General features: G+C 51.7%; 2 long non-coding RNA genes across 2 annotated transcripts; both read left to right on the top strand.

The window, feature by feature from the left end:
* Positions 1–13,639: 13,639 nt before the first annotated feature.
* Positions 13,640–39,809, top strand: LOC121825086 (uncharacterized). The gene is made up of 5 exons (XR_013047454.1): positions 13,640–14,389; positions 29,101–29,190; positions 33,415–33,501; positions 34,893–35,028; positions 39,605–39,809. It is a non-coding gene; the product is annotated as an uncharacterized LOC121825086 (long non-coding RNA).
* Positions 39,810–39,957: 148 nt separating this feature from the next.
* On the top strand, positions 39,958–48,096 carry LOC143270315 (uncharacterized). The gene is made up of 3 exons (XR_013047455.1): positions 39,958–40,156; positions 46,787–46,957; positions 47,625–48,096. It is a non-coding gene; the product is annotated as an uncharacterized LOC143270315 (long non-coding RNA).
* The last annotated feature ends 22,880 nt before the right edge of the window (positions 48,097–70,976 follow it).

Consider the following 70,976-nt stretch of genomic DNA (forward strand, 5'->3'; position numbering starts at 1 on the left):
ATGGGGCATGGGGCTGGAAGGCCAGTGCGTCTCCGATCAAAGCCAGCTTCGTGGAGCGTGTCCTGCCGAGAGCCTGGACCTCCTCCACTGTCCACAGGCAGGACACATGCTGTCTTTGATGTGCCAGAGGGGACGCCTCAAAATTTCCAAGTACAGCCTGGGGGAGACAAAGAGTGTTCCCTAGTTAGCCGGGGAAGCCCAGATAGGGAAGGAGGGCAGATGGGGGCTGGCTAAGAGGCCTGGAGGGCAAGGGCAAGGCTTCCATGGACCATTGCGATTCTGAACAACTTCTTTTCCCGTTTGGGGGTTCTGGCTGGTGAGGGTCATAGGGCTCATTCTGACCTTCGTGACATCCTCCTGAGACCTAGGGCAACCAGTGGACAGTGTCAACCACTCCATCCTTTCACGACCAGATCTCTGACTGCACTCAGCCCTGCTCCCCACCCCCACAGCCATGGGGAAGGAGCCGCTTCCTGTGACTGAGGACACTGAGCCAAGTGTGGCCGATGTCACTGATCTGTCGGTCTATGGAAGTCAGCTGTGGGTCCTGGGGCTGTGTGCAGTGGTTAGTGTTTGGGCACTACTGCAGTTGGATGTATGAGGTCCACTGCCCTGTGCACCCTTGGACCAACCCTTCAGAGTCCTCCTGTGATCCATCTGAGTTCTGACCCCTCAGGCAAAGGGGTTCATCACTTGACTTCGTAAACCCCATGGGGGATCATTTAAGATCACCCCAAGGAGGCTGTCTCCTAGTTCTGGGCTTATCGAATTTTTTTGTAACTACCCGTCAGATGCTGAGACGCCGACAGATGCCGTGGGGTCATTAGAAGCTTCTTCGAGTGACAAAGGCATGAGGCCGGCCACCCCTTCCTCTGCCGGCATGCCTAAAGGGACCAGTGTGGGGAGGTGGGAAAGGGTGAGGACCTGGTTCCATTTTGCTTCTGGGAGGAGGTGTTCTGTTCCACCTACGAGGAAAGGGGGACGGAACGTGGACAATGGCCCTTGTGGAACCCTACAAGCCCCGTCTCACCAGCTTCCGGGGCCAATGCTACAGTGTTTGTTCTTCCCATCTGGCGTATGGAGATCTCTCTAGGGGAGGAGATACCCAGCTGTGGGGCATGAGGATCCACAGTCACCGGTCCTCCTCAGGGACCTGGCCCTGGAGGGAAGGGTTCTGGGCCTTGCAGCAGGACACAGCCATCTTCTTCTCCGACCCTATGTTTCCCCGGCTCAGCTTCTTCTGGCTGTCACCCAGCTCTCAAAGTCACTCCCAGGAGGCCTCGAGGGGTCATCTTGGGTGTTTCCTCTCTAGTTTGTCCCTTTTGAAACACTCCAGAGCAATACTGGGTTGGGGAAAGTGGTTTTTTTCCCCCCTCTAGTCTGTCTCAGAGGTCACCTAGTCGGTAACGGGCACATTTCAGATTTTGTTTTGATGCAAACAAGATCCCTGAATGCAGTGTATCAGCATTAATGCATATAGGGTCAGGTTTATACAACATGCACGTGTTTTGGCCCATTTCTACCAGCCGTGTCTGGGGAAGCCCAGACAAAGCATACAAGACAGTCCTCCTGGGGGTTTCAGTGTGACACGTGAGGCTTCAGATGTTTGGGGAAATCACTCCTCTGTCACCGCAGAAGTACCAGCATTCCTCTGCACAGGTGGGGAGGCCCATTCTGTGTCAGAGTCTCGGCAGAGGCAGTCACTCCATGGGCGGCGCATCTGGACACAGCTCCGGGGTTTCCTACGTGGGGTTGATGGTCACTTCAGTAGTTGAATTCCTCTGGGCCAAGCTGCCGATAACCTTGGATGCCTCCAGAGAGCTGCAGCCAGAGGAGGTTACTCAGTGCGTCTGCCCTGTGGGGGTGGGAGTGTTGATGTCCTGCTGCGAAGGAGTCTCTGGCATTCATTTAAGCGAATGAGTGTCGGGAGGATGGAAAGCTGGGCTAGCTAGGCAGGGTGGTGGCCGCGGCGGCCACAGATTCAAACTGAAACCTCTTAAAGGACATGGCCTCAGAATTGTTCAAATGGCCACACCGAACAACCCAACTATTTGTATTTGCACGTGTCGGGCTCAGAGAAGCCACGTGGCTGGTCTCAGGTCACACAGCAAGTCAATGGCTGGGGCTTAGGAACTTTCTGGGGACTCTTTGAAGTCCTTGGGCCCCAGGCGGGTAGGGCAGAGATCAGGTATCTTTTCTAGTCTTCCTATGCCCGTCTTCTTCCTTTTCAGTTTCCTTTCTTTCCCGCCCTTTCTCCCTACAGCCTGCCATGTCCTTTTTGTTACACACACCCCGTATTAGAGCTGGGAAATCTTTAATGGCTTTGTGGAAATCCTGGGTGAGCTTTATTCTCCTTGAAACCTATGTGTGTGTGTGTGGTATGTGTGTGTGTGTGTATATGTGTGTGTGGTATGTGTGATGTTTGTGGTGTGTGTGTGTGTGTGTGTGTGTGTGTATGTGTGTGTGGTATGTGTGATATTTGTGGTGTGGTATGTGTGTGTGTGTGTGTGGTATATATGTGTGTGTGTGGTGTGTATGTGTGGTATGTGTGATGTTTGTGGTGTTTGGTGTGTATATGTGTGTGTGTGTGTGTGTGTGTGTGTGCGTGCTGGTGTGTATGTGTGGTATGTGTGATATGTGTGGTGTGTGTGTTTGAGACGTAACTATGTAAGTGAGTTAGGTGGGTGGCTGTGCACATGTGATGTGCATGTATGGTGTACACAAACTTACCCATGTGGTGTGTGCGCGTGTGTGAGCTATGGGCACAGATGCATTGGTGTGTGGTGTGCATGAACACACACAAGTTTGCGTACATGTTTGTGCACATGTGTATACTTGTGTACCAAAGGAGAAAAAGGTGGCCCTATGGCCGAGGGTTTGACCCAGGTGTGGGGCTGCCCCAGGTTGTCCTGCTCCTCAGTCTTACTGGCCACCAGTGTGTGTGTGTGGGGGACCTGCCACCCACCTCCGTGCATCCAGAAATGCATGGTTGGGGGTGTGTGTGTGAGTTTTCAGGAACGGTCCACTGCTGTTTTCTTACTGCTGTCTGCCTTTGTTAACCCAGGTAGCAATTACCCATGTGGAATATTTGGTGACTAATTAGTCTGCCCCGTGGAGATGGCAGGATGATGTGTCCATTGGGCCTGATCTACTTTCTCAGCTCCCTGCGGAGGGCTGGGGGAGGTCAGGGATGACAGGGCACAGGACTGGAGAGAGATGAGCTCCGAGCCCAGGATGCCCTGTGACTGCTGGGGTCCCAGCTGCGGATCCCTGGGAAGATAAAAATAGCCTCCCGCCTCGGTTCGGCCCTTGCTGTTGTGTTACGGGCCACTTCCTCTGTGGGTGAAGCTCTTGGCCGTCTGCCCAAGGATGTAGGGCGGTGTCAGAGCCCCAGTTGGACCTGCCCTCTGAGTGCAGCGTCACTGGTGGCGGGGGAGCTGTGTCCTTCGCACCCCAGGATGATTTGAACCAGGACTGCAGAGGTGGGGTGCTCACGGTAGAGGTGTCCCAAGGCCCCAAGAGGAGGGGGTGGGGTGGGGAGTTGTCTCTGATGCTTGCCCGAGCTGAACTGTGAGTTCAGTCGCATATTGGTTCTCATGGGCCACAGGTTGAGCCCCGAAGAGTTGGTGATGCCTTATGGCTCTCCCAAAGGTATCAGTCAAGGAGGACTCAGACAGACAGGCGGGTGAGCTGTCAGTCTAGGCGAACACACTGTAGGTGTGAGAACCATGCCCAAGTAGAGATCTATTTTGGAGACTGACTCTGCCTTTCCTGATGTTAGGGATATGGTTTGGCACTCAAGCCCTGCAGGCAACTGGCCCATCCACGGGAGAGTGCCTCAGGGACCTTCCTCTAGACAGGCAGAGGCTTTCCTCAGGCTGCTTTGGTGTGCATCTTCCAAAATGTACCCAAGTCAGACGAGGAGGCTCCAGGCACCATCCCTGATGGGTTCTAGAACCTCTCTGGGTGTGGGCCACACTGGCCACCTTATAACACTTGCTGTTCATGGACACAAGTCATCTCCTGTTAGCTCACGCTGGCATCAGGTGGGGTCCTTGACATTCAGCGGTCTGTCTATGCAGCTGGGGCCAGCGCCACTGAGATGAGGCTTTTACCAGGGTCACTGGCACATAGTTGTATCAGCTCTGTCTCTCTGCTATAATTCAAGGCCAAGGACCTCGCCTTCTGAACACTTGGGGTTTCCCCAGGGCTCGGGCTTGTGCCTTGCCCTAGAGGACAGCCAGTGCCTGGTCACATGGTCAGGTTGCTTTCTCCGAAGCTGCAGCTGCAGTTCGTATGCAGTAAGGCTTGGACAGAGTGCGGAGGCTTGGACTTGGGACAACCCTGAGTCCTGTTCTTCTAGTTCCCTGTGACCTTGCACAAGGCCCTGGAATCTTTGAGTCACGCCTTCAGAAGTTGTGATGTCTATGTCTGGGGCTGTACTCCTTATGTGTTGGTCCTGGGATGAACCAGATGCTCAGGCTCCTGGTAAGATGAACACGGGTTTCTGGAGAAGAGACTGTGGGCAATGACCTTGTGGTCCGGAGCCTGGACAAGCAGCCTTGAGTCTCCCTTTCGGTCCCAGGAGCCATGGGGAGAGCACCCTGACTCTGGCAGGAGATACAGGGTACAAGGAAACCCCTGGGGAGAATGGGCGGTGCCGTATGGCTCTGAACTGAGGTCAAGGGTGACCCCAGGTGCTTTCCAAGGCACCTCAGGAACAGATTTAAATAGTGCTATCACAGAAGACCTAGGCTGGGACAAGAGTGGCCATTCCGTGAGGTGCGCGTCAGCTCCTCCAGGCCACCCATGACCATGGCTGGGGAACCAGTGCTGGTACAAGCCTCACACTCAATTCCCTTCAACAAAAACACCAGGTGCAGCCTGTGGGTTAGAATTTCCATTTACATCACCTGGGGCTTTTCTGTCCAGCCTCCCCCTCCCCCACCTTCAAGGAGGCTGTCATTCCCAAGCCCAGTGGACCGAGTCTCTTTCCAGGGGTGTCCTCTTGTTACGTGTTGGTTCCTGGCAGGGCTGCTACTTACCGGAGACAGAATGCCCAGCTTTATGCACGAGACATGGGATCACCAAAAAACTAACCTGCAAAGGCAGAGCACGCAGTGGGGTCAGGAGTCCTGGGTCTAAAGCCAGTCGTGACCAGAATGGCCTTGGGAAAGCCAAGCTAGTTCCTTTGTGTCGTCTGAACACAAAGGCAAAAATGCTTTCTCAGAGTCTGAGGGCGGGGTTCAAATAAGCAAGGAGGGTGAAGGGCCTGGGATGGTGCCTGCCAGGTTGCAGTTAAGAATTCAACAGGGCATCTGTATCACTTCCACCGCCTGGAGGTTCAGGACACATCGCTGAAGAGCGGGTAGCGAGGATTGAAGAGCCAGAGGACGGAGAAGAAGGTCATGAGACATTGCCATTGCGACCCTCAACACACAGTAGCTATGGATCCCTTCATACGATTCCACCATGGATAAAGGATGTGTCCAGGGGGCGTCCATCCCTACCGGAAGAGCTGATGACTATTTATGATTACTGGGGGTGTGTGGGGTCTTCTTCTCTAATGGTGTAGCCATTGGGGCATGAGATGAGGAGAAAGGATTCCGAGGGAAAGAAAGGGAGGTGCCAGATGGTAATGAGGGGCTAATGTAATCACAACACATTATATACGTGTGTGTGTGTGTGTGTGTGTGTGTGTATGTGACTGTCAAAAAAAAAAATGGAACAGATCAATGAGAATGGAAGAATTATAGTGGCCCAGCTCAGGCAGCCTTCTGCTCCTTGCTCAGCACATCCCCCAGGAGGCAGCCCACTGAAGGAGCACAGAATTCTCGAACTCAGAAAGCATGCTTATCATTCTTTTAACTGACGAGGAACCAGGAGCCAGATGCCCCGGCTGTGGTAAGAACACAGGTGACCACCACGTCCGTCTTGTTCTCTGCTTGTGCCTGGGCCACCAAATACCAGAGCCGTGGCAGACACTCAGGATATGTGTTCTGAATGAGTAGTGCATCCAGACAGGCGGCCTAGAGAAAAGGGCGTGGAAGCGGAGACTCACAGCACGGGTTCTGTTTGGATTAGGGGAGAGGAGGGCACGGTGGGAGTCAGGATGAGAGACATGACAGTACCTAACTAGAGGCAGATGGTTGCCAATCTGCAAGCTTGCCAGAGTCCTGGGGGCTTCGCCTGGCCACAGGCTGTGCGCTTGGGTGAGCCGAGGGCTTCAGAGGAAAGAAATCAAGACGGTATGTTTGTTCATCAAACATTTGCTTACCTTGTGCCTGTCCTGTTTGTACCTCCAGGAAGGCCATTAGGAGGCTGCAGAGAGTGCCGCCTGGCTAGCATGGATCTCCAGGAGGGCCTCAGGCTGGAGTGGAAAGACTTGGGCGGTGCTCCAGGGCACAGGGCAGGGAGGGGCTGCATGCGGCAGAGGGCAGATGTCAGGGAGTCAGTCTCATGCAGCTGAGGCTGCAGGGGGCTGAGGAGCCTCCTGGGGAGGTGAGGGAGGCTGTGAGTGGACACTGTGGGGAAGCTGCCCTAGGGATGTGAGAGTCTGTCATCACGGGGCAGCCGCTGTCACGGGACGGGCGGTCCAGGCTCCGCGTGTACTCATGACTTCTTCCCTTGGTGAAGTTTCCAAGCAAGTGCGTGGTTTCTGAGTCTCCTCCGTCCAGAACTAGCCCCAGTGGGGCTTTGAAAGGTGCCCTTTGATTTTATGGGCAAGTTGGAGGTTCCTAGGAAATGCTGCTGCGGGTTCTCTAGAAGCACTTCTAAACACCCAGGATGGAAACCCTGTGAAGTCCACCACAAGGTTGCGTCAGCGGCACCACAAAGTATGTTCCCACACTGCTCATTCCCTCCCAGTCCTGCTTGGAGCCACGAGGAACGCTTCAGAGATAGGCAGAAGCCTCACTGTTTGGTGACGAGAAGACATTTGTCTCGTGGTGTGCCTGCTGGCAGCCGATGTCCACGGCTATGTGTGCAAGTTGTCACGGCGTCGAGCGGAGCCAGACCTGAGTGTCCTGCAGCTAGTTGGCAGGTTGATTTGGCCTCTGTACCTGACCCAAAGTTCCCAAGCCCTGTAGGCTACCATGACCTAGCTCTTCTAGGCTAGGGTAGGCTCAGGGTCCTCAGGAGGACCCCCATGTTGTCAGCTTTCAGGGTGTGAAGTGAGGATGCAGTTGTGATTTACTCTGGGGGAGGGGGGCGCTGACGAGGGAGAAGTCTGTGCTCGGACTTATGAAGGGGACTCAAGATGGGAGATGGATTGTGCCTCTGCTGGACAATGTTTGGATGCCGCCGGCACCTCGCCCCCCAGGTCAGGCCTGTGCCCGACGCTGTTCTCTACACAACATGTCATTCATTTCTGCACGTGGTCCTGCTCTCCTCCACCTGCAGGTCAGGTCTGTCTCACTGCCCTTCCCCAGGTCACAATGCCGTTCATTCCTGTGTGCGATCTGCTCTCCTCCACCCTGCGGGCCACACCTGAACACTGGTGTGTCCCAGCTAGGGTGAATCACCTTAGGTGTGAATGGAACTTCGCACTCAGATCTTGTTGTGCACTCAGATCTTGTTGTGTGGAAAGAAGACAAATTGAACCCTGTCTGCTGTCCACCCTGGGCTCTGCTCTGTTGCCAATGCCCTCTTAGGGAGTGATGCCTCTGAGGCTCCTCATAAGACCTGTGGTCATTTAAACCCGGCGTGCAGAGCATTGCAGTTGACTCTCATCCTGGGATCTTTCTGGTCTGGCTTTGAATTTCCTTGGGAAATATTCAAATGTAGCTTCTGGGTGTTTTTTGCATTTATTTATTTACTTGTTTCTGTTGTGACTTTCTCTAAATAGTAATCAGTCTTCTAGGATGCTCTTTGCAAGTAGCTGCCTCATGGACTATCCTTGTTTGTTTGTTTGTTTTCGAGACAGGGTTTCTCTGTGTAGTTTTGGTGCCTGTCCTGGATCTCACTCTGTAGCCCAGGCTGGCCTCGAACTCACAGAGATCCATCTGCCTCTGCCTCCCGAGTGCTGGGATTAAAGGCGTGAGCCACCACCATCACCCAGCCTCATGGACTATCTTAAATTGACGGGGCAAAGGGCTAGGCCCTGTCTCTCTAGAGGACCCAAGAAGAACGAGTTCACAGCCGAAGGGACGCTCTTGCCTGGCACTTGCCTGGCCAGAGGAGGGTAGTTTTCACTGGGCGCATTCTGTAGTACCATCTCTACCTGTTCTTCTTTCATCCAGGAAGAGGTCAGATGATCTCATCTTGTCCTCCTCGTAATCCCTAGGACGTGTGAAGGGACCACGGAGGCCAGGCCCCCGTTCTGCATCCAAAGCGTCCACTCTTGCCTTGAGCCTCCACTGCGAAGCAATGGCCCAGGGTGTGCAGGGGACTGTCTCACGTCTGCAGGAGGGACATAGGCCGTGGTGGGCAGCACCCAGAAAGACTTTAGAAGGCTAGATAACAGAGGCAGGCAGCATCCGGAAAGCCAGGGCATGACAACATGGCCCCAGGGTGACAGTAGACAGGGGACACCCACAGGCAAAGCCGGAGCTGGGCTGGTGGTAAGAGCCACGGGAGCAGCGATGTGGATGGAAGGGGCGCAGGGGTGCACTGGTCTGAGGCTGCAGTAGCTCCTCTATGGGTTAAAGCAGTGGCTGCAGGGAGCCTGGCTTGGGGTAGATAGCTAGGGTGTGGGCCAGCTAGTGCTGTTTCCCAGAGGGCTGGTGAGTCTCACCTCCCAATTCTTGTCCCCCACCCAAGCCTTCCTTACCTCTCTTTCTCTTTCCCTTCCCTTGTCCTTGGCTCTCTTTGTATCTCCTTCCTCCTCCTCCTCCTTTTCCTCCTCTTCCTCCTCCTCCTCCTCCAAAACGTGATGTGTGATATATGGATGGTGGGTGTGAGACTCATTTGAGGCTGGCAGTGGAGGGTTAGATGTGGGTCCAGTGAACTTTCGGAACCAGTCTTTAGATGGAGACCTGGGAGACGCGGTTCTAACAAGTGTTTATATACACTGTAGTTTGATGGTCGCTCCGGATGGGTGTCTGGGAGATGAAGTTCCAGCAGTGCTGAAGCATGCGGTCCTTTGATAGAATTTGTAGGTGTAGCGCAGGTTTCCCTGGGCAGATATATTTCTACTCCACTACTCATCAGCCTGGTGTGTGCTCATCCTCTGCTGGAGTCCATGTTCTATGCTCTGGTTAAACCCTGGTATGCATGGCGTCATCTCCTCCAGTACGTGTGTGTGTGTGTGTGTGTGTGTGTGTGTGTGTGTGTGTGTGTGTGTGTGTAGACTGGTACATCCCAAGTGATGGAGACCAGAGCAGGTTGAGGCCACAGTTCCAGCCCTGAGGTTCAGGGAATCTGGGCTGCTCTGTCTTGGCCTTCAGCTGGCTGGAAGAGATCCACCCTTGTGATAGGGCAATCTGCTCTATGCGGGCTCTACTCACTTACATCCGTATCTCACTCAGAAACACTCGCACAACACCCAGAATAACATCTGACCAAATATCTGGGTACCTTGGGCAAGCTACATTGGCACATTAAACTGGCTTTCACAGCCTCTAAAATATCATGTTTCCGACATTCATAAGCATATCTAGTCCTATGAAGAAGCATGTGCAGCTATGGACAGGCACAGAGCTTCACAAACAAGCCTGAGTTCTCTCCATCAATTAACTAGCTGGCGTGGAGTCTCCATTTTGTTACCTGTCTTAGACAAGAGTGTGCTTTGTGTCATTTTATAAACATAAATCCTGTCTGTCTTCCTTGACAAAAGTGCGTTTTATAAGTTAAACTTCTCTTTTCCTTCTTCCCCTTCCTCCCTCTCCTCTTCTCTGCTCAACAGTATTTATTTGGCACTTAGCAGTTTTCTCAGGCACAGGGCAATGTGAAATTATGAAGACATTTCTGCAACCAGCTATGAGCTTAGACTCCAAGAGATGACATGGGTATGGATGTGTCCATCAGAGTTGGGGCCTCTGGCTGTCTCCCCTGCCTAAGCTTCCCACAGCACACGGGGCACTAACCTGCAGCCTGCAATAACGTTGGGGTGTCTCAAGAAACTCCTACCACACGGCTGTCCTACACAGAAGCGTCTGGTCTCTTCCTCCTGAAGTCAGGACCTTGGACCAAGAAGGCATAGTGTTCAGCCGCTGGCCCAGACCTCGGTCCAGTCAGTCTCTCCACGGCATGTGTGGGTGATCCGTGCACAGGGCGGTCAGAGAATACTTCTGACAGATGGATCAGGAAGGTTTTCCCATAGGATTCAGGGGAAATTGACAGCCTGGCTGCTGCACTGCTTTCTTGGGACAGTGTTGACGCTAGGTAGTCGGGAGAGAGAGGGATTGGACTCTTTCTGGGTCAGCCCTCCAGAGAGGCCCCGAGTGGCCCTCCTGGGGCTCAGGGGCAAGGTTCAAACGCACGTGAAGTGAGAACACCAGCCAAGGGTGCTGCCAAGAGGGGCAGCACCAGTTCACCCCCCACCCACTTCTGGAGGTGTCCTGGGCAGAGCCCTTCACCTCTCCAGGGCAGCCTTCTCTCTAGCATCTGAAGTGGATGAAAATCATCCCACTTTGGGGGCAGACTCTCAGCGTGGGGCTAGCCTGGCACAAGCTGAGTGTGGCTGCGTGTGTCCTTTCACTGGGTGGCGGGCTGCAGTGGAAGGAGCTGAAACTGGGGAGGGAGCTGCTTTGGGACAACTCTTGGCTCCCCGTGGGCACTGTAGGAGCAGCCTGTCATAGTAGGCTGTCCTGGGGACTATGTGAGCTCATGTATGAGAAACACCATAGCAGCAGCTAGTCATCATTGTAAAGGCAACAGTTGACATTTGTAACTGCCCTGCAACATACAAGCTTTGGGGTAGCCCCAGCACCTGGACTCTTACCCAGAGCCAGGTGGGTGCAGGTGGAGGGAGGAGCCGTGTTTGATCATGGCAATGACTTCTGGATGGTTCTGATCAGACCCTAGAGTCTCAAGAAGATTGTTAGGAAGTGCAGAAGTTAATGTGGCATGTTGCTAAGTCGATTTCTTTGAAAAGGTGTTCTCTCTTTCTGAGGTATGGCAGCTGAGGCGGTTGCCATGGTGACAGGTTGTCTGGTTAGCATATAGAGCAGTAGCAAAGATGGCTGGCCTGCAGTCGATGGCCGTGGAAGGTAAGCATCCACATCCCCCATCTGGAATGTTCTACTGGTGCATCTTCCTCCTTTGGGCTTGCGTTCCCCAAGCTGATGTTATTTTGTGCCTTGGGTGGTTAGGCAAGGTGGGGAAGCCGCTGTGTGCATTCAGGGCAGACAGCACACACAGCACCCAGTCATCTCCGAGGTAAAACAGAGAGTCCCCAGGTTCCTGTGAACGTTGACTGACGATCACATGCTGGGAGGGCATGGAGGGGAGGGGGTAGTTAGGAGTGCAAGCAGCAGAAAGGGAAGAGAGTATCCTGAGAAGATGCTGGAAAGAGCGCCCCGTGTTCATGGGGGCCGCTGGGAGCTCTATAGTAACTCACCAGAACCTCTGTGATGTGACCAGATGCCAGCTAACATCCTATAATGTGTTCAGTTCTGGGGGCCCCCAAACCTGTGGGGGACCATATTGTGGGGGCACATGGAGGAGGAGTTGGTTCCCCCTTTCATCTTGGAATCATTTGCCTTTCTTCTCACCTGCACTTGGCTCCTCACATGGAAAGAGAGAGAGAGAGAGGGAGAGAGAAGAGAGAGGGTGAGATGGAGGGAGGGAGAGAGACAGAGTCCTGGGAGAGGCGCTACATCAGCTTGTATCCATCTCCTCCAACTGTAGACAAAATGAGGACGAGGTCTGTCTTAGGGTTTCTATTGCTGTGAAGAGACACCATGACCATGACCACTCTTATAAAGAAAAACATTTAATTTGGTGGTGGTTTACAGTTCAGAGGTTTAGTCCATCATCATCGTGGTGGGGAGCATGGTGGCATGCAGGCAGACATGGTGCTGGAGAAGCAGCAGAAATTCCTACATCTTGCGAAGGCAATAGGAAGTTGACTGAGACACTGGGTGGTATCTCTAGCATAGGAGACCCCAAAGCCCGCCCCCACAGTAACATACTTCCTCCAACAAGACCACACCTACTCCAACAAAGTCACACCTCCTAGTAGTACCACTCCCTATGAGCTTATGGGGGCCAAATACACTCAAACTAACACATGTTCCTGCACAAGATGCCTGGGCACAGCCAGGATAACTAACCATAGAAGGCATCGCCAACTGTAGCTGTGACTCAATTCCATGGGATTTGGAAGATGACACCAAATTGTTCCTAGATCCTAAGATTGGCATCTGTTCATAGTATGCATCTGAGAGAGAGAGGGAGAGAGAGAGGAGAGGAGAGGAGTATGCATCTGAGAGAGAGAGAGAGAGAGAGAGAGAGAGAGAGAGAGAGAGAGAGAGAGAGAGAGAGGAGAGAGAGAGAGAGAGAGACTTACCTGCTATGGCACCACCTGGGTATAAATATTGTTCATTTATTTGTGTGTGTTTATGTGTTTGTATACGTGCGGGTGTGCATGTATGGGTGTTTACATGGGCTAGTATAGTGGTCAGAGGTCTGCACTAGGTACCTTCTTCAGTCACTTTCAACATTATTGTTATTGTTTTCCAAAGATTCTTTCATTTTTATGTATGTGCGTGCGTGCGTGCGTGCGTGCGTGCGTGCGTGCGTGCGTGTGTGTGTGTGTGTGTGTGTGTGTGGTTTGTTTGTGAATGTGTATGTAGATGCCCAACAGACTGGAAGAGGGGCATCAGATCCCCCAGAGTTGCAGTTAGAGGCTGTTGTGAACCGCTCAATGTGGGTGCTGGGAACAGAACTGCTGGGTCATCTCCAGCCCTTGTCCTTGTTTTGGGTGCAGGATCTCTCACTGAAGCTAGACTCACTAATTCGCCTGGGTCGTCTGCCCCACAACATGGGGATTACAGCTGCATGCCGCCTTGCCCAGATTTCCACATGGGTTCCAGGAGAACGAACTTAGGTTCTCATGTTGTGAGGCACGCAAGCACCTTACCAACCAAGCAGCCTCCCAGCTCCACGGCTCTTACCTTGTAGTGTAAACTACCATTCTTTTCTCCGAGCCTACACATCCATCTGTGGTTTCTCTTTCCTTTGGCCCGTACTGGATCATATTCTACGTACAGTTTGAAAACCTTCCCTACCTCATTTAGCAATCTCTTACAGCATTTCCTGTTAGCTGGAATTCGAATCCAGCATCTTTTACAGCTCCTGTGACCTCATCCTCCAGCACCTACACTCTGCAGAGCAGTCTCCTCCTCCATTCACATTTACACAGTGGTCTCCTCCTCCATCCACACTTACACATCGGTCTCCTCCTCCATTCACATTTACACAGCAGTCTCCTCCTTCATCCACACTTACACAGCGGTCTCCTCCATCCACACTTACACAGCGGTCTCCTCCATCCACACTTACACATCAATCTCCTCCCCCACCCACACTTACACATCGGTCTCCTCCTGCATTCACATTTACACAGTGGTCTCCTCCTCCATCCACACTTACACATCGGTCTCCTCCACCATTCACATTTACACAGCAGTCTCCTCCTTCATCCACACTTACACATTGATCTCCCCCCCATCCACACTTACACAGCAGTCTCCTCCATCCACACTTACACATCAATCTCTTCCCCTATCCACACTTACACAGCGGTCTCCTCCTCAGTGCTGGGCAGGTTTCTGCCACACTTTGCAGACTCTGGCAGTGCTGCTGTGGCTGATGTTCCGAGAGCCCCTGCCTTCTAAACTGGGCCATTAAGAGGATCCATGTGGACAAGGGTGGAGTCCACTTTAAAGAAATGTGTTCCTAGGTCTCCCTTCTGGCTGTCCATGGCCCTGGTGATTTTTTTTTAAATAGGCCCTGTCACTGTCCGGTAGACTGTTTTAGTTTGCTTTTCTGTGGATGTGATAAAACACCAGGACTAAAAGCCAGTTGAGGAGGAAAGAGTTTATTCCATCTCACAGCTCACGTTCCACCATTCGGGGAAGTCGGGGCAGGAACTGAAGGCAGGACCTGAAACAGAGGTCATGGAAGAGTGCTGATAACTGTCTTGCTCATCACGGCTCCCTCCACCTGTCTTTTTACACCATTCAGGACCATGGGTTCCAGGAGCATCCCCACCCCAATGGGTTTGGCCCTTCCTTATCAATCATCAACTCATCAAGAAAATGCTCCACATGAGCTTGTCCACAGATCAATTTAGTGAGGACATTTTTCTCAACTTACGTTTCCTCTTTTTAAATAACTCTAGCCTGTGTCAAGTTGACAAAAATCTAGCCAGGACAAGGACTTTCTTCTCCGATATCAGCCTGGACTCCCCTGGGCTGTCCACCCCATCCCTGCAGCACGCACGGTGAGTCTGCTTTTTTCTAGGTCCTGGGGCAGAGCTGCGCTTGTTTTCCTTTTCGTCACTGAGTTCCTGGTTCTAGATGTAAAGTTCCTCCCTGAAGAAGCCCTGTTCTCTAGTGACAGAGCTCCTGATCTCTCCAGGACGCTTGCTACAGAGTTGTAAGGAGCAAGCTGATGCCTTAGCTAGTGCCGCCAGCCATAGAGAGCCTGTTAGGACTTGGTCTTTGGCCTCAGAACCTATGCCTTTACTAACAGCTGGCTGTTCACCATGGAGCTGGGCTGCCTGCTACGCCATACCCTTGCCAGCTGGCCCTTGCCCGGTAGGAGGGCAGAAAGTGAGTGATTTATAACAAACAGAAACTCATCTCACAGTTCATGTGATTGGAAAGTTCAAGGTCAAGGGTTCGCGGAGAGCCTTGCGCTATCGCGACATGGTGGAGGATCACCGGACATTGTGTTTGTCAGAGGTAGAGGGATGGATGGATACATACATAAAAATAGATGAGAGACAGACAAACTTAACGCTGGCTCACCGAACCATTCCGTGCCCTCGACCTGCTGACTTCTCAAAGCTTCCTCTGAACACAGTTGTATTGGGAATTGAGTTCGCAACACAGGAATGTTGGCGTACATCCAAGTCGTTACAGCCTGTGTGAGGTTGCACCATCCGTTCCTAACGCACCCATCGGGACTCAGCAGGTCACAGAGCACACCGCTCTACCTGGACACACTGGGTTTGCATGACAGTACACGACAGGTCACACCGGGCTACCTGTGGCCAGAAAGAAAATTCTCACGGTTCAGCGGCTTGCACCTGCTCTGCAGGTTTAGCAGAGTCCCCAGTCCCAGGAAAGACCCACAGTAACCATACGCACAGTGCTGATGTGTATATTTATCATGTGCTTGCTTAATATTATTACCATAACAGTAATTCTTGTTATTTTATCTTATGGCTGAGCCATGTTGAGATGTCAAAGCTGTGCATGTTTAACGTATGCAATTTGACCTTTGAAGAGAACTATTAATCTGTGATTAATTATTATATATATATAATGTTTCTTGACTGTATCTACCCCGATTTCTCCATCCTATCCCCTTGACACCTCTCCGCCAACACATCCCCTTCTCATTTTCACGTTTCTGACCCTTTGTAACCCTCAAGTCTGGTCTGTGCTGCCTACTAGACTACTGACTTGTCACGTTGACTTGATATTTCCCAGGGCTCGTGCAGGTAAACGTAGCTACAGCGAGTGAGTTCCAGGAGTGCAATGGTTGTGCTGGCGATTGTTGTTTTTTGTTTGTTTTCTCTTTTCCTCTTGACACAAGCCAGAACTGTCTGGAAAGAAGGAACAGTCTATGGGATGTTTTCTTGATTAATGGTTGATGTGGGCAGTGCCATTCCTGGGCCGGTGGTCCTGGGTTCTGTAAGAAAGCAGGCTGAGCAAGCCAGGGGGAGCAAGCCAGTAAGCAGTACCCCTCCATGGCCTCTGCGTCAGCTCCTGCCTCCAGGATCTGGCTTGAATATCTGCCGTGACTTTCCTCAACGGTAGATAATGATGGAGAAGTGTAAGCCGAATAAATCCTTTCCTCCTCAAGCTGCTTTTGGTCATGATCTTTATCCCAGCACTAGCGAGCAGAGTAGGACAGTGGCCACGTCGGAGTCCAGAAGAGCAAAATTTACACCGCCAGTATTCGTCTCCAGGCGCTTTAGTAAAGCTGGGGAAATGGATGATGTGGTCCAACTCGGAGAAGGAGAGTAGAGTGGTAGGTGCCTGGGGCTGAGAAGAGAGAGAACCAGTGTGGGGGAGGAGTGCGGTGAGTGGGGGGTGGGAGGGGTAGAGGGAGGGTCTGGTCAGGGGCTCAGGAGAGGGGCAGGCAGGTGGTGGTGGGGGGTAGTGCTTGTCAAAGTTTTAGCCATAAAAGATGAATAGGTCCTAGATGTCTATGGCACCTGTAATCATCAGAACCCTGCTGCATACTTAAAACTTGACTAACAGGGTAGTTTGACACTAGATGCCTTTATATCAAAAGGTTATAATATAATACGCTGTGCCATATGTTAATAGTGAATTGATTGCTCATTTCACTGCTGCGACAAAATGTCCGAGAGCGTGTTAAGTAAGGAAAGCTTATACTGGCCCACAGTCTGAGGCTGCCATCCATCGTGGCGGGAAAAGAGAGGAAGCAGGACCATGACGCCCTCCAGGTTCCTCAGTGTTGTCCCGAGGGACAACAGGCTTTCTCTCTTTTCAAAGCTTTAAAAAAAACCCAGTTCTTGTATTGTGCATGCGTGTGTGTCTGTGTGTTTGTGTCTGTGTGTGTGTGACCACTGGAATTGAAGAGTTTTTAGGTGAACACAGGAAAATGGATGGCTGATGCCTCATTATAGCTGCACTTAGGGGATTTCAGAAACCATACCCTCCTCTCACCCCATTATAGGGCAAGGGAACCCATGAAGAGACGGGCAAGGCTTGACTGTGGTTCCTGACGTGCTGGAGGCGGGGCTGACCCCCGCATAGTTGCCTGTGCTGGCTGGCTGGACTCGTGGCCACACCAACCTTTGCTACCTTCTGTTCTCCTAACAACGGTCATCGGCAGCGGTTGGCAAATGCTTTGGCTGCCTGTGCTTATAATTCGGACATTGTCCTATTGAGCAAACACAGTTCCCCAGTGTCTTTGTCCAGAAGCTTCTTATCGTCTTTCCGGTTCCTTAATCTCATCAGGGAGCTTTGTGCAGAGGGAAGAGGAAGGCTGCTAGAGCCTCCCGCCACCTGCTCTTGTGACTTAGCCCAGATCCCTTTGGATAACCCGTCTGTGGAAGGAGTGAGGCTCCTTCTGGCTTCAGGTTTCTGGGGATAACGTGAGATGGTGTGTGTGCAGTTCCGGGCACATGCTGAACTCTGCACCATCAGGACCCAGGCCGCCTTCTTCCTCCTCTCTCGCCCATTCTTGCCTCTGAACTGCTTTCTCTCTTCCTCCCCTTCCACCTTTGACCAACGTGTCCTCCATTCCCCTGACCTACACTCGTCTCCTTGGCTCCCAACCTTGGAAATAAGAGTGAGCCATGTCGACGCAGGTCATGAGATGTAAAAGGAGTCTGGGATGGAGCTAGGTTCATTACAATTTGAAAATGACTCTGCCTCCCGAGATCCGGGACAGGCACCCAAACTACACAGAGAAACCCTGTCTTGGAAAAAAAAAAAAAAAAAAAAGAAAAAGAAAAGAAAAAGAAAAAGAAAGAAAAGAAAATGACCAGCGTCACTGATGATGATGTGTGGCGTGGACAGCACCCATTTGAATAAACCTGACCGGAGTTCTCCACTGGAAAGGCCTTGCTGGGGAGAGGCTGTGGCTGTCCGGCCACTCCGCTGCCCCTTGGCATACACGGCATGTGCTCAGGCTCTGGAAGACACTGCCTGGTTTTCGCTCACACTTCCATGTGAGTCACCCGTGTCCACGCTGTCACTCTTCTCAAAAGTTCCTCTGGGAGGCTTGGGTTGAAACAGCTGGCACTGCTCTCGGCTGCCTCTTTCATGTGACGCCTGCCTCCGACGTCCTCTATCTCTCCGTTCAGGGTGTGTCTCCACAGGTGTCTTTCCACCTGGGGAGAGTCCCTTCCAAGCTCTCTGCAAGGAGCCCCGGTGCCCATTTGTGTGAGGCATGCTGGTGTGGCCCTGGCGGGCAGTCCAGGAGACCTCCACTTTGTGCCACAGACACCACGATGCCTGCGGTGTGAGCTGTCTTGTTCCACAGCACCCACAACTGGGGAGTGTCTGGGCTTAGAGCCCAGCTCAGCTGTGGCTGGGACTCTGGGACTGTGGCCTCAGCACCTTGCCCAGCACCCGTGATAATGTTGAAGGTGACAGCTGTAGACCATCTGAGGCAGCCCCAGGGGAAACACAGGTGCTTGGAGACCCCCCCCCCCCATGCCCTTCCAGCCTGCATGTCTATTGCAGTGGTCTCCTCCTCTGGCTCATCGGACCTCACTCAGGGAGCCGCAGCCAGGAGGAGCTGCCTGTTTAAGCTTTTCTGGTTTCCTGGGCATGGTGTCCTCTGAGGGCAGGGGCCGTGTGGTGTTGGGTGGCTGAAGATCCAGACGGTCAAGGATGGTCTGTGAGACGGTGGGTGACAGCCTCCTGCAGAGATGAGCACATTAGGACATAGTTGTAACATGGCCTGCCTGCAAGAGTGCTTCCTTGCCGCCTTGGTCCTGACACTGAACTGCAAAGGCCATATCATTGTCTATTCATAACTGAGGAAATGGGGGCACAGGGCTGCTCCTAGGTGAGAAAGCCAGCACCTAAACTCTGTCGCCTCTGGGATCTGACCTTATCCACCGCGTTGTACGGCAGTGTGCCAAACACAGATAGCAAGGGTAGACCTGGGATGTGTAGAGTGCTTGCCTAGCATGCATGGAGCCCTGGGTTCTAGGCCCAGTGCTGCATAAACTGGGTGCGGTGGTGCATGCCCCGAATCTCAGTGTGCAGGAGGTTGAGGCAGAAGGATTGCCAGGAGTTTGAGTTCAGCCTGGGCTATAGAATGAGACATTCAAACAGAAAAAAAGGAAAGAAAAAAAAGAAAGAAAGAAAAGAGAAAGAATGAATGAAACCTGTTTACCTTTTAGATGTTGTTAAATGAAGAGGGAAAACTGATAAAAATGCTTTTTTATGTGTGTGTGTGTGGGGGGGGGCTGCTCTGGATCCCCCAAAAGGCTGAGATTGTTCTTCTAAAACCACAGTCAATATATGGATGCATTAACATCATAAAGGGCTTGGCTTTTCATGGCCCAAGAAGAACGGCTCCTGAGGCATGAATTTAATCTCACGTGTCTGGATCTCACTGGTCCTCTCAAAAGGACAGGGTTCCTGTACCTAGATTGTGAGTGTGGCCTGTGGTCCTGAAGGCTGCCCCAGCCTCCATCTCTCCATCTCAACCTGTGTCTTGGTGCTTATTGTGACTGCTCGGGCCTTCACGAGCCCCGGGCTGCACCAGCCACCAGAAGAGCACATGGTCCTCTGTCTGTGTCTGACCCTCTGCTATGAGGGTTCTGCAGGGGAACTCTGATTTCCTAGGAGCGGATTTTCAAGTATCCTCCATGGAGATCTGCCCTTTGCCTCGCTCTGATAGTTAGGACTCTGAGAGCTTTCCATAGAGAGCAATCATTTTAGAGTTGAGATGGCCTCCCCAGCTCAGCAGACGCCTTCATTTTATAGAAATGTTTTCAGGGAGTATCTTGTGGGCATCTGAGGCTCCCCCATGTGCCATCAGGGAACCCAGAGGTAGAACTATTGTAAAAATACCAGCCCGGGAGGCGTCCTGCGTACGATGCTGTTTGGTCCTGGTGTTGTGAGATATGCCAGGCTGGCAGCAGGTACCCAGGCCAGGAGCCCAGTGCTGTTCCCACAGTCATCATGGGTGCTCACTGTACACCTTGTGGTCACGCAGCCATGATGAGCGGTGACATTTTCCTGTAGAATGTTGATAAGAGACAACTGTTTAGATCTCTACCCCAACAGTAGTCTGTGTCTTGGTGACAGAGGTCTCCAGTGGTGAGATCTTCAGCTGTGACCAAGTGAGTGTGGCCCTTTTATGGGCCACTGATTTTACTCAAAAAAGGGAGTGGAGGGACTGGAGAGATGGCTCAGTGGTTAGGAGCACTGCCTGCTCTTCCTGAGGACCAGGGCTCAAAACCCAGCACCCACATGGCAGCTCACAACTGCATATAACTCCAGTCTCAGGAGATCCAGTGCCCTGTTCTGGCTTCCTGGTGCCCTGCATACATGTGGTGCACATATGAACATGCATACAAAATACCTATGCTCATAAATTATAAATAAATCCTAAAAAAAAAAAGCCCAAACACCAAAACAACAAACAAAATCAAGCTAGATTATTCAAACCCTGTGTTCTCCTTCCGTTCTTCTTTCTCTTTCTTGTCCTTCCTTTCCTTCTCTCCCTCCTCCTCCTCCTCTCCCTCCTCCCTGTCTCTCAGATCCTTCTGCATGATAGGCAAGAACACTATCACAGGACTAGATTCATAGCCTTTTAAGGATGTTATTTTGGATTCAATTTTAAAAGTGTGTGTGTGTGTGTGTGTGTGTGTGTGTGTGTGTGTGTGTGTGTGTGTAGGTATGTGCATGTAAGTGCAGTTGCTCACAGAGGCCAGAAGAGGGCATTGGATTCTCCTGAATCGTTACAGTCATTTGTGAGCTGCCAGATGTAGGTGCTGGGTTCTCTCCAAGAGCAGTCCATCCTCTTAACCACTGAACTCTCTCTCTAGTGCCCGTCCTTAAATTTTGACACAGGGTTTCACTAAGCTGCCTAGGTTGGTTTCCAACCACAGCTTTCCAGGTTGCTGGGAATTCAAGTCTATGTCACCAGGCCTGGCTCGGGCATTTTCTTGAAAAGAAAGTGACCCTGACGCTTCCAGATAAACAGCTCACCGTCCCCGCTGCCAATCATAAAAGTGAAGCTTTCAAATTGAAATCTGAGTTTTAGAAAACCCCTTTTCACTCCTGTGAGTTTAAGAGATTTCTAGCACACAGAGACTTCCCCCCATAAACCGGTGGCTGTGTGAGCACTATGGCTGAGCAGTGAAATGTGTCAACATTCCCCTAGATCTGCATAACTCAGTGAATCAATATTTGCCTAATGACTAACTCACAATGTGGCAAAATCATGAATGGATAAAACCAATCTATTCACAGTGCATAATGGCTAATGGATTTTAATGTCACCGTGTATAAAAATATCAGGGCTGGGGTGTGACTCAGCCTGGTATGCAGGAGGCCCCAAGTTGGGACCCCCTAACACTACATACAAATGGGTGTGGTTGTGCATGTCTGTAATCTTGGCACCTGAGAGGCAGAGGCTGGAAGATCAGAAATTCAGGGTTATCTTTGGCAACAGAGTGAGTTCAAGGCCAGCCTGGGCTATGTGAGGTCCTGTCTTAACAACGGGAACAGCAGATGAATGGATTCTGGATTGCTATTGACCTCTAAGAGACTACCGCTTGCCAGTGTTGGAGTAGTGATAAAAAAAAGTAAATCTACAAATCCCTAAAAAGCTCCATTGCCTTTTCTCAACTTGTTTGGGAAAAGTTGGGGCTTGATTTTCTTCACACACTGTAGCTAAACAGCAGAAATTTTCAGATTGACCTGAGCCAGGGATTTGCTAGTGAGTCAGATGATTAGGGGCTCTGGACAAGCATGAGCCTTCATCCTTCTGAACAGTTCCTCTTGAAATACGAAATTCATTTAAATGTGTAATGGAGTTAGTTATGGCTATGGTTGACTATTTTGGGGTGCTGGAAATTGAACCCAGGGTCTTGTACATGCTAGGCGAGTAAGCTACCACTTGGCTATACCCTTCCTCCTAGAACTCATAACAAAAACAAACAAACAAACAAACAAACAAACAAACAACCTGTTCATTTGAGATAAAGTACGTTGCTCAGGCTGGCCTTGAACTTGTGAACTTGATGTCCTGCTGTGTAGAGCTCCCAAGACTCTGGGATTATAGACCTGTGCCACCTGGCCCAGCTCCAGTTATTGTTATTGTTGTATTTTGAATCGGGGTCTCATGTATCCCAGGCCAGCCTGGAACTTATCCTGTAGGTGGGGGTACTTTTGAACGTCTGAACCTCTGTGCTCCACTTCCTGTATGCTGAGATTACAGCCACACAGCACCACACCTATTGTATACAGTACCGGAGACGTCCCGGGGCTTCACACAGTCTAGACAAGCACTCTACCAACCCAGTCACACCCCCAGCCCTTCTAATTATTATTCCGACCCAAACTGATACATATCTATTTATTTTTCTCAGCAAACACCATGAGCTACATTCCATCCGAACAAAAACCCTTTGGGCTGTTCAGTCCTTTAAAGAGCTTTATCAAGTAGTCCCGAGACCAAAACCATGGGGGAGAAGCTGCTGGCCTCAGTTTGAACACTTAGGGGACTTCCAGAAAGGCACCTGGCTACTGAGGACTTTCCAGGAGCTAAGGCAGGCCCCATCTGCTGCTAGCTGAGACCTTTCCCAGGCCCAACTTCTGCCTTTTCTGTAAACGGCCTAGGTCTGCTGGGATTTGACTCGGGGACCACTGGACCTGTCTCCTCCTTGACGAAATACAGACAAGCAAGTGCAACGTGGGTTCCGGCGTTTATTGCTGAACAGTGTGTGGATCTGAGGTTCAAAAGCATCCTGGCAGTGAGGAACACTGGTGTTATCAGGAGGCTCACGACGCTGGTGACGGGAGGAGCTGTGTTGGCAGGGCCACCATGGATCTGCTCAACCCATACCCTGCTTACCTGCACCTGCCCTCAATACAGAGCCGTCTCTCCTCTGCATGAGGCGAGGGACTCACCGCGGCACTCGGTGACATTGCTCTTCAGTGCTCCTCCAACGGCTCATTACGGTTCTCCGGACACTCTGTGAGCTCTCTTGGGTGTACAGTCGCGGTTGGCACGTGGAAGGATATCTTTGCGCCTGGTGTCAGTGACGAGTGAGAACGTGCCTGGGGAGAAGGGATAGGGTATCGGGAAATCTGTCTGTCCAGCCCCGTGCTACAGACAAGCAGGCTTTCACAGAGAAGCGCACTGAGAGCTGCATGACGGAGGGCCGGGCGTCCATGCACAGGGCACTCAGATGGACAGCCAGGTTAAGGCGGTGCAGGCGTAGGGAAGGGCACGCACACTGCCGCTTCTGTGTCCGCGTGCCGTGCCGTGCCGTGCCGAGGCTTAACTGACACTGCTGATCTCACCTCGGGTCTTGTGAAGTCCAGTGTTCTGCAGAGACTCAGAGAAGCTGGGGCACGAACTTGACATTCAAGGAAGACCAGGACCCAGGAGAGAAAAGGGGGTCAGGGCGAGCACTGGGGATTAAGGAGCAGTGGGTGACGGCAGGGAAACAGGAAGTTGGGAGGCAGGGAAACAGGAAATTGGGAGGCGCACACGTCTGTTTAATGGCAGCAAGGTGTCTTAGGGTAGGCTTGGGCTCCAGGGCGGGCGGATGGTCTTGAACGCCAGTTTCCAGTTCGGGTCCTGTGCTTTTGGCCTCGGGGAGCCACGGATTGTCTCTGAGCAAGGGACTTGGCTGTCTGAGCTCTCGACTCACACGAGGCTCTGAGAGTGACCCCAAGCAGTGACTGATGGGAAACTGTAGCTCAGGAGCCTTTGGGTGTGTCTTCATGATGGACAGCAGGGGATGAACGGTGAAGGAGAAACGCGTGTCTGTTGTTTAGAGGAGTGAGAGGCAAACAGTGGAGGAATGGATATGGCACCAAGCCTCTGGCCCGATGCCACGGCAACAAAAATATGCTGGTTTTGTTTGTTCGTTTGTTTACGCACCCTTGTGTGTAGATGGCCTTTATGAAGGACGTGTCTTCAAAAACAAAATCCAGGCATGGTGTTGCACACCTGTAATCTCAGCACAAAGGAGGCTGAGGCAGGAGGATCATGGTGAGTGCGAGGTCAGACAGGGGTACATAGCAAGATCCTGCATCAAAACAAGACTCAATCAAAGGAGACAAACAAACAGAAAACCAAGAACAGGAGCCTGCCTCTTCTTCAGCACTTAGCGTGTGGGAAGGGCGGGGGAGGGGGAAGAGCGTGTCTGAATTAGCTCACCCTGAGGACCCTGATCCTTACCTAAGAAGACTTGACGGAGGTCGAGCAGACACCAAGGTGGATGCTGAATTCAATCCCTAGCACACACATAAGAAGTCAAGTGTGGTGGTGTGTGCTTGTCATCCCAGGCCCAGGGAGGGAGGTAGAGACAGGGAAATCCCCTGGGGTTCACTCGCCAGCCAGACTACCCTAATGGGTAAGCCTCAAGTCCCATCGAGGGACCTTGTCTTGAGAAACAAGGTGAACAGCTCCGATAAATGATACCTGAGGTTGACCTCTGCCCCTTGGCATGCAGGTTGACACATGTGCACAGAGGAACATGTGTGTGCATGTACACACACACACACACAGACACACACAGACACACAGACACACAGACACACACAGACACACAGACACACACAGACACACACAGACACACACACAGAGAAGTCGGGGAGGGCTGGGATTCCTGGGGTGGATGGTAGAGCCTCAAACTAAAGACTCAGTTTCCACCTGTTCTCCGTAGACTTCCGTCTCTGCTCCAGGTCCGAGGTGGGCAGTGTCTCTTGGTCCCCATCTCAGGGATGCCACATCTGCCACTCATCCTGCATCCCTCATCCTGCATCCCTCATCCTGCATCCCCTTCCTCTGATTACGGCCAGACTCAGGCTCACCTCTCATGAGCAGACCACGGCGGGAGCAGTGGCCCTTGGCCTCTATGATGAGACTGCGGGATGACTGGGACCTCTGATTGGCTCACTTGTTCATGCTTCTTAAGTTGGCTGCTACATTGTGAGCTGTGCTGTGGGGATGTCCACACCGTAAGGAGCTCAGGTGTCTGGTCAAGAGCCGCATGAATGAGCTGAATGTTCCCTCCTCTGGTTCAGAGATGACCTCAGGTTGTCTTGACCACAGTTTATGAACATCCTGTGTGAGAGAGACCAGCTGGCTACTTCCAGACTCCTGGAACAAGGAGACCATACACACATGTTGCATCTGGCTGTTGAGTTTGGGGATGTTTGTTACCCAGCTGCCCATAACTGACACACCTGAGTTGTCCTTGCTATTTCCATCTATCGAACTTGAAGTTGGACTGTGTGGGTCTAAATGTTGGCTTTGCCATTTGCAAGCCACCTGATCTCAAGCAGGTTTAATTCTATGTGCCTCAGTCCTTTCCTCTGTAAAGTGGAACTAAGAGTAGCTGCTATGTCATGGGGTCATTGTGCAGATCCAATGAGACAGTCTGTATACATTGTCTGGGACACTGTAGCACCGAGGAAACGTTGGCCATTGTTACCACCCCTACATCTAACACAGCCTAATGCAAGGCTCTTTTGGACTCCAACCAGTGTTGGCCTCTCCTCTTCACTTGGTACCCGTGTTCTCAATGCAGAACGCTAACTTGTTCTCGGAAGGTCTCGGATGCATGGACGTCTTGACTCTGTAGGATGGCTAAAGACCCTGCAGAACCCCCAACACAGGCTAAAGACCACAGTTAAATAAAACAAGCTCATGGCAAGAGAGAGCATCTGCTGTGAGCTCATCAGGATCAGGGGTGGATATGGGGGACCTGTTGGATACTGTGGGACCAGGGCCTAGCACTGTCAAGTGCAAAGCCATCCTGTTGGATGGGATAACTAGACAGGGATCCAGTAAAGCCAATGGTGGGGAGGATGGATGTCAATTCTGGAGCGAACAGCATGAGGCGTGGGAGTGCTGGCTATGTGCTTGTTGACTAAGTGGGACACAAAGCCAGATGCTCCTAGTGGACCCCTGAAGTGGCTCTGGCTGGCATTTGGATGATGGGAAACACACTCAACAGTGTGATGGATAGAGAGAGCTGGAAGCCAGAGGAAAGGGTCTGAATGGAGAATTTGTGCACTGCCATGGAACGTCTAGCGGCTTCCACGGCCCCACAGCTGTGCTCACTGCTGGTCTGTGCATGGCTCTGCTTTCCAGCTCGCTTCTCACTGGACAGTAGCTCCCTGGGCAGGCCTTCAAGAAGATTGGCAGCAGCCAGGGGGAACAAGGACCCTGGCTGCCAGCGAGAGACACCAGCCGCTCCACCTCCTGCCACAGGGCAGAGGAAGCAGTTGCATCATCTCCTGCACTTTGGGATGCTGGAGAAGGTGAAGTGACCGGAAGGCTGGCTTGGGTCCTGCCCAATTGAGCCCCTTGGGCAGATAATAATATTTTTTAGGGTCTTGGGTTCCTAAGACCCCAACTGTCAAGTTCTTTGCAGCCCCAGAATTGCCTACTTAGCAGCCTGTGAGTACCAGCTGCAGATCCATCTACCAGCATGCATTTCCTGAGCATCAACTTTGTTCTGAGATCCCACAGGACACTGAGGGGCTGAACAAACCAAGACAGAGAGACTGTGCTCATGGCTCCCAGGATCTAGGATGATGGGTCTCTGTACAGGCAGTCCCAGCTCCTAGAATGAATGGAACTGACCAAGGACATGGATTCCTAGCTCAATGACTTGGGGTGCTCCTAGCAATTAGTTTGTAAAAGCTGGGGATGTTCTATAGTGCACAGTGTCTTGTGGCAAAGAGTGACCTTGTTCAAAATACTGGTCAGCTATGCCTTTGTGGACTCCTAGCCCAGTGGGAGAGCCAGGTGTTAATTTGCTACACAAATGAGTAGTCACACAGTACCAGGGCTGTGAAGGAAGCTCAGAGAATCAGCAGGATGATGCTAGACTCCCCCACTTTCACGCCAGCTGGGCCTGGTGAATGATGTTACCCACATCCAGGGAAGGCTTTCTACTTGTAGTTAATCCTCTCTGGAAATTTTGGAAATGCCCTCATAGACATACCCGGAAGGGTAATCTCCCAGGCATTTCTCAACCCAATCAATTGATCGTTGTGGTTAACCGTCATCTTTATCCATATGCTAAACTAGATTCTAGTCTTCTCTATTTTTGTAGAGGCCAAGGGTGGCTCAGTACCTAAAGCCATACAGCTCAACAGACTGGAGATCTGCCCAGGCCCAGCTAACTAGTGCCCAGCCCAAGAGCCTTTGCCTTAACCTTGTATTCATTCCCAGGTCATAGTTATCTGATTTTCATAGTTTTCTGGTTATCATAACCAAATACCTGACGAGAGGTTAAGGGAGAAAGGATTAATTTGGGCTGATCATTTGAAGGTAGACTTTGTCACGGTAGAGGAAGCATGGTGGCAGAACACATGACTATTTGTTCTTATCTCTGTGGACCGGGAAGCTGAGAGGGCACAGGAACTTGAGCAGGACTGTAAACCTCAAGGCCTGCCTCCCCGGTGATCCACTTCCTCCACCTAGGCCCTTGTCTCAGTTACTTTACAATGGCTGTGATAAAACACCATGACCAAGGCAACTTATAGAAGAAAGCATTTATTTTGGCTTGGGGTTTCAAGGGGCTAGAGTCCATGATGATGGAGAGAAGGAGCAGCTGAGCACTCACATTTTGATCCACAACCATGAGACAGAGAAAGTACACTGGGAGCCTTTGGAAACCTCAAAGCCCAGCCCCAGTGACACACCTCCTCCAATAAGGCCACACCTCCTAATCCTTCCCAAACTATTCTGCCAACTGTGGACCCAGTTTTCAAATATATGAGCCCATGGGGGCCATTCTCATTCAAACCACCACAGCCTCACCTCTTAAAGGTTCCCGAAACTTCTCAGAGAGCGCCACCAGCTGGTGACTAAGTGTTTTAACACATGAGCCTGTGAGGGACTTCTCACATCTAACCTGTAATGCAGCAACCTTTCTGGTCCTCTTGCCTCTGACTGAGACTGGTTACTGCCTGTTCCCGGTCCCCTGAGCAGGTAGTAAGCCTGTAAGTAGGAAAAGCCATCTGCTCTGATACGCTCTGAGTGTGAGACTTGGGTCCTCAGGGCAGTTGGACTGTTTTGCTATTCCTGCATTTGCCCTCAGTGATGAAATCGACCAAGGCAGGAGTGTTTATACCATATAAATTGGTACAAACTATAACCAGAGCTACTTTTAATTCTATTACTCCCTGGAGCTGATTGCTGCACATCTACTAGCATGCCACACCCCCAAGACCGAGGCTTCCTCAGTGGACACCTCTACCTCAGACAAGCCCCTGTCTGGATGGAATGTCAAGAGGCCTCTGGCTTCCTTGAAGGTTTCTCTTCTTCGCTATGTGTCTGGAAGTCTCCTGTCTTTCAAAGGCCATGGTGGCCGGAGCTCCTATTTGCTGGGCTCTCAGGGTCTGAGCAGCAGGAGGGAATCATGCCTGCCTACCACGGCCTTTCTTAGGTGGAGTAAACCATAGCAACCTCTGGCTCTTCCACTCCATATTGACGTAGCAGGGGCCCAGGGAGGATGGAGGGGGCCTCTCAGAGCTGATATATTCTTCTTGCTAACATGTAGTGTGAATTAAGTATGGACCTTAAGTAAGCCTTGTTTAAAGTGACAGGGGCAGCTGGGCTCTCTCCTCACTGAGAGACAGACAGGCTGTGCCATGTTCTCTTTGTAGAGCACCTGCATGTGCTGGGGTTCCCCCAGAGGCAGGCCCCCACGTTTGCTCCATCTGACAGATAAGGAAACTGAGGTGCAAAGAGGAAGTAACCTGTCACAGACAGACACTGTGAGGGGTGGTCGGGAGAGCTTCTCTGGGGGGCAGAACCTGGGCCTGGCTTCCACAGTCTTCCAGGCTTGACACAGATCAATTCCGGACCAACCTTACGTTGGGGCCCCTTGTGGGTGTCTCCATCCTCCCGACTCTCTGGAAGAAGGGGTTTCTCCACCTGCCTACGAGAGGGCAGCAGGAATGCCGCTGTCTCCATGTCTAGCCTCCCAGGTGTGTGTCAGGTCCCTGGCTTCTCTGAGGCTCACTGAGGCAACTGGAAGGGTCCCGAGGCCTGGGAATTGCTGTGTTTTGTAAGCCAAACAAAGTGAGGCCAAGCACGGGGTGGGCACCAAGGTTTCCCTTGGCCACAGACGATGCCTAGGTCTCTCGTTCCTTCACAGAAGCTCGCGATGCCCACTCCCATGTGGACTAGCTCATACATTTCCCCATTCAGCTGATGGTGAACAGTGTGCTATTTTAAGCTCACATGGAAGTATGTCTTTTTTTTTTTTTTTTTTTTAAGGACCATCTGCTATGGGCCCCAGCCCAGATGATACAGTTGGAGCCTACCCACAGCATCCTCTCCCGCCTTCAGACGGTTCCAGGAACGAGAGTGAGTCAGACGCAGCTGAAGCTCGTCCTGTTAACCCAAGCAATAGCCCAGGGGCCCAGCACAGGGGACCACCTGCTCACGGGGCAGGCGTGTGCTGAGCCTTCTCCACACAGGAAGGGAATCTCACCCTGAGCCTCATGGGCACTCACATCTGCCCCTTCCAGATGTGCCCCTTCCCTTGCCAAGGGACTGCAGACAGTCACAAGTTCAAGCACCGCTGCCGCAGCTCCTGACAAGCCTTGGCAGCTTGTCACAAAGCACGTCACCGTCACCGTGAAGCTGGGTGGCTCACAGCCTGGTCACTTCCTGCCGGGGAGGCTCTCGGAAGCCCTGCGGGATCTGCTCGGGGTGCAAAAAGAGTGGGTGCCACCAGGGACGGGGCTGCCAAGGGTGGCGTCCTGGGCAGCTGCCGACCTGGGCCACTGAGAAGGTGCTTTTCAATAACACTAGGGCCTCGCTGTGCGCTATTCAGCGACACAGCCAGGCACGGCTGTCGCTCTCCAGCTGGCTGCTCTCTCCCTTAGCGACGGATGGCTCCTTGTGAAGAGAGGCCGTTGGCACCCAGCGCACAGGGAGGGCACGGCTTACACATCTGGCTAACACATCTGGCTTACAGGCCGTGCTGTGCAGAGCTCCATGTACCAGTCCTTGGCCTGCATTTGCTCTTCTGTACCCGTCTCCTGTGGTACACATGAGTGTTAAGGAGAGCCACATATGGGAAGGGTCTGTTCTGCTGCCCGGTGATCATGTCTTGTGTAACTCTGCTCTCAGAGTCTTCTGAGAAGCTGGAGGGAGCTGGGGGTCAGAGCCTCTGGGCTTGTTGCCGTCTACATGTACTTCTTGAGCCTGGTCCCTTGCCTTAGAACAGGCCATTCCCCACCCCCCTGCAGGAACCCTCATTAAAGAGCTCATGGGTTATGGTTAATTTGATTCCATGAGTGTTTGCCCCGGCTTGGCTATGACATCACATCCACATCATTGTAGCTTTTGCCTTTGTCCGTGACCAGAGGCCAGGACTTGGCTTGGTGCGTCTCTTTGGTGCAGTCCCTTTCTCCTCCAGTGGACATGGCTCTGCCTGGATGTGCTTGTGGTGGGTGGAGCCCAGCTTCATCTTGAAGTCACAGCAGCAGTCCCCACCACGGGTCCCGGAGTCCTGTTGGGGCCCGAGCCCTTTTGGCCTTGAGTCCTGCTAGCATAACTTCCTGCTCTGGAGTCTATCTGCTGCTCCTGTAGAGCCTTGCAGTTTATCTGTGGTCAGTTTTCTCACCCATTTCCTGCCAGCTGCTACTGGTTTTCAGTCAGCTCCGAGAGCTATGGTAATTGGGAAAGTGCACAAACTACTGTCCGAGTCATTCACCAGCTGTGGTAGGCGGGACGTGGAGACTGGGGCGTACCCTGTGTAGAACAGAGCGGGGCACCTCCACCCAGCCTGGGTCTGTCCCCTGGACCTCTGTGAGCAACACAGAAAAGGCCACACACTCATTGTGAACCAAAAGCTGGTGTGTGTATACGTGTGTATGCGTGTAGCATAAGGGAATTTTTTTTTTTAATTAAAAATCTGAAGCCAGGATCAATGGTTTCATGTTTGAGAAGTCTGAGCATGGGTTCTTTGAAGGGGAACCCTAAGCTTTCTCTCTGAGGTATTAATGGGTGAGTGGGCCACGCTCTGACTAGGCCATCTGATCACACTCAAAGTTTTGTTTCTTGGCATTTCCAAAAAATGAAGAGAAGGAAATTCCCTCACTGGAGCAAATTACTCCTCCAGATTGAACACTTTGAATGTATCTGCTTGTTATTCTGTTTTCACGTTGTGAAGCAGGGGTTGGGAGTTGCCCACATTGCTGGCAATCACTACTCAAGGCTGTTTCTCTGTCCAGAGACTTCTCGGCGGCGGCGGGGGCGGCGTGGCCCTGTGTGGACAGCAGTGTCCCCTGAGGGCGGACCAAGGACTAGAGGGAGCAGTCACTGGGGAACTTGTGTAAATGGTGGGGTGTGGGAGGTGCGAGGCCAGGCCTGGCTCCCAGCATCAGGCCCAGGGCCTGGGGGATTGGGCTAGCCATCTGTCTTCTACCTAGCTCTCGGCTGGCCCTCCCCATTACATCATTAGTAGATTTGATTAATCTGTTAGAAGGTGAGGATTGTGAGCAATGAAAATGAACTACACAGTGGAGCCCACACATTTCCCGCCTCTTCTTGGGTACCAAGCTCTGGGCGAGACCTAGCCATGGATTTCCTGGCACCTGTTGTTCAAGTCCTTTGTATCAGGGTCTCTTAGCCAGCAACAGGCAGATCAAGTAAAGAGGAGGTTCCCTAAAAGAAGTGCCCCAGTCGACCATGCCTATCTGCCCCCGGTGGGGTCTGATGGAGGAAGGGGGCCATGAGGGGCTCGTTGGCATGGTTAGTGGAGGGTGTGTGCTGGTTAGTTTTAACTGTCTCTTGGACACAGCCTAGAATCCGGTAAGGGGGTGGGTCTTCAATGAGAAACCATGTAGACTGGATTGCGGGCCGGAATCTGCATTCTGGGCCCTTGGTTCTACAGAGTCAGACAGGGTTGTCCTAAGTCCCAGGGCTCCGTAGCAGGCTTCTTTCTAGCCCCAGGTTTTCTTACTGAGCAGCTCATCCTCTGCTGGTGTTGGAAGGGCAGTGTGCCAGATCACCTGGAAGCTCACAGACGCCCATGTGTGGGGTCGATGTAGGCCACCGGGTGCATGCCCAGAGACACTTGTGGAGCTGTCCCCATATCAGACGGTGTGGCCCAGGGGGAAGGTCTGGAAAGCTAGACTACTCCTGGTGTGAGCACGAATAAGACGCTTGCCTCTGGGCTCATCCTTTTCACCAGGCGCTAGGATCTATCTTTTCTGGTTCCACAAAAATCCCTTGGGCCACCTCACTGGCCAGGAAGTCATCTGCCATTGCCTGCCAGTTTCTCTCCAATCACTGGTGTGTGTGTGTGTGTGTGTGTGTGTGTGTGTGTGTGTGTGTGTGTGTATGCTTGTGTGGGCACATGTGTGGGTGTGTACATGTACTTGTGTGCATATAGATGCCACAGTAAACCTCATCTGTTTTTCCCCAGGTGCTGCTGTCTATCTTTTTAAAAATTGCTTCTCTTTCTTTCTTTTTCTTTCTCTCTCTCTCTCTCTCTCTCTCTCTCTCTCTCTCTCTCTCTCTCCCCCTCTCTCCCTCCCTCCCTCTCTCCCTCCCTTCCTCCCTTCCTTCCTTCCCTCCTTCTTTCTTTTTCTTTGAGACAAAGTTTCATGTTGTAGCCCTGACTCTCCTGGAACTCACTGTGTAAACATAGACCAGGCTGGCCTCAAACTCACAGAGATCCACCCACCTCTGCTTCCTAAATGCTGGGATTAAAGACATTAGCCATCATGCACAACTTTTTTTTTTTCTTTTCTTTTATTGAGATAGAATCTCCTACTGGCCTGGTCCTCACTGATCAGCCTAGACTAAGTGGACAGTGAGGCCGGTATCCATCTTAGACTCAGTGGACAGCGAGCCCCCGTATCCCTCCATCTTAGACTCAGTGGACAGCGAGCCAAGCTCCCCCCCCCTCCCCCGTGCGCACTGGGATTGTATGAGCGCTTCACTGCTGGGCTTTACAGTTTTTAAATGAGTGTTCTGTGGACTCGACTTAGGTCCTTGGGCTTGCTCGGTAAGCACTTGGCAGACGGAGCAGCTCCTCAGCCCCTGCGCTCCCTTCTCTAGGAAACAGGTAACTAGGAGGCCTCTGGTTGCTGGTGTTCCTGACTGCCCAGTGAGGCGCCCCTGTGCCTCTGACAGCACTGGACGAGCTTCTGCACAGCCTCCAGATGCCTCTCACTTCGAGTTTGATTCTGCCACTGTCCTGTACCCACGGGAACTTCCCTCATCAGTCTCCCATTTCAGATGCCCAGAGGGCTATGGGGAGCAGTGCAGGAAATCCAGAACTGGACCAGTGCCAGGGCTGCTGGGAATTCTGGTCCTCGCCATACATTGCCTCTTGGATTGGTATGGCATACTTCTCTTCATGAACCCAGCTTCATGATGGCGCCTCCAGGAAGCCTTCTCTAGCTCCCTTTTGTCTCGGAGTGTGGACCTTTCTTCCATCCACAGGCTGTGTTAAGGTGGGGTGATGCTGTGAGGCTCGTTCCTCCACACAGTGGGCAGGGAAGCAGGGTGCTTCCCACTTTGGGGGAGCGGGGACATGGTTGTCACTGGCAACCCCTTGTCTTTCTACAGTGTAGCATCTACGCCGAATTTGGAGTTCCTGGTCCAGAGACGGCGCAGGAGGCTGCTGGCAGTAACACAGAGCCCGGGGACATGCAGGTGCCCTTTGGGGGCCTAAAGCAGAGCAGGGCTGGGTAACAAGGGTTGGCGGGAGGGCTAGGCACAATTCCCTTTAAACGGAAGCCTGGCGGTCCTGCTTGGAGCGGGAGGTGGGGGGTGGGCACTGGGGAAGGGAGGGTCCTGGAGGACACTCTAGGCAAGTAGGGAAGGCCACACTGACCTGGTGTCAGTCAGGGGGTCTTGAAGCTAGAGTTTTCCTGTCTGGCCCACAGTCAGGACAAATCTCTGTCACCCGCCAGTCCCACAGCCGCTCAGACCCAACCAAGTAAACACAGACTTATATTGCTTACAAATTGTATGGCCGTGGCAGGCTTCTTGCTAACTGTTCTTATAGCTTAAATTAACCCATTTCTATAAATCTATACCTTGCCACGTGGTTCGTGGCTTACCGGTACTTTACATCTTCCTTGTCTCCTGCCTTCCTGTTCTTTTATTTCTCCTCTCTGTTAGTCCTGCCTATACTTCCTGCCTAGCCACAGTCAATCAGGTTTTATTTATTGACCAATCAGAGCAACACATTTGCCATACCGACCATCCCCCAGCACAGCCAAGTGCAGACCATCTCAGACACCTGCACTCAGGCCTGTGGTCCTAATCATCCTCTATGCAGACCTGCTGGGTAACGCCACGAGGAACCCGAGAACGGGCTCCCACGGGACATACAGAACATCCCACAGCAGGGTCTGGTGCTTCTGGCATGGGAACTGGGATCCCTCAGAACGTCAAGTATGGCACAAAGCATCGGGTTCTCTAGGAGCTCACTGATGACAAGGAGTCTCGGCCTCTCAGAAGGTCAGGGATAGTGTGGGGATTTAGATCTCCTGAAGGCTGGGGATGACACAAAGATTTGGGGTTCTCCAAAAGACTAGGGACCACACAGAAGCCTGAGATTGCTTAGGGAGGTTTGGGATGACACGCGGGCCTGGAGTCTCCCACGGAGATCACAGATACCATGGGGAATGCCCAGAGAGGTCAGGCTTTGATCTGGACTTTGTCCCTGGTGGTGACCGACCCATGACAGTCTTCTGACCTAGTGGGTTTCTGTTTCCTTTTCTGAGAGAACAGGGCAGTGGCATGTGCCTGCCGGGAGGGGTCTGGGGTGGGGACAAATGGGAACATTTGTACATTTTGCTTCTTGAACGTTTTCATTATCTCTGTCTTGGCTGGAATGTACCTGAAGGAAGTCTCTGGAAGAGGAGAGCAGGAGGGGATGAGGAGGCCATGACTCCCGTGTCTGGACAGTCCCTGGGCCGGGGATGGGGTCTGTGGGCAACCATTCCCTCTATAGTCTGGTAAACAGGCCTAGAGAAGCTGAGTCATGGCCCAAGAACCCAACCCTGATGCCCCCTCATGGGTGATCTTTTTTGTAGGTGACCCGATGTGTCTCCACTTTGAGCACCAGAACTGGGAGAAACTGCCTCTTCTCACGTGAGCCTAGACGCCCTTGGGAGTCAGTCATCTTGGACTACTGACCTCTGCCTTGGGTGCCCCTGGCTGCTGGGTGGGGTGAGTGCTGGGAGGTGACCCAGGCAGAACTTCATTGCACTGTTCAAATCCCCCTAACACTGGCGCCCCGCCTCGACTTGTTCCACTTTCCAAAATAGCTAATGAGGAAATTAATTTTGTCACCCAGATGAATGTAGTAAAAGCATGTCAGGGAAAGACAATTAACCTCTGCACTGATAGATCTTTCCCAAATTAATGAAATTCGTTTGTAGATGCTGAGAGATTCTGTTGAGGTGAGGACCGCTCAACCCCAGTTTCCTCCAGGCTGCGAGGAGAGGTTGGAAACAGAAAAGAAAGGGGATGGAAGAGGTGGGATGAGGGAGGGGTGGGGAGGACAGAGATGCACACACCTTGGCTTTGATATTTACGTTGTCCAGAATGTTCTCTAACAAGCTCCATACATGGAACCAGACAATAAACATCAGGCTACTTTAAAAATACAGGCTTTTCAGCCTTACCTCGACGAAGCTGCCTCCAAGCTGAACCCTGCTGGATTCCTTTTTCCTGGGGACTCCAGGTGAAAGGAGTTGCCTGGAGACCAGGGATGTGAGGTCAATCCCCAGCACCCACACCAAGTTGCTGATTGCAGAGGTGGGAGCCTGTAGTCTTTGCTGGAGGAACTGAAGTCAGAAGAATGACTGTGGGCTGCTGGTTAGCCAGCGGTGAACACTAGGTTCCTCTCTCAAAGAAAGAGGTGGAGGTTGAGGAAGACACACAGCCTCCGTCTCTGGCCTCCACAGAGGCCTTCACACATTTGCACATGTTCCCTCCACCCCACCCTCCTGAGACACACACACACACACACACACACACACACACACACACACACACACACACACACACACACACACGGTCATCTGGCTGAGTCTCTGATCACGGAGGGTCCTGTCAATCAACTCATGCATCTCTCTCAGGTCTCTCCCCTGTGGAGACCACATAGGGTTTACAGCAGCATCTAGAAGAGGCTGGGCTGATTAGACAGGACAGGACAATTGGTAGGAGAGCCAAGTTCTGGGCACACGGGTAGGCAGGGCTGATGTCGGAGGTGTCAGCAGGAGGAGAATGGAGGCCTAGTATGGATGCCACCCTTTTGGTCCTCAGAGCATCAGTTTCCACCTAGAGAGCATCCATTTAGGAAGCAGGCCCAAAGGACACCTCTCCTGAGTCTTGCAGCTTTGGAGGCGTGGGTAGACTGGCGGGAGACCTCTCAAGGGTATGTCTCCTCTATAGTATGGTTCTGGGTTCTGCTTCCTGTTAGGTGTCAAACCCAGGACAAAAGGCTGAGGTGCCAATCTAACATATCAAAGAGGATGCTGGCCACCAGGTTCCTGGAAGTAGATATTGGGGTGCATGGGGCAGGACAGATGATATTGTCATTCTCAGTGAACAGCTTGGAGGCAGCCAGGAAATGGGGGGAAAGGCTCTTTAGCCACCCAGGGCTTCTCTCTAGAAAACACAGGGCACTGACAGGAGCCAGCTAACAAGAGGGAAAAAAAAAAAAAAACAGGAACTGGAGCGTTCAAGACCTAAGATAGAGGGAGTTAAGCCTGGGCCGCCATATTGTCAACTTGCCTGGTGGAGGTCAGTGGCAGGGCTGAGAACATGCCAGCCACTTGTCTCACAAACACTGCTCACACATCGTGAGCACAGGCAAGTGGGGAAGAAGATATTAGGTGCCTGGCATCCGAGGACCAAGCTCTTACTATCTAATCTCCGTAGACAGAGTGGCAAGTGTGCGGATTGGAGGCATCGATAGCTATCACCTATCTTGAGATCCGTTAGGCGGTTGTTCACGCTTCGTGAGAAGCCTCCCCCACCCTCACGCCAGGAAATGGAAGAGATTTGTCCAAGTGTGGCCTAGGCAAGCACCTCAAGGGCCGCTCAAATAGGAGGGTCTCAGAGTGGCGTCCTGGAGCTCAGGCTAGTTGATGGGGGTCAGAGGATGGGGAACCATCAGCCTTTCAAAGGTCAACCAGGGTGATGGGGAAAGGCCTCAGCGAAGACAGAGGATGGGATCCACGTTGCCCAATGAGACCATAGAAGGGATGGGAGATGGGACCCAATGAGGGGCCGGGACACAGCAGGCTGGAGAGGGCTTGTTTGTCTCTCTGCCTTCCTTCCTTCCTTCCTTCCTTCCTTCCTTCCTTCCTTCCTTCCTTCCTTCCTTCCTTCCTTCCTTCTTCCCTCCCTCCCTCCCTCCCTCCCTCCCTCCCTCCCTCCCTCCCTCTCTCCCTCCCTTCTTTCTTTCCTTTCTTCCTTCCACCCAGCACTAAATTGGGTTGCAGATATTCTCATCCCATCTACCAAAGGTGGAGGTCAGACTGGTACAGGCCGGGCAAGCATAAACCCAAAGACAACCTCAACAGCAGCACTGAGCTCTGCCTGCCCCATGTTCTGCCCACCCCCCAGGGTTTAATCCCAGAGATGATAAGGCTGAAAGCTTGCAAGGCAGAGGAGAGTTTGGGGGGTGGGGGGGGGTGGGGAGGAAGATGAGATGAGAATGAGCCTTAGGTCTGCACGTGTTCTTGGGTTAGGGCTTTTCCAGATCCACATTTACCAGCTGCCTTTCTCTGTGCTTGGAACAAAGATTAGGCAGGCTTGCGGCTCAGTCCACGGCTTGAAGCCTGCAAGTCAGGGAGCAGAAAGATGGTTTGGGCATCCAGGGGAGGGTTAAGCATGCAAACTAGCGACCTGGTGGATTCCACCGTCAAACTCCTGGAGCCGGGTTGGTGCTGCCTTGTAATAGTGGCCCATCTTACAGGACACATGATGTCTGGAGGATGAAGGAGGAAAAGCAAGGGCGTTTACAGAGAAGGCAGAGCATGACTCAGCAAAGCAGAAGTCTTGGTCCAAAGCCACACCTCCTTTCCTTTCCTGCTGTGACACACCCCCAGAGGGTGCCCAGGAGCCAGGAGTCTAGCCTGCCCTATGGCTCCGGAGCCTTCCGTAGGGAATCCTCTGGCTTGGTCTCTCTGGAGATGGTCTAGCCTAGGGAGAGCTTTTCCCTTGCTGGTGTCTTGGATGACCCCGCAGGCCACCTTACTGAAAGGGTTAATCAGCTGCCATGCAGGGGGTGGTGACAGAGAAAAGTGGGGAAGTAACCCACATAGAAGAAGTCTCACAGCTGGGGCCCTAGTTCCTAATTCCCTTGTTGAAATGGTGCCTGAGGGCTCTTGGCCTCTGGCTCCCCTTCCACTCCGTTCTGAGAGACAAAGGTTTCCCCTCCAGACCCTTCCTCCCCACTGCTGACTCAGCTCCTTCAACAGCATGCGAGGGCTGCTGGGGGCTGGCCGCGCACTGAGTCTGGTCAGGGGTCAATTGCTTTCCCCAACTGCCTTGGCTGCTTCCTATTTAGAGACCAATGCTTCTGGAGGTCAAGCGACAAAGGGACATGCTTGCATTTATGATCAGTGGTATGATGGTGGCCCACCCAGGAGCTCTGCTGTCTGTGAGAGGCTCAAGGGTAGATAGGGACAGTCCTACCTGGGAAGGGCTATTAATGCTCCATGGTGCTTAGATCCCATCCATTGGCGGTAGAATGCAGCCAAGAGTTTTCCCTGGGGACAGAAGTGGTTCCTTAGGAGGCCTGTCCCTCTGCATGGATTCTCCAGGAGCACTTGGAGGGACTTGCAGGGACCCTGACTCCACGTGAAGGATGCCTCTGTTTATGTCTCTTCTTTGTTCCTTGCATGCAGACTTGGGCTCAGGGCTTCACTCTCCTGGTCTTGGCCTTCATTCTGGGTCCCTTTTTCTGGTTCACTTATTCCTCCAGTTCGTCCACAATCACTAGAGCCTTGAATTTACAGAACATGGTCCTGTTTTTAGATAGGGAATGCCAAGAAGGAAGCCCCCTCAATGGACAGGAGGGTGGGCTAGTTTCTAGGCTCCGTCCTCTAGAGAGGACTGTCTTCCCAACCTCATTATCACCACAGTCCTCTGCTGTGGATATCTGTATGCTGTGAATGTGTTGCTCTGATTGGTTAATAAATAAAGTGCTGATTGGCCAGTAGCGAGGCAGGAAGTATAGGTGAGACAAAGAGAGAAGAGAATTCTGGGAAGCGGAAGGCTGAGTCAGGAGACACTGTCAGCCGCTGCTACCATGAGAAGTAAGATGTAAAGTACCGGTAAAGCCACAAGCCATGTGGCAACTTATAGATGAATAGAAATGGGTTAATTTAAGATATAAGAACTAGATAGCAAGAAGCCTGAGCCATTAAGCCAAACAGTTTAAATAATATAAGCGTCTGTGTGTTTATTTGGATCTGAGTGGCCGCGGGCCCAGGGCAGGACTGGAGATAACTCCAGCTACAGTCCTCTGTAGAGAAGGGAAGTGGTTCTGGGAATCTGGAACTGGTAGGGGCTTTGAGTATACTTACTTATCATTTGTACTAGTAGAGAACTAGTACAAGCTTGAATTTGGGGCTTCAAACGTCCTAGGCAAGTACTCTCCACCTGAACTACATCCTCAGTCCTCTTTTTTTATCTTGAGATAAGAGTCTTACTAAATTACCTAGTCTGTCATTGAGCGTATTAAGTAGTCCAGGCTGGCCTTGAACTTTTGATCTTCCCACCCTAGCCTCCCAAGAGGAAAGGAGAGGTGGAGGAGATGCTGTGAGCCGCTGCCAGGAGAAGCAAGATGTGAAAATACCAGTAAGCCACGGCCACCTAGTAACTTACAGATCAATAGAAATGGGTTAAGTTATAAGAGCTAGCTAGCAAGAAGCCTGCCATAGGCCATGCAATTGGTAATTAATATTAAGCCTCTGAATGATTATTTTATAAGTGGCTCTGCGAACTTGGGGCCAGGTGAGATCAGAGAAACCTTCCGGCTACAGAGATTGCAGGCCTGAGCTCTATGCCTGGCTGAGTGTCACTTTATTATAAATACATTTGATGCTGTCGAGAAGATGAACAGTCAAAATAGCCGCGGTGTCACTCACGGGACCTGCCCATGCCACAGTCTCCTCATCACAGCCATTAGCATCCTCATTCGACAGGTGAGGACCCTGGAATGTCGAGAAGTTCAAACACTTGATGGAAGCCCCCAACACGGGAAAGAAGCTGATCCGGGATACAGATTCGGGACTCTGAGCTGCACATTTGTCTGTAAAGCTCCTTAAGCTCAAAGGTGAGGTGCTCCCTCCTCTGTGAGAAGACTGGGGCTCACAAACGAGGATGCAGGATGATGAGCAAGGCTAGAAATGCTACCGTGAACCTTGGAGTTCATGGAGAATAAGTCACTACTCGTCCATTCATGTGATGCGGGGGGGTGGGGTGGGTGGGGGTGGCACAGGCAAGAACTGTTGAGTACAGTACCGGCTCCAACTCCAGTGTGCATATGCTCTGGCTATGTGGCCCTTGGGCTCCCTGGAACTCCAGTTCGCCCACCTGTTAAAAAGCTGTAGTAGGTCCGGGCAGTTACGTCATTATCCAGGGGCTGCTGTTGAAGCAGGACAGAGTGCTTTAAACACAGGGATCCATTGTCTTGTTGTTCTGGAAGCTTGCTCAAGGTCAGAGAGTCACCAGTGTGCATCTGTGGGGGCCCTGGCGTAGTCATCTGTGGTGTTCTTTCACTCACAGAAGCATTGTCCTGGTCCCTGCCCGAACATCGCTGCTTTGGGGGGTCAGGGTATTACAAAGTTGCCTGTTCCAACCTAGACTGTTGCCTCTGTAAGATGGAAATATGTCCTGTGGCTGTGTATCTATTTTCCAGATTTTAGAGACCGCGGCAAAAGGGTAGAGGAACTCTCTGGATTGTCTCTTTAGCTGAATCTATAAGGGCTGCTCCTTAATTTGGGTCAGATTGGGGTGCTCATCAAGGAGGCAGCTTTGAGAAAGACATTGGGGTAGTTTCTCAGTATCCCTTTTGAGAGGAGTAAGTTGGTTAGGCTGCTGCACTCTACCAAGCTTTCTGCACTAAAAAAAAAAATATTTTAAATTGGCAAATCATCATTTATATATTTATGGGAGTACTATGTAACATTTGGAGGTGTAGTTACATTATAGAATGGTTAGCTCAAGCTGATGGCTATAATAAATAACAATTCATTGCAAACTTTAAAATTGCTAACAGAGCAGATTTGAAAATCCAGCTTGGTTCCTTGTAGTCAGGCATACATATGGCCCCAACTCCTCAAATGTGACAAATGCATTCAGATATTCTACAAATGTAAGTGTTTGGGCATGTCACTCGATCCTTGAAATGTCAGTGGCTTACTCAATCATGAGAGAGGATTCTTAGACAGTTAGCCATGTGCTATTGAAATTCTACTCTGAAATGGGTTACGGCAGTCAGCCAGACAGGCTTGAGATGATTCGGGGTAGTGTTTCTGCACATGTGTGTGCATTGGAATAAAGCTCTCCACAGTATATTTACTATCTGTACAATCTTAATAACAGGCTTCCCCTGTAGTATAGCACTGTAGTACCGTGTGTGTGTGTGTGTGTGTGTGTGTGTGTGTGTGTGTGTGTGAAGCATGCTGTTCTTCCTTCCAGAGGAAAATCTGACCAAGGTATCCTTGATATCTCTTGGTCTAACGTCTCCTGGGTTCTTAGGGTCTTTTACCCAAGCCTGGTTTTAGATTATCATTTGGAAAACATTAATTATTGAGCTATGGAGATCTTCCAAATGTTGACACATTTTACTGTATGGCATCCAGGAACCATATTTATTAACATCACCATCAATCTCATTAGAAAAGCCTTGGAAAGCGCTCAGTCAAGCACATGGTGATAGGTAGAAGTTTTCCAAAATTTAGATTTTTTTTTTTTTACTTGAAATCACAGATCTTTATCATTGGCAAGTTGTTTTCCTTAAACTACCAGGCTCACTTTGTTCATTTTTGAGAGGATTTCTGCCAAATGCCTAAGTCTGAAAAGCCATAGCTTGTAAGATACTGAGTGAAAATGGTCTGGCCTGAGATGAAAATGGCTAGTTTAGCTGGTAACTCAAGCAGCTGCTTCCCCTCAGACAACTTCTCCTGTCGGAGAATGAGAGGAGGGCCCCGGGGGCCTCTTCCACTTCCTAACACAGGCTCTTAACCGGTAATTAAGAATCAAACGGATACTTGTCTCTCTGTCGTTAAGGACAGTCTGCATGGCGCTGGTGGGGCACTGGTGTGTGTGATGGGGAAGAGAATGGAGGGACCATCAGTGCTGTTCGGTGTGGGTGCCTACTGCTTCAGTGAGTCAGGTTTAACCTGCGATGGCTTTTGTTATGTGTATGCAAGGTTGTTAAGGAGAAGAGCGAACATTACTTCTACACCACATGGGTGTGCAGGGATGGCATTCAGGGCAGTGGAAGAAGCATGCTCCTAAGGATTCCCTGTGGGTAAATAAAGATGAACGAGGAGCCTTCCCTCTGGAGAAAGCCGTTTCCTTTGGGTATCAACCTGAGATGTCTCAGTACTGGAAAGTGACTTGGGAGGTGCTGGGGTACTTGCAGGGGATCTCCTCCCCAGGGTGTGCTGTTCTGGGGTTCACTTTTCAATGATGGGGCTGTGGGAAAAGGAGAACACTATCTTTTTCCTCCTCATTCTGAGGCAGCTTGAATTTGGTGCTTGAATTGAACAAATAGGTTGGAAGAGTTTATTTTTGTTTCACGCCGCTTGCTATGGAAACATTTACCCGATCATCAGAAGGAGAGTTAGTCTTAGGGAGACTTTATAGACTCTTCTACCTATGGAGATGGCTCCTCCTGGGGCTCTTTGGAGTTCTCCTGCCCCCCATCTGCCCCATCAAATTTTCTTCCCTTTATCTCCCTCCTCCATCCTAGACTACAGGAGGAGTCCTCTCATGTTACATGTTACATGGCAGAGCCCTGGCTATTCTTTAAAGCTGCTATTTAGTTTTATTTAATATGCATGTGTGTTTTGCCTGCATGATTTCTATGCACCTTGTACATACCCAGTGCCTGCAGAGGTCAGAGGAGGGCATCAGATCCCCTGGAACTGGGGATTACAGATGACCGTGAGCCACCTTATGGGTGCTGGGGTTCAAACCTGGGTCCTCTGCAAGAGCAACAAGTGGTCTTAACCATTGAGCCATCTCTCCAGCCAATATCCCTGGCTATTTTTTGAGGAAAGCAGCAAGTCTTTTTAACGCTCTTTGCATGTGCCAGGTGTCCCAAGGACTTCATGCACAGTTTTTCTACTGAGACCTCATAACTCCCCCAGGAGCAAACCGAGACCTGAAGGGCATGCGGTGGCTTGTCTCAGAAGTGTCACCATCTGTCACTTTCCCTGGTTGTGATTAAAGATGCAGTTGTTAAAGATCAGAGTGATTGGCAGCTGATGGGAAGGCAGGGACAGGTTTCTCTCTTGCTCCTTCTCTCTCAGCACGTGTGTGTGAAGGTAGCATTAAGGGGCAAGCAGGTATGTGCTAAAGGAGCTGGAGTCTGGGCCAAGTATGGCACACCGTGGCCTCATGCTAAGGCTCCTGGCCATTGTCCTGCAGGGTCGATGGGGCACGTGGCAATACACAGTTGGCGTGGATGAGATGCCCGGAGCTTGCTGTGCAAAGTACGAAGTCAGATGTGCTTCTGGGGAGTCGTAAGGACAAACGGACAGAGCACAGGGAGCCGGGCCGTTGCAGAAAGCCCGAAGGAATTCACTGGGGGCAGGTGATGACAGGTGGCTACAAGAGTGACAGAATCTTCAGGTCATGATAGACTAAATGTGAGGGTGAGCGTGGAAAGGGGTCTGGCTTCTAGGTAGGGTGCTTGTGTGCCCTGAGACCCTTCCCCCTGGGAGTGGGCCACAGGTTAGAGGCAAGGGGTGGGCATGAGGACAAAGGAACTTGTAATGAAAGCTTTGGGGTGCTAACGTTTTAACCCTTTCCACTGTCCTGTAGTGAAAGGTATGGAAGTGAGCACCCATTGCTAGTGTGGGGGATACAACCCCCGTGAGATGGCGTCTTAGTGGGGGCATTTAGAGACTGGTCCCATGGCCCCATCACGCTGAACCATGGTCTGATGGTAAACCCTAAGCTCAGAGGAAGGAGAGAGAAACAGGAAAGGCCTGGGAACCTCTTGGCTCTGAACTTGACCAACCACGAGTCCTCAGAGCCCAACCAAAACTTGACCAGACAATGACAATGTCCCTGTGAGCAGGCTCAGCATAGTTCGTGGGGCTGAACATCTGTGCATCCTGTGGAAGTGACTTTGGAACTGACTTGTCACCAACTGCCTAGCGCCTCTGATTCGGCCTGCCTCCAGCTACTGAGTTATCCGTCCCCGGACTGAAGGATGGCTTCCCCTCAGTGCTTCCCCCTGGCAGAGCTAAATACCAATTATCTCCCTCTATGTCATGATTATTCATGGACACTCATATTGTCACTGAGTGAGAGGTCAGAGCAGGGAGATTGAGATAGCACTGAGCAGGAGACCTGCTGGGCAGCCCACCAGACGGTGCCTGAGAACTGGGGCCGGTTTGCTATGGGTGGATGGCTGGGCCGCAGCCAATGCAGATGCAGCCAGTTCAGGTGAAACTACAGGGCAGAGGATGAGGAGCCAATCGTCTAGCCTGGGTGCTCACACAAGGGATGGGATGAGAGTCATAGGCACTTTGGCCACATACTCTACATGTTTCAGTTTTTACAGTTGAATACACACACACACACACACACACACACACACACACACACACACACGGATCTATCTCCTTGTCTGTCTATCTATCATCTATCTATCTATCTATCTATCTATCTATCTATCTATCTATCTATCTATCTATCTATCTATCTATCTATTATATATTTATCTATTGTCTATCATCTATCTATCTATCTATCTATCTATCTATCTATCTATCTATCTATCTATCTATCTATCTATCTATCTATCTATTATATATTTATCTATTGTCTATCTATCTATCTATCTATCTATCTATCTATCTATCTATCTATCTATCTATCTATCTTCTATCTGTCTGTCTATCTATCTATCTATCTATCTATCTATCTATCTATCTATCTATCCTCTCTCTCTCTCTCTCTCTCTCTCTCTCTCTCTCTCTCTCTCTCTCTCTGTCTCTAGGATATGTCAGGTGATACACTGCACCAGAGAGAGAGCCATGGGTGAGAAGCCTGGCCCTAACATGTTTGTGTAGGTGCAGGTGCTTAGAGCGGGGAGGGGATGCAGACACAGTGATTTCCCCAGTACCCACATACAAGCGTGGAGCTCCACCTATAGTCCCAGAACATCAGAGGTGGAGGCAGGAGGATCCTGGGACAAGACAGCTAGCTAGACTAGTCAAATTGACAGGCTCCAGGTTCAGCAGGAGACCTTGCCTCAGTAAATGAAGTGCACAGCAGTGGAGAAAGGCACCTGATACAAACTTCCGGCCTCTCCACACATACATGCACATATACACCAGCACATGTCTAAACATACATGTATGTCTATAACACATACTCACCCCCCCAAAAAAAAAAAACTGGACACAGGAGCTTTGTCATTGAATTGCTCTCTCTCTCTCTCCCTCCCTCCCTCCCTCCCCCCCCCCCTCTCTCTGTGTGTGTATACATGTGGATATTACTCTAGGGAAGACATTGAAAGGATGAAGGGTGCTGGTGCATCGGCAGGCATGGTGGAAAAGTTTAAGCCACGGCTGTGACTGCCAGAGTTAGAAAGAGCTTCATTAGAAAGAAACCAGGCCTGGAGAGACAGAAAGATGGCAGGAGCAGAGAGGAAACAGAAAAGAGAGAGGGTGGGGGTCTGTGTGCGGCTTTTTAAGGCGGAGATTGCATGACCACGTGGCAGTATGCAGTTCCTGCGCCCCCCAGTGATGTAAGATGTTAGACCCGGAAGAGTGAGAGCAAGATCCTAACAGACATGTTGCACACTGCTGCCTGAATTATTTTTTCCTCATCACCCTGACAAAATGCCTGATGGGAATTGAGAGAGAGATGGTTTATGTCAGCTCACGGTATCAGGGAAACAGTCCATCATGCCGGTGAGTGGTGGCGTGTTCACAGGGTGATGGATAGAACACAGAGAGTTCGGGCTGGAACTGGGTAGGGGGGACATTGTAATCCTCCAAGGCCTGTATCCCCAGTCCCATGACCGACTTCTACCAACGAGGCCCTTCCTAACAAAAGGCTCTTTATACACACTTCCCACATTTTGCTCCTCACCGGGGAATAAGCATTCAAAACACAGGCCTGTGAAGCACATTTCACTGGTGCCCTCTACATCCCATGGAAAGTCAAAGGGATTGCATGCCTGGGGAAAAGATGCCCACCCAAGGGATGCGTGTGGAGCTGGTTTCCTCCTGCTTTGTCTTAACTCTGTATTGCACCCTCACTTCAGAGGATAAGTTGGGGTGGCAGGCCATGGAGGTGGATGGGTTATCATGGAGCCTCGAGCTCCCAAACGAGCAGGCGGAGAGCGGGGCCGTTCAAATTACTTCCAAGGAAAGGCGCTGATGTGCAATTACGACATGAGGTCATCTTCATTAGCAAGACGTGAGCACGTCTAATTAGACACCGTCCCCTCTTTTAGAGACTTGTCATAGTTCAAACAGAAAACCTTTCAGCTTCTCAGTAGTGCACTCTCCAAATTCTTTCTCCGTCGGTCCCTCCCCTCTCCTCCCCCTTCCTTCCCTTGCTCCTGTCCCTGCTGCTTGGCCCTGGAGTCCTTCATTGAGCAGAGGAGTCAGAAGCGGAGGTGAGGTGGCCTCCTGGAAGAGACAGAAGGAATTTGGAGGGTAGCCAGGCTATTCCTTCCAGAAACAAGTGACCCTTCTTTTTCTGACAGTGCCATAGAGGAGGGAAAACCCACTCCAGGAGCCAGAGAGCCTGTATTAAAACCCAGCGCAGCCTCCAAGCGATAGACACAGGTCGGAGAGAGAGAGATCCATCTTTCCAGCCTGTACAACGTGGAGTGGGTCGCGCTGGTCTGTGAGAAGGAGGCTGGGCTGGAGCAAAGGTTCTTATTATTCCTCCTCATCTTGCACAGGGCAGTTTTCTGCCCAAATCAAGAAATGGTCCTTTCTCCTGGTTTGTGGGTGCCGTGATGTCAAAGCTGTCAGCAATTAGGGTTTTTCTTCACTGCCCCACGGCACCTGCGGACACTGTGGTCCTCCCAGGCTTCTAGTAGCAGCCTGTTCCTTTTTTTTTTTTTTTTTTTTTTTTCCTGGCTAGCTTTCTCCAAGGGGGACAGAATCCCTCCTTGCATCTCAAGTTGCTGTGTTCCTTGGCTTTATTGAGGCATGAGAGGAAGCTAGCCTGCCTCTTCTTGATGCTTCTGGATCGTCTGATGCTTCCTGCGGAGAGTCCGGGGCTGTGGGTGGGGATGTATCTCATGCTGCACCATCAGTCAGCCCCCCCCCCCCCCCACGGACTTGAATTAGAGACTCAACACATTGTGGCTGAATCTGCATTTGGGGCATTTCACCTTTCAGGCTGCCCCGTACAATGGGGGAAACCCTTACACTGCCCCGCAGTCGTCCCCGAGGACTTCACTGCTTCAGAATGTAACAAGTTGGGGTGTTGACCACAACCCTCTAATTATGGCAGAAGCAATCAGCTTTACATTGGGGCCATATCTAGAATAGAATGTTCTCAGATTGATGTCTCTGTTTGACTCTCTCCAGGATCTCACTGTGTAGACCCTGCATGACCTGGACCTCACAGTGTAGACCCTGCATGACCTGGACCTCACTGTGTAGACCCTGCATGACCTGGACCTCACAGTGTAGACCCTGCATGACCTGGACCTCACAGTGTAGACCCTGCATGACCTGGACCTCACTGTGTAGACCCTGCATGACCTGGACCTCACTGTGTAGACCCTGCATGACCTGGACCTCACTGTGCAGACCCTGCATGACCTGGACCTCACTGTGTAGACCTATCTGGCTTGTGCTCATGCCGAACCTCTCTTCTGCGCATTTTTTTTTAAATTAAAAGAATTAAAATAGTGATAAAACACACATAACAACGTTTACCATTGTAACCATTTATGAGTGCGTGGTCTGTGTCTTTGTGCTCCTTTCCCATAGCTTTTAAGGCTTTGTCTCCCCCAGGGTGAGTCCTTGTGCCGGCTTCATATCAAATACATCTATGCTTTTGGGTGTCCCACAGAGAACACCACTGCTCCTGCGCGTTCCCTGGGGACGCTTCAGACCTCCCTCCAGCTGCAGCTCTGGGTTGCGCCTCCAGCTTTCTTCACTTACTCATGTTTCGGTGACTTTGGGATGAGTGTCTTCAGTCTCGGTCTACAAAATGCAAATCACTCCCCTCGGGGGACAGGAGACTCAGACCGTCATGCCCGGAGAGTGGCTGGCTCTTATCCCCCGGAAATAGGCCTCCGACTGCCACAGCCCTGGGGCTGGCAGAACAGCTGCATTGGCCGAGCAGGAAGTGGTGAACAGGCTGGACCCTGTTCCAGCACGTTGGGGGTGGGGTGGGGGTGGGGTGGAGGGGAGGAAAGAAAGAAAGTTCTGCCAGAGAAGCGGCCACACTAGCTCGGGCCCAGGCTGATCACTGACCGCCTGTGTGGCACCATCGATCTGGGCCAGCCACTTCCCCCTCGTTCCTTCCCCATATGGGAAGGTCGCTCGCTGCAGGTGTGCCGGGCCACACAAAGCAGCAGCTTGGAAGACAGCAGCCGGGAAAAATAATTCCACCTGTAAACACCTGTGTTAACAAGCGCCGTATTTGTACAGCTATTTTCTTTTTCAAACACTGTTTACACACACCTATTCTCTTACCGCGTTCAGGTGTGTCTCGCATGGCATCTGGGGACCCGCTGGCAGGAGGCCAAGCTGCCTCGGGAGGAAGTGCCTTGTGTCCTCTGCCCAGCAATGTCGTGGCTGCGACTGCCAGGCCCTCAGCTGGAGCTCTGGGCTGCTGGGTCAGCCTCTTGGAATGCGTTCAGGTCCCTAGGAGCTTGAGGTTTGCAGGCCTCCTGTGACCAGAAGGGCCTGCCTGCCTGGGGCCGCTTAGGGGACAGTGACCCCAGCTGGATGAAAGAGGACACCTCCTGGCCCAGGTCACTTTGCATTTTCACACCCTGAGGACATTTGAACCCCTGGTCCACCTGATAGATCCAGTGGCTAGATGGAGCTGCCCGGGATCTAACAATGAAGGTGTCTTAGGAGGAGAGTGATCAGGGAGTCAGTAGTTGTCCAGGTTGGCTGGCTTCCTACTGAGACTCCCAGAGTTCTTCCGGATTCCCTTTCACTCCACAGATATCCTTACTCAGGCTCCTGGCCTCGACTGTAGGTGCACACAGACTCATTCAGGATCCTTGCAGCATTCTGTACTCAGCCCCTGGCCCATGGCATCTCATAACCTGGGCCTCCAGTCCAAGCAATCAGATAGCCGCTTCCCTCGGTGAGAGTGAGACATGGTTATTCTGAATGCTTGTTTACTACCGACCGCTTTCTCAAAATAGCTACATACACACTGCAGAATGAGTGTGCAGAGAGTGCCCTCTCCCACCCCAGTGCCATTACTGAAGAGCATTAGACACCCGGGAACCCACAGCCACGCTTGACAGTTGATTTCAACTTCCCTAATTTCCCCTCAAGGGTTTCTTCTGTCCCAGAATCCCCTTTGAGGGCTGGGGATGATCGCAACCGCTTGGGAGAGTGCTGGTCGGGCATTTTTCTTACAGTCCGAGTGGGAGGGGTGAACCGTCACCCTGCGTCCTCCTGATGAGAGTACACGTTGTCACTGTGACCTATCGCTGTTGAAGCTGACCTCCGTCTCCTCGCGGAGGGTGGTGGTCGTCGGTTCCTTCACAGCCGAGAGCTCCCTTCTAGTCCAATTCTCCCTCCTCCATTTCCGCAGAGGCCAAGCAATGCCAAACCTGGGGGAAGGGCGGCCAGTCTCCACCCCTGGAGGGACTGTCTCCTCTGGACGTCAGATGGCCTCTGCTCCCCGTTATGTACTTACTCAACGGCTCACACCCGTGGGCATCGATTTATTTTACACCCAGGGCTGGCATCCCCTCATTACCCTATGGCTTCATGGCTCTAATTGTCCCAGCTTTGGGTCCTGCCGGTGACTCAGTCCTTTCTCTTTCTGAGCACTTCCTCACTCAAAGGGAAAGGCGCCTTTGCTGAACACCTGCTTGGGCCTTTGAATTTGCATTTTCACTATTACCCATCCTCCCAGCCAAACACCTCTCTCTTCCTCTGAGACCCACAGACTTCACTCTGGTCCTAACAGTGGCGTCAGGGGGTACCTGAGTCGGGGGGGGGGGGGCAGGGGCAAGGTGCCAAGTTTTTCCTCCACTCCGTCCCTTTGTGCATTTGGGGCACAGGTTCCTTAGACTATGATGTGTGTGTGGAGGTCAGAGGTCAGCCTTCAGTGTCATTTCTCAGGAGCCATCTACCTTGTTTACAAAAATAGGTTCGCTTAGCATAGTCTGGAACTCATCCAGTGGGCTAGGCTGGCTGTCCAGAGAGTCCCTGGGACCCACCTGTCTGCAGTCCTGAGATGAAGTGACTCGGTGGTAACGTTTTGACCTTTCATGACCTAGATGGGACCACATGGGCTTTGAAGCCTCTCTTTCCTGATGCTCCAGGCGGGCCCAGGTACGGTTACCTGGAGGGGTAGGGGTGGGTGGGTCGAAGAACAGAGACAGCTGGGGAGGGGCCGCAGGCTAGAATCAGCTTTGTAATTCTGCAAGTAGGAAAGACTTCTCTGCTTTCCCTAGGAGAGAGGACTCTCCCCTGAAACCTGTGGAGACAAAGCTCTTTGCTGGGCGCTTGGGTTCTTTGCATAACCAAGCTGACTGAGCACAGGCCAGCCTGGTGGTGGTTAGAAGCCAGGCTGATCTCATCGGCGCTAATCCCCTTGCCTTTGTGGGTAGGCAAATCCACATGCTTGCCCCATTGCTGTTAGACATCTGTCTCTCAGGAGCTCCCCAACTTCTGGCAACAAGTGGGATTTTGGTTAGGGTGTGAGGTTGGTTTTCTATTGTGCATTTTACAGCTTGGTTACAGGTGCCGAAGCCAGAGGCCAGAGCCTGACTGGTGGTGGGGTGTGGCAGTGCGTACTGTGTCCTGTGGGAGTTGTCACAGTCCTGATCTCCCTCCACCTGATGCGAGCCAGTTCCGCCAGGGCAGGAAGGGGCAGGTTCTGGAGATGGGGTGATGGGGCATGGACGGGGAGCATACCTGGGTACTGAGATGGGGTGGGCTAATGGAGGCCAGGACAGAGCGGGCATGGATTTCTGTCCTAGAGAAAGAAGCTAAGAGCCACGCAGGCCAGCTGGGATCTGGGTTAGGCAATCCCACGGCTCTAGCAGAAGCAGAGGCTCTCTCGGGGCTCAGGCAGGCAGGGAAGGGAGTAGAGGAAAAGGGGACTCAGATCATGAGCCCTCAGACGGTTCTGCCCAGTAACAGTAACAGTGTGGACAGACGAAAGATGAGGTCCTCGCTTCTGTCCGTTCACAATGTGCACAAGCAAGAAGAGGCAGGCACCGAGAAGTCGGCTGCCCTTTGGTGGGATACCACTGTAAGCAACCAGCGAAGGCCTGCCCCTTTGCTTCAGGCTGGATATCTGCATAGCGGGGGTACTCCGAGGATGTAAAGAGACTGAGTTGGGTAGGTTTATGTGGAAATCGTTGCAAGGTCACACCGATGACCATAAAGAAAGGGGAATCCACACAGGTACATGGTCTCACTTAGGGTGGGTCACGGTCTTACTGCTGTGATAAAACACCTGACCAAGGTAACTTATAGAAGAGTTTCTTTGGGTTTAAGGTTCCAGCGGGATAATTGTCCATCATGACAGGGGAATGGCAGACATGGTGGCCGAGGCCGGGAGCCGAGAGCTCACATCTTGAGCCACAAACACCAGCAGGAGTGACCTAGACATGGCAGCCTCTGGTGACACACTTCCTCCAACGGTGCCACGCCTCCTAAGCCTTCCCAAACATTGCCACCTGCTGCAGACCAAGTGTTCAAATACACGAGAGCTTATGGGAGACAGTCTCACTCAGGCCACCGACGTCATCCTAGAGGCGAACAGAGAACCCAGTGAGCATTGGTTGACAAGAACCACGGAGATTAGTTTTTCCTCGCGCAATACCGTCTGGAGGTAGGTGGTCAGGGCAGTCGGTTTGCTATCTAACAAGGTCTTCACCGATTCCGGCTCTTCTTCTGCCCCACCGCCACGAAACACTTTCTCCCCTCAATTTTATCTTCCTCTCAATTGTGCTAAAATGGTTGCTGTAGCCACAGGGTCACACCCAAGTATAAGGAAAGAGGCAGGCCTAGCCAGTCCCCCCACCCTCACCCTGGCCTCCAGAGAGAGAGAGAGAGAGAGAGAGACAGAGAGAGACAGAGAGAGACAGAGAGAGACAGAGAGACAGAGAGACAGAGACAGAGAGACAGAGGGAGGGAGGGAGGGAGGGAGGGAGGGAGAGGAAGAGAGAGACAGAGACAGAGACAGAGAGACAGAGAGAGAGAGAGAGGGGGAGAGAGACAGAGAGAGGGAGGGAGGGAGGGAGAGGGAGAGGGAGGGAGGGAGGGAGAGAGAGAGAGAGAGAGAGAGAGAGAGAGAGAGAGAGAGAGAGAGAGAGAGTTTCTGTGCTTGTAAAGATTGGTTCAGTTAGCTTGTGCGTGTAGAAGATTTACTGGGAAAGGGACCCGGGGACTCTGGGTAACAGCTGCATAGGATGTGGGTCTCTGAGAAGAAACAGTGGCTTGCGTTTTTATTATATAACCTTTGTGTGTTGGTGGTTTCATGACCGTGTAGCTATCTGATTCTTCCAATGGAAAGGAAAAGTTAGCTAAAGGCAGACAGACGGACGTCAGCTATGGCAGAATGAAGGACGTGTGGCATACTGAGTAGGCTCAGACGTGGGCTCTAGGGAAGTCCCAGCATCCCCTGCACAGGGAGCAGGGCCGTCGAGGAGGTCTTGTGGCCGAGCTTGCGGTGTGTGGGCTGCTCACACCAGGACAGTCCTGGGCTGGTCCTGGAGGAGGGCATCTCTTCCTTGCTTTCTAGGCTCGTCCTGGAGCCTGTGGCATGTGAGCGGGGCTTGCGGAGGCCATCCTGGGGAGAGGAGACCGGTGGAGCAGAGAGCCAGGGAGTCCCGTGTGGGGAGGGAGGCAGTACTCTAACATTTGCTCTGTGAGCAGTCGGCACTTTCTTCCTGCTGCTGCCTCATCTAGAAAGTGGTGTTGAAATGAAGTCTTCAGGAAAACCCCATGTGGTCCGCGACTGTGACTGACATACCGACGATGTACGCTTCTAATTCTGCCAGCTGACCAGACATGTGTCTCTGACGACACAGCGTGAGGCAGAAATGGGAAGATGATCTGAAATTAGCCCCTGAGTCAGATGACAGGATGAAATCAGAAGAGTGGAGAGAGACGTGTAATTGTGTTGTGCTTTTTTTTTTTCCTTCCCCGAGGGTGATCTCACTATGTGTGGTAGGCCTGGGTGGGGAGGCGCCTGTACCCCTGCATGGATGGCGTCGGTCAAAGAGGTCCTGGGTCTTTACTTGCCCTGGTCAGCACTATTTCCACATCTTTGACCTGTAATGACCTTGTAGGAGGGAAATGTCCTGGCTAGACTCCGGGACTTGTTCTATTGATCAGGGACAGAAGCCTTGTTCCTGCGTTGAGGTTACATCACGTGATTTCATAGAGGGAAAATGGCACTGGGTTATTTTCTAGTTGGTAGGCCCTAAGACGGCCCTCACTGGAGCATCAAACTGTAGCAGTGTGGATTTGGTGAATCTACGTTGTGTAAGAGGCGTTCTAACATAGCCTGGCTCCTGGTGCTCGCTGAGGAGAAGCCAGCGTGGCAGAGAGCACCAGGACCCCCTGTCTTGAATAAGAATGGACAGTGGAGTCTAGGAAGGAATTTGAATAAAGAGACACATGTCGGCTCCTCATGTAGCGAATTGTCTGGATCTGATGACCTCAGAGTAGATGTAGCAGTCAGAGTTCATCGTGGAAGAAAAAGGAAGTACCTCGGGCATTACTCAGGAAGTCTTCACTGCAGGGAATTTATTAACAAAATCCACGGAGGCACTGGAGGAGCAGGCTCTAGCCCGGGCCTTGGCAACTGCTGCACCTTGAAGGATCTAAGTCTAGTCGTTGGGAGAATTGTTTATACCCCGAGGCTGTGCCTTGGGAAGGGCTGGAGGAAGGAGTTGGCATTGAATACTCATCTCCAGAGAGCTGATACCTGCATGGCCATCCAGGCCAGGAGGATGGATACTGTGGGAGCATGCTGGATTGAGGGTGGCCACCTGACTGACATTTATTTCGTGAAAGCTAATTTTTTTTTTTTTTTTTTTTTATCAAAAAACCTTTTCTGGAAGGAAACTTGGGAAATGCCTTTCAGCTCTTCTATCCAATGAGGACGAAGGCAAGCGGGCTCTTTCGGGGACAGCTGGCGGCCAATGGCTAACGTGCATTTGTGCAATAGTTCTTCAAGAGGAGTTTGACTCAGGGAGGCATCCTCCTTGTTGTGGGCCCAGGATGGAAAGTGACCATATTCTCCGGTTTCAAATTTGACCCTGGGAGCTTTTAGCCTCGGCTCTCTAGCCCTCAGATAAGTGGTTTTAAAGAGCTCCAGTTGCCCAATTGTGGGATAAGGATGTGCGATAAGCCAGAGGGGGCTCTCCGGCTGTGGGGCGACTTCTCACAGGGAAGGTCTCGGGCGACAGCACTTCTCTGGAGGAGTAAGGAGTTCTTTGTTCCCGGAGTTGCTGGGCCTTAAGCACCCTTCACTTGGGCAATTTCTCTGAGAGCTCAGAAGGATCAAAGGGAGTCAGGAGGAAGGGAACCACAGGGGGAGCTTGGAGAGCACAAGTGTAAGTGTGTGTGTGTGTGGGTGTGTGTGTGTGTGTGTGGGGGGGGGGGTGGCGCCCAAACAGCTGTGTCCGGTGTGTGCCCTGTTCCTCACCCAAAGCTCTGACAGAGCTGTTTCTATTCATACGGGGCTCTGAGACCCAGACCCATTGCCTCGACTACTCCCAGGTATGGCCACTGTCTTTTAAGAGGACACCGAGGGGCCCAGAGCTTGGAACTTCGCTGAAATAGCCTCTGGCGTCTAATGGCTACCTGCCACTTAGGAGCTGTGTGACATCTCCCAGGCAATGGCCCCTCCCAGCTTTGGTGTCCTGTCTGCAGCGGCAGGGTGGCGTGGAGCCAGGGGTGCTTGGAGCACGTGTGTGTGTGTGTGTGTGTGTGTGTGTGTGTGTGTGTGTGTATGTGTATGTGTGTGTGTGTGTGTGTGTGGTGGGGTGGTGTCTGTGTGTGAATGTGGGTGTCTGTGTGTATCTAGGTATGTATGTATTCGTGTCTGTGAGTGAAAGTGTGTGTGTGTGTGTGTGTGTGTGTGGTGGGGTGGTGTCTGTGTGTGAGTGTGGGTGTCTGTGGGTGTCTGGGTATGTATGTATTTGTGTCTGTGAGTGTAAGTGTGTGTGTGTGTGAGTGTGAGTCTGTATGTGTGTGTGAGTGTGGGCATCTGCATTATGTGTATGGGTGTGTATGCATGTGTGTCTGTGTGTGTATAGGTGTACATGTGTGTGTTTGTGCTGGGTTCCCGTTTAGGTGCAGGAATGAACAGCCAGGGACAGGGGAGGTGGCCTGGTCAGTGAAGTGCCTGTCAAAGAAGCATGAGGACCCGAGTTCAGACCCCAGTGCCTCCCCGTAAAGGGCAGGAGCGTGGTCCTCTGTAATCCCAGTGCTAGAGGGGCAGAGGTAAGAGAAGCCGTGGGGCACGCTGGGTAATCACTGTGGGTGACTGGTGAGCTACAGGTTCTGTGATACATTCTGTCTCGAAAACTAAGGTGGAGAACAGTGGAGGAAGTCCTAGCCTAGACACACACACACATATACACACCCATACACATACTCAGATGCCCACACTCAATACAGACTCACACTACACACACACACACACACACTCATACATATACATACACACAGATATACACACATGTACACCTATACACACACACATACACACCCATTCACATACACAGATGCCCACACTCACACACACATACAGACTCACACTACACACACATACACACTCACACTCACAGACACAAATGCATACATGCCCATATACACACAGTCATCCACTCTCACACAAGATTCTCTCTCTGTCTCTGTCTCTGTCTCTCTGTCTCTCTCTCTGTCTCTGTCACACACACACACACACACACACACACACACACACACACTAATAAGAAAAGGCTCAATGATATGAAAAGGTTGGGCGTGCTGCTCAGAGACCCCGGATATAAACAGCTCCAGTGTCCAGGCCCTGCAGTCATCGCTAGGGCATGTCTACCTGGGTCTCTCCAGGTCCCTCACGGATTTCCTGGTGCTAAGAGGAAGGGAAGGAAGGGCCTGGTAAGAGGACGATGGAATGGTTGGTTCTGCCTGGTTACCCATGGCTGCCGGGGAATGTGGTGAATGGTTAACTACAGATACCACCTCTGCCCCTGAAATAAAAGGCCAAGCTTGTCAGCGTTTCCCCTTTCTGAGCTGTGAATAGTCCCTCGTGCTGATGCAGCTCCTCATGAGGGTCTTGGGGTCTGCTCACGCTGTGCATTAGCAGTCCAAAGGGCAGGTTCCAGTATGCCACCCATGTGGTCCGACTGGCCCCAGGACCAGGGCAAGGGACTTGTGCTTTGGAGACAGGGCCATTGCCTCTCAGGTAGGGGAGTCCTATGTACTAAGTTTAAATGGCTTTGTGTATGTTTTAGCAGCAGTCACTAAGGACTCGCCACCCAGCCCCAGGGTCTTGTCTGGGTCACACAACTGGCCATCAACCCCATTCGCACACTTCTGCTTCACTTTCAGCCGTTTGTGCTGGGAATAGACACTGGCATGCTTGGAAGCTCATGGACGCATGCTCTTTGGTGGGCTCCGAATGCCCGACTTCCTTCAGATGTGCTGGGGTGGTCTTGTGTGTGCTTACCATCCTGCCTTCCGGGCACGTGCCCCACCTGAGTCCTGTGCAGATGGAAGGACATGGGGGTAAACGCATCACAGATCCCGGCGTGCCCTTTTCCTGTAGGCCGTTCCAGATTCCTGTTTGTGAGCTTCATGGTCCACTGCACACTTGAGCAACTCTTGTCCTGGCCTCCCCCAAGGTGACGCCACGACCTGGCAAGGAGATTGTGAGGGGAAGTCAGAACGCAAGGAGACTCGGAGCTAATTCCAGGCCTGCTGTTTTCCAAGCTCTGGCCGTCCTGAAGACAGCTTCCCTTCCTAGCCTGGGCACCTGTCTGTAGCAGTGGGATGGGCTGTATCTAAGGGTGTTTGCTCAGTGGGCGTTTACCGAGCATCCCCTTTGCCCTGGGTTCTTGCTCAGGTATAAGAACCAGCGGATGCTAGAGCAAGCATGGGTAACCAGGCTGGGGGCCTGAGAGAACCTGAAGTCTTTTGGCGGAGGGGGGCGGGGATGATGACCATTAAGGGATGATGCCCAAGCGTGACGAGGCAGGGTGATGTGGGGGTAGAAGTTGGTCAGACGCCGTGGGAAAAGGCCCCAGAGGCTTTCTGCAGGCCAGGTGGCCAGGTGCAGTGCCTGCGTGTGGGCGGACAGGTGTTCGGCTGATGTCCCAGGGAGAGAGACGTGAAGAAGCCTGCTGGATAGGGTCGTCTGGAATGCTGTGTGTGGGTCGGGGTGATGGAGGGGGAGGGTGCCGTGGCAGCAGAATATCACTGTAGTGAGTGAATTACGGGGCTTCGTGGGCCCCTGAGTTCTTGCCCTACAGAACCAGATACACTTACTGTCTGTGACTCAAGGCAGCAGCTCACGTTGTCCTCAGGAAGTCCTGGGAGGCAGTTCTAGTGTCAGTGACCCAGGGCTCACGTGATCACCTAAGCTGCAGAGCACCCTGCTTCCCGAGGGCCACCTTAGGTGGACCTCAGGTGGCCTGCTCCGAGCCCCGAGGCACCTGGAAGGGCTCTGCTCCCTCCTCCTGTCTGTCCTCCCTCCCCACCATATCTGAGGAACTTGGCTGGAAAAACACCGGTCACAGTCTTGAATGCGTCCTTTCTTCCCATGGGGACACCTGGATGGAGGCTGGGGGCCCAGGAAGCGAGGTGCCAGCGGGTGTAGTGTGGCTTCTGTTTGCGACTTCTTCTCAAGTGTTTCCTCTGATAACCTTTCACAGAGGCCCGCTTTGCTGGGCGCCCCCACCTCCTGGGGGATCTGGGGGGTGCTCTGGAGGAAGGGAAGGAAGAAGGGAGGAGGGGGTAGGAGAGGAGGAGGGAGCCGCGGGGCAAGGGCCCCAGGGGAGTGAGGGAAGAGCAGGAGGGTGTGGTGGGGGCAGGGGGAGGGGGGTGGTAGTTACTCAGTCCTGGGTAGGGCTCCAGCAGACTTTCAGCTTCCTTTGCTCACTCACTCACTCACTCACTCGGGTGGCCCCCTTCTGCAGAGTGACGCAGCGGGGTGAGATCCTATCAGGACAAGAGCATGTTTCGATGACAGGATTGCGGCTCTCCAGCCTGCCCTTGATTTTACAGCAGGCCACGCAGCACCCCGAAATCTGCCGGGGCTGCAGCCTGTACAGGGAGGAAATTAGTCTGGCACAGGGTCTTGCCTCCTTCTTTTGCCTCCCCATTTCTCTCTCTGTATCTCTGTCTGTCTGTCTGTCTTTGCCCTCTGTGGGCTTCGATGTGGGCTCAGAGAGAAGGTGAGAAATGACGTTTTGCTGGGAACTGAATCACCATGCTGTTTTTTTTTCTTCTTCTTCTTCTGTTGTGTACCTGCTCCATAATACCTGTTTTAAGAGTGGAAACACTCACAGACCCATTTTTATTTGTTCGTCACACCAGCCTTCCTAGTTCCTAAGGATAAATATCAGTCGATTTCCTGGGCTCAAAGGCAGATAGGCGTTTGGTAGACTGGACTTACAGAGTGTCAGTTTATTCATCTATAAAATGGGGCTAATACCACCTACCTCCTGGGGTGAAGGGCTGAGTGGGACAGTGTGCCTTCCACACGAGCAGAATCGACTCCCTGGGAGAAGATAATGCGCCCTTTTGCCCATCAGGCTTACTGTCCCAGGGCCAGCCACTCAGGAGTTGAGCAAATTCCCTTCCATGCTAAACACAGGTGTGTTTATCAGTGTAAAAATCCACCTTTGGTCGGCTACTGGAGGAATAAACTGAAACTCGTACTTAAGTCATCAGCCCCGGGCAAACTTGGCAACTTGGGCTTAGGGAATCCACACTTGCCAAGCTCTCCACGCTGGCCCTGCTGAGGCATCTAGCGAGGGAGTGGTCACGCCGCGTGGTTGGAGGACCTCTGTACTAGAGGGGCATAAGCAGGAGTGGTCCCCAGGGAAGCAGAGGCTGGGGTTGGGGATGGGCCTCCTGACTCATCCAGCGGAGCTTGGGAACGCTCTGTGAACCAATCCTCTGCTAAGGAAAGCCAAGAGGTCCTCCAACATGCAGCAGAGTTAGGGGGATCAGGCATGTTTATAGGTAGGGCTCAGGGTGGGGGAACAGTCTCTCAGGATGGGCCCTGAAGAAGGTGTTGCATCCCAAGGAAGGAACACATCTATGTGTCTGATATAAATAGCGCCGTCTGTCACCCGGGCGCCCATTGAGTGCCAGACTCTGTGTGCACACTGCTTTATGTGATCTCTCTTTGGGGCTTCCTCACAGCTCTGTCTCTAGCATAGGGGTGGGGCTGAGATGTTCCCCAAGGCTTTGTAGTGAAGCCCGGGCTGGAGCAGACATCTGCGTGGCCTGAAGTTGGCCCGGTCTCACTGGCATCTGCTGGCCCTGCCCTGGGGAAACCCCTAGGGCTCATACCAGTGGTGAGGGAACACCCTAGGTTCTCGGGTCTCTCTGTGACCACATCCCTGCAAATGTGAGTCTCAGCCATCTCTCCTCCTCCAAGGTCCCTTCTGGATCCCGGAGCCTGCTCCTCCCACGGCTTGCTTTTTCTCCAGGGCTTGCTTTTTTTCTCCTGATCATCTCAGGAGCTTTCTGGTCAGTTCCTTTTCAAATCCATGCTCTGTGGCTGTCAGTGATATCTCTATGGTGTTCTCAGGACAAAACATACATCTCTTACCATGATGGTACACAGAAGGCCCTGCCTGCCTCTCTGGTCTCCTCTAGCAAGACCCTGGACTTTTGCATTGGGCTTTGGCCTTGCAGGGCTCTTCGTGGGTCATTGCTCAGACAAGCCAGTTCCATCCACATACACCCTGCTCCATCTCCCTCTGTTTTGCCCAGCCAAGTCCTGCTCTGATTCCAGGCTCTGATGCACCCCCCACAATGCTGTCTTCCCAAACCCCACAATAGTCCCTGTGCACCCCCATTTCAATTCCCTCCTTGCTTTGAGCCTCTCACTGAGCTGAGATTTCCTCGCCAGCGGAGGAGCCTGTTCTTTTTCTTCTCTGTCTATCACACACTTCACACTGGAAGTGTGTCGTTGGAATGAGAAAGCGACATCGATTCAGATCAAATCCTGATCCTGCCACTTAGCAGCCAGGCATCGCTGCCACCCCTAACCGCCTCAGTTTTCACTGTAGGAAGTGGGGACCATTCCTCTGCCCCCTGGAGTTGTTGGGACCAAGCAGGCAGATGCATCTGAGGGCCATTTGCAGTCTGACCCAGAGCTAGTGCTTTTCAAACGGGTGACTGGGTCCTCCGGGGCATGAAAGCAGGAGAAGGATGGGGACAGAGGACACTTATCCTTTGTAAGAACCCAAGCTCTGGCTTGAGGGCTGTGTTGTGTTTCGCTTGCTTTAGAAGGTCAGTGTGATCCGGCCCACGTCTGAGGTATGCTGAATTCCCACGTTGAAATCCTAACACCTAGTGTGGCTGTATTTGGACCCCCAAGGAAGTGATTAAAATGCAGTGAGGTTGTAACAAAGGGTTTCCGGGAGTCGGTAGGAATCATGGCTCTGTAAGAAGAGAGCTGAGTGATCCTAGCCTCTCTCTTCCTCTCTTCCCAGCTCCTCTCTGCTCCTCTCCACACACTGTGGACTTTATGAGAAGATGAGTGTCTGTAGGCCAGGGAGCACGTCCTCACCACATACTGATCAGCCTCCAAACTACAAGCAATAAACGTGTGTTATTTGACACTCCAGTTTGCAGAATTGGGCTAGGCAGCTTCCCTGGGTGGTTGAGGAGGAGATAAGTCGGTTCCAGGTTGCACTTGGGTTGGGTACACATAGCTAAAGGTCACCTGTCACGCTGAGTTATCTAGGTCCTTCCTGCATCAGGTCCTTCTTGATAATAACCTGCCCAGGTGGACAGAGGGGACTTCAGCTCCAGTATTTGCAATTGCCTCCCAGCGGCTACGCCCAGATAGACATCTGAAAACAGTCCCTTTGTGGAATAAGGCCACTGGCAGACACGTGACCCAACTTACTGCTGACATTTTCTCTCTGGAGGACTCTGCTGGCTGGCTGCGCCTGCTTGGGGAGAACTTTCCTGTTGTCCTTGGTGATCATCTCCATTTCGGACAGTAATGAGAGGCATTGGGACCTGTGACTTCTACAACAGCCACTGCCTTGGTGGCAAACCTCAGAGGCCACACTGTCTCCTGCACCTGCTGTGGTCCCCAGAAGACCAGGGACTAGGAGCCAGAGGAGGTGTTGTGTCTGCAGATGAAGGGCACAGCTGGAAGCTTACAGCCCTGCCCAGGCTGTACCAGGCTTTTCCTTTTAGGCCACCAACCAGCTCCCAAATCATGACACGGAGACTTGATATTAGTTATGAATGCTTGGCCTTATCTTATGCTTGTTGCTTGCTACCTCTTATAACTTAGCCTGTTTCCCTGTTTCTCTTCATCTCCATTTTGTCTCAGGGCTTTATTTTATTTTATTTTATTTTATTTTATTTTATTTTATTTTTACCTTCCTTTCTTTCTATATGTCTTACTTTCCTGCTGGTTCCATGTCTGGCTGGCGGCTGGCAGCTGGCTGGCTTCTGGTCCTGAGTGTGTCCCTTTCTTTCTCTTCTCTTCTCTCTCTCTTCTCTCTTCTTTTCCCTTCTCTCTAGATTCCTCTTCCTGTTTATTCTCTCTGCCCTCCAGCCCCACCCATCCCCCCACTGCCTAGCTATTGGCTGTTCAGCTTTTTATTAGACCAATCAGGTGCCTTAGGCAGGCAAGGTGAAACAGTAACACATCTTTACATAATTAAACAAATGCAGCACAAACAAATGTAACACACCTTTACACTGTTAAAGTAGTATTCCGTAGCATAAACAAATGTAACACATCTTTACATAGTTAGGTATTCTGCAACACCCTGTCTTTGAGTTCAGCCTTGGAGGCTTGTGGGAAAGTGCTGTGGATTATGCTCATTGTTGATAATAAAGGTGATTGGCCAGTAGCTGGTCAGGAAGAGATTGGGTGTGAGAGCCAGTCTAGGAGAATTATGGGAAGAAGGAGAGCAGAATCAGGAGTCCCCAGCCAAAGGTAGAGGAAGCAAGATGAGAATTCCATACTGAGAAAATGTACCAACCCATGTGGCTAAACATAGATAAGAATTATGAGTTAATTTAAGTGTAAGAGCGAGTCAGTAATAAGCCTGAGCTACTGGACTAGCATTTATAAGTCATATTAAGCCTCTGAGTCAATTATTTAGAAAGTGGCTGCTGGGTATTTGGGAGTTGCTGGTAGGACAGAAACGTCCAGTTACAGGAAAGAGAAAAGGGCAAGGAGCAGAAGAGAATGGGTGGTCAGTCTTTTCATGCTGGATGCCAGTTTCCTAGGCTGATGTACAAATCATATTCCTGCAAGGAGAATATGCTCTGGATAAGAGAAACTGCCTTGTATGTGTGTGTGTGTGGGGGATTCTCCATCTGTGGGTGTTATCCAGGTCATGGTCATTCCCTGAATGAATTGGTGGGGTGTTTGGGGTTTTTTGGTTTCCCACCATCTGGATAAAGGGGAAATTGGCCTGATGTCAGGGATACCGGTGGAGCAGGAAGGAGACCCAGCTTTGCTGGGAACCTTTCCTTTCCTAGCATATTCCCATGTCACCTCTTCCCCTTTGATGTGAGACCAGCTAAAGGGAGTGGGGTGTCTAGGAATTCATTTCCTCAGGGAGGACAAAATTGGAAAAATCACTAGAGAAAGAACCCCTGTAGGGAATGGGGCTCATGGTACAGGGCCGTCTCTTGGAGACCACGTGTTCTGTCCTCCTGTGGCTGAGGGCTGCAGGGAGTGATGTAGGTGGGTCCCCGGACTGTGGCTCTCCTCCAAGACCCACCCACTTGCCACCATCTGTCACCCTGCCCTGTCCCTGGCTTGGGATGAGGCCTGGTACTCAGTGAGCCTGCCTGCTCACTTGGAGCTCCAAGGACAGCTACACAGATAAGTTCCAGTCCTAAGCATGACTCCAAGCTCACAAAGAGCCAGCCTCTGGATTTTTCTCATATGACTTAAATTTGGGTTCCCCCGGAGGTGGGCACAGAGATTTTTGTGAAATGCACTGGGGACACAATGCCAGGAAGAGATGCGAGATGCTCAGAGGAAGTGAGAGCAGCTGGGGCCTGGGTGTTTTTTTTTTTTTTTTTTTTTTTTTACGGCCTGGCTGCTGTAAAGCAAGAGCCACTGGACCCTAGGAGTCTCAAGTCCAGGAGTGGGTCGGTTGCTCTTTGAGGAGGGACATGCTCCAGTGCCCCATCCTGGCAGCTTTGAGTATTCTTGACTTGGCAAAGGTGCCCTTTCAATCCACACTTCACATGGTGTCTTCTGTATGGCTTCCCGTCTTCCCTCTGAGTGTCCATCTCTGAGTCTCTCTTTTCTTTCTGTGTCTGTGTGTCCGTGTGTGTGTGTGTGTGTGTGTGTGTGTGTGTGTGTGTGTGTGTGTATGTGTGTGTGCACACATATGTAGATGCACGTGGAGCCCAGATGTCTTGGTTGTTCCTCAGAAGCCGTCACCTTTTCTTCTTGAGATAGGGTCTGTCATTGGTCTGGATTTCTCCACGCAGGCGAGCTGCCTGGCTAGCGAGCCCAGGGGTCTGACTGTCTCTTCTTCCCCCACTGAGGGGATGACAAGCCTGCACCACTGTACTTGGCTTTTAAAAAGTAGGTTTGGGGCTACCCGGAGGTGGTCCACACCTTTAGTCACAGCACTCGGGAGGCAGAGCCAGGCAGATCTCTGTGAGTTCGAGGCCAACCTGGGCTACAGAGTGAGTTCTAGGACAGGCATCAAAACTACACAGAGAAACTCTGTCTCGAAAAAACAAAATAAAAAACAAGTGGGTTCGGGGTGGGGTGGGGTGGGGCACTGAACTCCTCCTCATGCCTGTGAGTGGTTTGCTGTCGCAGCCATCAACCCAGCCTCACATTTTCCCTTTTTTAAAGGATTATGGGTTATGCTTTACATCATTCCTCTTCCGAAATCAGGTCGTACTCAAAGCGAGTGGAAGTCGGATGCTAGTGTGTCAGCTTCAGAAAGGGCATAATCCAACTCCTAAAAGAAGGAAAGGAACTCACAGAGGACGTCGTCCCCAGCTTGGGTAGGCCAGTCTTCCTCTTCCCCAGGCATTGGGGAGCAGTGTGGCCTACATCCACGTTATACAGCTGAAAGTTGCTGCAGTATTGACTGGCTCGGTGCCCATCTCATCCTATATATGCCCACAGGGCTATGTCCTCAGTGTGTAGGGGGAGAGAGCGGCCATCCTAGGACCCCCTTGGCAGCTGAAGAGGTCAGTGCTGTGGGATGATCTGTATGTCAAATGCTCTGATTGGTCAATAAATAAAACACTGATTGGCCAGTGGCCAGGCAGGAAGTATAGGCGGGACTAACAGAGAGGAAATGAAGAGAACAGGAAGATGGGAGGAGACACTGCCAGCCGCCCCCATGACAAGCAGCATGTGAAGATGCTGGTAAGCCACGAGCCACGTGGCAAGGTATAGATTTATGGAAATGGATTAATTTAAGATAGAAGAACAGTTAGCAAGAAGCCTGCCACGGCCATACAGTTTAAGTAATATAAGTGTCTGTGTGTTTATTTTATAAGTGGGCTGTTGGACTGCCGGGGCTTGGTGGGACCTGGAGAGAAGCCCTCCAGCTACAGGTCAGGGACTGTTCAGTGCACCAAAAGAACATCCTTTAAAAAGATCCTGAGTTGATTTACTGGTCCCAGGCAGTAGACTTTCAATGTCATCATATGAATTTGTAGGATGGATGAAACAGAACTTGTGTTACTTGTGCCTGGCTTGACTTCTAGAGCTATGGTGTTCTTGCCTGGTGGTCGGGGTCCATATCAACTGGTCACTGGTTAACACATCTCCCAAGTCTGGAGAGGAGAAAGTAGCTGCTGTTATTGGGAGGAGGTTCAGCTGAGCCTCGACACTGGGATAGTTCACCCTGGTGTGACCAGCTGTATGGCCTGGAAGGTCTGGGTACTCCCCTCTGAGATCTGGATGGGGTACTGGCCTCAGAAAGCCCATGGGCCATGAGGGGGGCGCTCCTCCAGAATAGCTCAGGTCTCTTGGGTTGAGCATTTTCTTGTGAAAAGAGCCACCTTGCTTGGCAAGGATGAAAATTCCAACCCAGAAAGCCAGCTGCCAGGGCAGAGATGAGGGGCATGAGGCAAGGACAGCCTTTAGCAGTGAAGGGTAGCTTGGGCTTGCAGGGCAGGAGTCTTGCGGGTGATGCTGGGTTGAAGACTGGAGAGGGCAGGAGGTTCCAGCATGCCCCACTCACGCTCAGTGCCCTCTCAGTCACCAGGAGAGGGAGGCAGGGTGGTGTGGAAGCAAAGCCCAGGAAGGGATAGTGCAGTTCCCTTGGCTGGAGACTCCGCCAGCCTGTTCTGTAGAGAGTGAACCTCTTGGAGCACTGACCCCGATTGCCCTCCTGGTCTGAAGCTTGTTTGGAATACGGTGGGACCTCCGCCTCCACATTTGGTGATTCCGTCTGATCTTGGAGTTTCACAGATGCGAATTCTGTCACGAGCCGTGTGACCCCAGACAAGTCCTCTCACCACTAGACCCTCGGAGTCATAGGGCATCTGAGATGCGTAGGTCAGGTGCCTCTGTGGCATGGTGAAGGTGCACAGCGTCCCGAGAAAGTTAGTTATGGGACGCAGCGGCTCAGGCCGCAGCTCCAGCTTCCTTAAGGGAGCCGACTCCGAGGGATTTTCACCTCCCACCATACTGCACCAGAGACAACTAAATTCCTGTTTACAAGCAAACCTAAATGCTCTTGTTCTCCCTACACCACCACCTTAGGAGACATATATTTATGCTTTCGGTTTTAGCTGCTTGTGCGTTTGAAAGCATCCAGGCACTCCTAGGGCGGTTATGCTAATGCGCAGAAGGAGTCTCTAACAATTGCACAGGCTGTACTAACTAGCTATTTGAGCTGCATTGTACAAATAAGATGTTATCTTAAACAAGCTCCTGATATAACTCAATAATCACTGTAATGCTTTTTTGGTGAAATTGTGGTGTTATTACTGAATTTAGTCTCTGAGCTGCAAATGTTGAACTTTGGAGCCCACCCCGATGGAGCCAAGCTGCTAAATTTTGGGAGGCTGGGGAAGGGCTGGCGTAGCGTAGGAGGCTCTAGGATCCCAGCATCCCTGGGGGAGGTGGATGAAGTGAGGGGCAGCACCTGTCTGAGCTCGAATCCATGCGACCACAGACTTTTCAAAATGAGGAAAGGGCCATATAAACATGGTGTGCCTTGCATGTTACAGGGCCGGGAGAGAACTGTCGCTCACCTAGCCTGGCTCACACCATAGAATGCCAGCCAGGAAGGCTTGCAGCCACCTCCCATGCCATCTGGAACACAGATCCTACCTCTGGTACCTCCTCACCCTCAGTGGGAAAGAGTGATGGGAACCTCGAGGACAGCTGGATTTTATTTTGACTATTTTTATCTATTTACATAGATAAAAAAGTAATGAGTCCCCCCAGGAAGACCCCTAAGCCCGACGGCCCAAGTCCAGTCACTCTGGGTGGTAGAAGGACAGAGCTGATTCCGTAGGTTGTCCTCTGCCCCCACTCTCTTCCACTTGCTGTGCTGTGTGCACACGTTTCCTCTCCAACACACACATACAATGGAATAATAAACAGGGTCTCTCTACATAGCCTTGGCTGTCCTGGAACTCACTATGTAGACCAGGATGGCCTTGGACTCACAGAAATCCACCTGTATCTGCCTCCAAGTGCTCCCCTATGCCTGGCCTGTAATAATTTTGAAAAAATTAGGATATCAAGGTACAAATATTTTATGTTATTCTTATTTCCCTATTTATCACACTGTGCTATATCTTACATACCTCTGTGTATATTTGAAAACACAGTGACTTCATCCGTCCCTTATCCCTTCCCTTTATTTAGTGTAAGATCAGGGGAATGAGCTCTGTGGTAGACTGTCAGTAACTAAGTAAATGGGTAGACTAGCCAGCCAAGCAGTTACCAAGTCACGTGGTGAAGGTCAATGCCAATGGCGGGTTCTCTGCCATGGTCTAGAATGCCATCGGCAGTTAGTGCAGACCACTGTGGGTCATGCAAGCGAAAAGCAAGGGTTTCTGTCTACTGTCGAGAGAGGCTCAGATCTGGACTCAGAAGATGCAGGGCCAGGATGCCAAAGGTACTGGCTGAGACAAGAGACTAGCCGGGCACTCCTGCTCATCCCCTGTAGAATGGTGAGTGCCGTGATGCACTCTCAGGGGAGACTGGGTGTGTTCAGGATGCTATGGCCACGACACATAGTCTAAGTGTACATTGAAGGGGAATCTTCTGAAGCTGAGCAGGCCTGGCCTGGGTATCCTGCTTGGTGGGATAGACAGGGATCACTGAGACACACGCTACAGGTTCATGCTTGGACAGACCTTCTCCCCCAAGATTCATAAACACTGGGTAGACACTCACTCCAGCCATCTTGATGCCCCATCTCACACTGAACTCAGTAATCTCGGTGGTAGCCCGTTACCGGAAGACCTTCCTTTGTCCACCAAAAAGCTCGTGCTTGGGATAGTTACAATGCTTGTCCTCAGTCACTGGTTAATACTCAGAGGTCCCACTCATGTCCTCGTGTCCTCTAGACCATGTTCTTCCTTCTTTACCTCACTGCCTCAGAGAAGAGTGAACCACCACCTCTCTGATTTCCAGGAGAGCAGTGAGGGGACACAAGGGGAAGCTGCCATACCGTGATATAATAGACTTCCAAAGCACACAGGAGCACGTTTCCTCTGGCATCCATGTCGGTTGGATTCCTGTTTCTGTTTTTACGTGATGGGGCCCACGGTCCTGACTTCACCCGCCCCCCCCCCCCTGTACATTTCAAAAAAGACATCCAAGATGATGCTTTGTGAGTTTGGGGTTAATGCTTTTACTTCACAGATGCGAGGATTCCGGCTCTGAGAGCTTACAATGAGCTGCCAGAAGCCACCGAGACGGCCAGCGTGCCACACCTACGAACGTCTCCTCTTTAAACGCCATGCTCTCCTGCCCAGCAGCCAGTCTCGCTTCCCCCAGGGTGGACTGTGCTCACATGCTGCTATGTGCGGTTTCCAAGGTCATAGGAGAGGCAGAGGCTGTGGGTTAGTGGCTCAATGTCCTGCCATTGCTTCTGCCACCAAGTTATCTAAAACCCAGGGACGGTCCCTTGCCTTTGGTCTCCCGTGATCATCTAAGGGAACTGAGTTGTGTCCCCCCTTCAGACCACAGTCTTGAGTTTTAGCCCCAGAATGTGACTTGTGTTTAGATGTACAAGACCTAGGGCCTTAAAGAAATTCTGTCAAAATGAGGTCATCGGGGTGGCCCTCACTGGGTCTGCCTGGGACAACCCAGGAGAGAGGCTCCAGGAGAACGCTTGCTTTTGGACTTCTGGTTGCATAACCCTCTGATGTGGGTCTTCATTATGGAAGTCCCAGCAGACTAATGGAGATGAGATCAGTCCATCATGGGGAGTCTACTGATGTGAAACATGAGCACAGACCCTGCTGTCGGCCGATGAGGTCTTGTGAACTTCTCATCGCTCACAGTTGGCTGTGAACAGTTGAACAGATGACATTGGATCTTGGAATTGACTTCTGTCCACTTGGGAGATACGCCCCGGCCCTTTATGTCCTCACAACCTTGAATGCCTTCTGAGGGTGGTGGTGGCTTTTCTGTCCATGGGCCTCCTTATTCTGCAGGTTCTGTGTGATGAGCAGGTAGGACCCAGCAGGTTATGAGGTTGTGCCGATAGGCAAGGAGAGAAGCTGGCAAGATGGAGTGGGAGTGAGTGTCATGAGGGTCGTCTAGGTCAGGTGGACATGAGAATAGAGAAGAAGAAGGCCTCTGGCCCAGGTGGAGCTGGGGCTAGACCTCCACCTTTTGCTATTTGTCCAGGAGATCAGTCTCGTTTGGGAGATACCCATGGGCCAGACTCTTCAGATTCTGATGCATCTGACAGGAGGAGGCAAACACTCCTCCATTGCCATGGCAGCTGTGAGTTTGGGTCCTTATCTGTCACTCTTCTTCCTTCAGTGTCTAAGGCGATTCATTCTAGTCATGGCAGCTAATGGACGTCACCACCTATCATGTGATGGCCACTGTGAGTGTGTGTGTGTGTGTGTGTGTGTGTGTGTGTGTGTGAGTGTGTGTGTGTGTGATGCACACTTACTCAGCTATCTGATCATGTCCTTGTCACTTGCATTGTTTACCCTTGGCTTTCTCTTCGGTCACCCTGGGAGGTAAGCAAACTGGAAGCAGGGCTGGGGCATGGCTGTCTTCCCCGGGGAGTTCAGCCCCATCATGCATGGCGCTTGTTCCCAGAGCTGAGAGCATCAGCCAGGGCTCTCCCATCCCAGCAGCCTCCCCTCCAGGGCCTGTCAGGGACGTACTCTTCTAGGTCTTTCTCTGGGAGAGACACTGCCATCCGTAGAAGTGCTAGATAATACCGTCTCTTGATAAGTTCTTAGGCAACATCTTATCATCCACCAGACACGCAGGGTCGCTCCTACAGGACAGGGGACAGACTCCGTGACATTTGTTGAGTGGAAGCAGACGAGGGGACGAAACTTTGCACCTTCTCCAGGTAACATAGGTTCAATGACTAGCAGCACATAGTGACCTCCCGTGACTGGGTGTCCACCGTCTATGACATGTATATGGGGCTTGGGGTCTGGTGTGCCTCGGAGTCACGCAGCCAGAAAGGAGCTGAGCTGGGGTCCACAATCACGTCCATCTGGGAGCTAAGATGAGTCCTCTTCTATGGTCACACTGTCTTCTGTTATAGGGACACTTAGTTTTATAGCCTGCAGGTCCTGGACTATGTGATAGAGACTTCAAGAGGCTCCCACAGTCTGACACTGAATGTCGTCCCGTCCCCCCAAAACCATGGATGCATGGAACTGATGGGAAGCCAGAGAGGGGAATTGTCTCCAAAGATTGAAGTATACTTTTTATTAACAAAGCAAACTGACCCTGCCCATGCCCACCACTGAAAAACTCAAAATGCAAAAGGTTGGACTCCCAGAGGAAAGCGGGCAGTTGCCTCTAACGTTTCTAGAAGCCAGCTCCTGGTACTTGCCACTGCGTGCTGTTTTGTTCTGTTTCCCCTACACGTCGGTTTTCTCGAGCACTTGTAATTATCCATCGATTGTGGGTTCAGCAGACAAAACCTCGGTTGTTCTCGTTTTCCGTTTTCTTCCTGATAATCCGTACAGTTCCCACGCAGCTGCGCTGGGGCGGGGGTGGGGGTGGGGACGACACTGGTGGACGAAAACAGAACACCCAGCAGTGTGTGCTTCTGTCCCCGCATAGAGTTCTCACACACAGCTCCGCTTTCTCACCCCTGTTATCTTGCATCCTCTAAGTGAACACATAGTTTAATATTCTTATGTGCAGCACTGTCTGCCTGTGTGTGCAGATTTATACGTCTCCCAGGAGTTCAGGATGTAGCGTGTGCTCAATAAATAATAAAGCAATGGACATCTTCGCGCATAATGGTTTTTCTCATATTCTGGGATGTTTCACTTGGGTGGCTTCCCAGAAGGTACTTAATGGGTCAAAGGGGAGGGTAT

The sequence above is a fragment of the Peromyscus maniculatus genome, chromosome 22 (genome assembly GCF_049852395.1).
Source record: "Peromyscus maniculatus bairdii isolate BWxNUB_F1_BW_parent chromosome 22, HU_Pman_BW_mat_3.1, whole genome shotgun sequence".
In the NCBI taxonomy this organism is placed as follows: Eukaryota; Metazoa; Chordata; class Mammalia; order Rodentia; family Cricetidae; genus Peromyscus; species Peromyscus maniculatus.